The 72,089-nt window shown below is 40.1% G+C and overlaps 1 long non-coding RNA gene across 1 annotated transcript; it reads right to left on the bottom strand.

The window, feature by feature from the left end:
• Nucleotides 1–48,838: 48,838 nt before the first annotated feature.
• LOC125084279 (uncharacterized) lies at nucleotides 48,839–71,756 on the bottom strand. Its single transcript, XR_007122584.1, has 4 exons — nucleotides 71,628–71,756; nucleotides 70,148–70,223; nucleotides 68,279–68,346; nucleotides 48,839–49,197 (listed from the first exon to the last, which is right to left on the bottom strand). It is a non-coding gene; the product is annotated as an uncharacterized LOC125084279 (long non-coding RNA).
• Nucleotides 71,757–72,089: the final 333 nt, after the last annotated feature.

Genomic DNA, 72,089 nt, shown 5'->3' with positions numbered 1-72,089 from the left:
TCTGCCAGCAGATCTGTAATATCCCTCGTTGCTCCTCAGCAATCCTTAAGAGTGTTGGAGTTAGCACCTGCATGAGCCTACCAGCCCACTTGAATTCTGAGAACCCCTCAAGAATATTCCGCACCGCAATAGCATGTGTTTTATCAAGTACTGGAAATGCAATTCTACCTCATATAGATGAAACCTTGAGCATAAGGGTGCAATGTTTTGCTCTGGTTTGTTCCTGAGTTGGTGTTGCAAATCCATGTTATATTAGTATTTTTGGGGGGGAGGAGGCAAATTGTTGGTTTTCCTAAGTATAAAATCTCCCCCACCCTGGACAATGAGGACTCCTTCAATCTTCTATTGCTTTTGAGAAACATGATGACATTTTCTAGTGTAGAGATCCCTCCATGCAAAGGAATCTCTTATAAAATTAGAAAGTGGGACCTCCAGATGAGGTTTTGTGTTCTGTGGCACCTGGTGCTTCTCCTTTTAGACCATCCTTCACATTTAATTACTCATTTACGGTCTATATTTTTCATTAGCCTGTAAGACTGAAGGGTCCGTCTGTCTGATTTACATCTATACCCTCTTTACTTAGCCCAGGGCCCGTAGGGACGTGGTAGGCACCCAGTAAGTATTTGTAACAGTAAGTGAATGGATGGGTATGGTCTAATCCTTAACATGTGCTTAATACATAAGTCATTTCAACTTTTAACCTTTCTTTATAAAGTCCCGCAAAGAAGAGATCAGTAATTCCTGAGAAGTTATCCTCCCCCCACCAAGAATTAGAATATAAAGAGTATTGTCAGTTGCACACTTCAATATTTTGTTGGTAGAGAAGGCAGAGAAAACACTTTCTAAGTAAGGTTTCGCTGAAAGTTCTATTTCTTTTCTTTCAATTTAGAAACTGTAACATTAATCCCCTCTGGGTAATTGTAAAGAAAAAAAATCCTTAAAACAAAAATCTGGAAAATCTCCACTCCTGTCTATTCTAGTACGGGCACTTAACTTAGAAGTCTTATGTTGCGCCTTACATGTGATACCATGTGACACTGACGCGCCTCTAGGTGCCCAGGACTAGTCTAAGTTATTTATATATGTTACCTCCTTACAACAACTGAAGGAGGCAAATATTATCATAACTTCGTCTTACCGAGGAGGAAATGGACCCTTGAAGAGGTTAACTTGCCAATGTCACACAGTTATTAAGTGTCAGAAGAGGCTTTGCAGTCTCTCCCATGGTCTCAACCCCCTAGGCGCTCTGCTGTTGGAGGCCGCGAGCATATGATGGGAATGGCTCCGTCTTGGTATCATTTTTCCTCTCGTGGCCAGTTCAAAGGTGCTGGGGCGAGGGCTCCTATTATAGCATGTGAGCATCAGAGAGAGATGTTAGGGTTCTTCAGGGCTTTCACCCTGACAAATGATCTCCACGTTTAAAAAACATGCAGCTATGCTTAAAAACAGGAGGCTGAATAAACTGGTGTAGAAAGACAACTACATAGAGAAAAGTGCATTTCTAAGAAGCTGCAGAAGGGACTGGTTTTATTTCTGAACACACTAAAATGCTTCACTGCGGCTTAGGGAGAACCCGACGCAACCTAAAAGCAAAACCTTCCCTGGGAGTTTGCAGGCTCCCATGCACGCAGGCGGCGGTCCGGCCAGCAGAGGGCGCACGAGGTAACAAAAGTCTCCAGGTTGCCAGTTGTGCCGCCTGCCCGGTGGGCAGCGAGGGTGCCCTCCTGGCCACAGTCTGGGGAGGCTCCCTGTGTGAGGGGCTTGTTGCCACGCCCTTGGGACAGGAATAAACATTCCTAGTGTGCAGGAAGAACTGGAAAACGAAAAACCTTTGAGAGGAGGACTTGGCACGTCCCTAGCCTGGTCCCGACCTTGTGCATGGGAGGAAAATGTGTTGCTGGTGTGTTAAATCTGGAATGAAAACAGAGTTTACTCCAAGGACGCTCTGACTCTGTTCTCATGGAGGAAAATGAGGCTGGGTGGGGGAGGGGAGCTGACAGGAAATCCCAGAGGTTAGCAGTGCAGGGACCTGGAGGAAGTTTCATCTTTTCTGCAGCTAACTGAAGCCATCCTTCATGAAAATAAATGACCTATTTTGTTTTTTGTTTATCCCCATTTTCACCATAGGTGGTGGTCAGACCGGGGGACTCAGAGTCAGGAGAGCAGGTTTAAGGCCTTCTGCCGCCATTTTGTATGTTGGCCACCTGGACTAGTTCACTCTTCCCTGACATTCTTGCCTCAGGACCCTGTTGGGGTCTCCTGAGAGGCCGGGTCACTTAATTCAGACCTAATATTTCCACAGAAAACAGGCTTCAAAACCATTAATTCGGTGCAGGGAGTATACAGTGTTATCATCTGGGAATTCTTTTGAACTCAAAGTTATTTTGAAAACATGTGGTGTGCGTCCTATAGCCCGAGACAAAACTAGAGATTCAGACTGTTGTGGGGAACTCCCAACGATGACGTGGGGGAAGCCATGATGATTCCACACAGATATGGACTGGCCAGCTCCCCAGTGGCCGGTGGCAGGGCCCTTTTTCTAGAGCGTCTCTTTGAATGTGTTGTGGATAATACTGACTTTCAGGTCTTTGGAGGGATTAGCCAGAGATAGGATGACAATACTATAATATATCTCTGTGGTCCTCCTCTCACCATATTTTATTTTTGCCATTCCACAATGTGGAGTGGACCAAGGGCTGTCATTTTGCCATTTTGGTAACAACATGGCAATAGTAATGATAATAAATAAACAGAATATGTTCTCGACCAGAAATTAGTGGGCTTTGTTTCAGAGTAGTGCCAGTTTCCATGGCTGGGTTATCTGTACGGCGTATTTAGAATGGAATTTCCAGTCCTCAAGCGTGGTCACAAAACACGCAGAATTGAAACATGATAGTCGAGTGTCTCTGGGGTTCCTGATATCCTGATTTTTTGCTTTCTTCCCTGGGACTGGTGAACTCTTCATCTAGAAGTTATCACGTTTAGTTTAGTCTTTACCCGAATGGACGCACCCAGGAGCCGGTCTGTCCTTCAAAGGGCACGCTTCCTTTCTGTGCGGAAAAATAGAAGCAGCGGCCAGAAACTTCAATCAGTGCTTTCAGATTCCAAAACTATGACACTGTCACACTGGTGTCATTAAAGCTAACTAACCATATTAAACGAATATTAAAATATGGGCTCCTTTGCATAACATAATGAGCAAAACCGCTTTTAAGTTTCTCCCTGTGCTTTGAGGTGAGGTGGCATTTCCATTCCCAAACTTTGAAGTTGGAACAAAATGTACAGGTAGAGGGTACTAGATCAAATAATAATCAACTTCAAAAAGCATTTTGGCTGTTGGATGTCCCAGGGCTAATTTCCTCTAGACATTTTAAATGTAAATGTCTAAACTCATTTAAAAATTGTAAATTGGTCTAGGTTCAATCAAAAAGCATCCTGACGCAGAACAGGGAGACCAGGCTAATTGTCATTTGTTTGTCAAATGAATTCCATTTGGGAAGCAATGAAACCTCCAAGCTAATTCTTTTAAGGTGAGCTGGTAGTTGTATTATCAGTTAAATGCAGTAAAATGCATAATCATACGATGATAATGAAAACTGAACCTGTGTTAGCGCCGGGGCTCTGCCTGCCAGGGGGCATGGAGTGATGGAACTTAAGTACTGTAATGTTGCCTTGGCCACAATGGCACCAAGTCTGGTCTTTAGCCTTACAGACACTTTCTTTGCATTTTAAAAAACTTTATCAAAGCACCATGGCAATATAGAAAATGTCAAAGTGAAATGCACTGTAGGCAAATTGAGATTTCATTAAGTTTAAATTTATTGCTTTTGACTGATGTATTACCATGCTTGTTAAGAACCAGTAATTTGGAATATCTGTCTGCCTAGTAAAATAGCTTTGTCTCCTTGCATATTACTTTGTATAGACTTTGAAAGACTACAATAATTCAGAGCCAGAGTGGGCTGTTTTTCAGCAGTGTTTTGAAGATTGTAAGGCATTGGCCTTGTGCTCTGAGAAACTTCCACCCACTTCCTGAATATCTTGTCAAGGTATTGGGGGTTAATTGTAGAACTCAGATTTAGGGGGCTTTTTGGTGAGTTTGTCCAAATGGTATGATCGGTGCAAAAAGGGAAAATTGAAAACATCTCTCCTGCTGGGACTGCTTTCTGCTCTGTAGTCCTGAGGTCAGTAGAGATGGGCAATGGAAGGCCAACAGTGGAGGGGTGTGCCATGTTGGTCAATGGAGGAACAGCGCTGCTGGGGGTAGGGAAGAAAGATGGTCTAGCTCACCCCAGAAGTTTTGTAAACTAGAAGGGGCGATCCTGAGGTCACAGGGCTGGTGGGTGGCAGGAGGAGTCATTCAGGTCTCAGCTTCAATGTCAATACCTGTCAGAACTTCCCCTCACTCCATGAGCCCCGCCCCTGCTTTGTCCTTCTTTGCCACTGCCGCTGTTGGTCTGTAACTCACGGGTGGGCACTGCTTTTTAAGCTTCATTGTGATATAATTAATAGATAAAAAACTTTAAATGCATAATGTATACTTTTTGATGAGTTGAGACACACGCTTATCCCTGTGAGACCATCACCACAATCAAGGTGCGGAACATATTTCACTTCCAGAATGTTCTTCTGTTTTTGTGTGTGTGTATTTTGTGAGGACACTTAACATGAGAATGATCATATTTTAAAATGCACAATATCATATTGCTAGATATATATATATATATATATATATATATATATGGCTATATTGTACATACAGATCTCTAGAACCTACTCATTTTGCGTGGATAAAACTTTATACCTTTTGAGCAACAACTATCTATTTCCACCTCCCCCAGCCCTGGGCAACTACTATTTGATGCTCTGCTTCTGTGCGTTTGACTTTTAGATTTTAGATGCCTCATGTAAATGAAGTCATGTAGTCTTTGTCCAGTGTCTGCCTTATTTCATTTGGCGTAATGTCTTCAATGTTCATCTATGTTGTAACAAATGGTAGAATTTGCTTTTTTCTTTTTAAGGCTGACTTTTTATATAAAGAAATGCATAGGAGGCCAAGAGGCAAAACTGATGATGTTATGTAGGTATGTGAATGACAGGAGGGAGGACAAATCTGCACCAATTTTTATCAATGAAATTCAAAATAGAATAAGTCAGTTGAATATAATATTTTGCACGGTAGGTGTACTAATGAGAAGAATAGAATTCTTTTTTGGGAGGATAGTATCTCACTCGGTTGGGGTTCCGATATAAAAACCACTTTAGCTCACGGTGCTAATAAAAATGGACAGAGGGCTGGATTTGGTCGTAGGCCAGTCCATGGGCTTCTGCTTGAGCCTGTCATTCCACTTAATTTTCTCCACTGGCCACATTACTCTCTAGCATCACTGCCTGATTGTTTGCTGCTTGATTATCAGTCTGTCTGCATGAGAAAAACAAGGTCCATGTGAATAGAGGCCTTATCTGTTGGGTTTGCCTCTACCACCCCAGCTCTCTGAATAATAGGTTTATATCTGGTGAGTGGTAGATACTCATTTGATGTTTGGTGACTATCGAGTGAACCCAGATCTTACCACCTAAAGGAAGAGATGGATCACTAACCTACCAAAGAGATAGAAATGCTCATGGTTCCTTTAGCATGTCTGACTTTCCTATGGCAATGGTCTCACTGATATGAACAATTCAATCTTGAGATTACTTCTGATTTATGTCACTATTTCTGTTCATAGATTCCTTTCCTATTTTACTATAAGAAAAATGGCAGTTAACCAGAACATAGCATATTTTAATACCTTTATGATTCTGTAGTAGTTGGCTGTGTGCAAATACCCCTTTGGTCATGGTCAAAAATGCACAGAACTCTGTGTCCAGCTGCCCTTTCCCACTCTTCACCTCTACGTCCCAGCTTCTCCACAGTGAGAAGCAGCCCCAATACCATGTGGGTCCAGATGCAGTGCCCCTCAGGAAACCTTTCCTGAGGACCCTGGCCTTCAAGGAGCTTCCTTCTCCAAAACCCTTTTTCTCTATCACACACTGAGCTCACTCTGGTCTTTTTTATAGTAGTTTTCTCATTCTTTTGCGGGTATCCATGTCTGTTATCTGCTCAAATAGATTGTGAGTAAGCCCTCGGAGGGTAGCAGTTCCTCCCACACATCTCTGACATACTACCTAGTACCTTTAGGCATGAATGTATTTTTCTTTGTATTTTTTGAATTATACTTGGTGGGAAAAGATGAAATAATCATAAAATAATGCCCAATCAAGAATTTTGCCTAGTTTTTCTTTACAGTATATACTCACATGTATGAAAAAGACAAAGAGCATTCATTGCTAGCTCTATTTCTTATGCCACCAAATGATGATGAAAATTCATAATTGGAATTAATACCTTGAGTCACTTTGATTATGTCACCCATAAATCATTTTTTTCATTATTCTCAATATAAAAAGTATTTTATGAACATGTTTCACATCTAAGTGCTTAGTAAGGCTCTCTTGCATGGTAGAAATGTGAACCCTTCAGAAATGTGTGTTGTCAAAAAGAAAATCCTGAAAATTATCTGTCTGTCTGTCCATCCATCCATCCATCCACCCATCCTTTATCATCTATCACCTAAGTGGCTAGCTTTATAAACTCTACTATGAGTATGTTTGTATCTGTCATGTGGACATAAGTCTACTCCATGAGACTATGGGGATGGAGAAATGTCTTTGCTTTGCTTGCTTAATCAAAAGAATTAGTAGGAAGAGAGAAGGGCCAGACTCCCAGAGGAGTCTCAGGTCATTTCCACGCTAATTAAAAACAGAGGGAACAGCAGGAAGAAATATCCCATTGTTATTCAAACTTAGGACTGGCCTTTGAGGCTAGGGTTCTCAACTGGTGGGAGGGAGCCCAATTTTGCCCCTCTGGGAACATTTGGCAATTTCTGGAGACATTTGTGATTTGTTTAACTTAGGGAAGAAGTTGTTACTGGCATCTTGTGGGTAGAAACCAGGGAGATGCTAAACACCCTTCAGTACACGGGAGTAGTCCCTGCCAACAAAGAATTATCCGGCCCCAAATGTCAAAAGAAGCGCTGTTGAGAAAGACTTTAAAGGCAAGCCTTCTTCTTTGGAAGCCTCCATAGTGCAGACGGGAAGCTAGGGCTTCTTGCCTTAATGTTTGGATCATGCATAATGGTGACCAAAGAACCCCAGTTATGAAGAGATCAGTGGAATCTGAGCTTCAGCATAAAGAGGTACATCAAAGAGTGTCCATCCTTGAAGCACATTAAGTCAATGAATTTGGAGGAAGAGGTACCAAAACACCACTTCCTACACGATCAGCATAACCATTCATTGCTTGAATAACCCACATAATGTTCGTTGAACTGTACCTTTTGTTCTTTCCCCGGTGCCCTGTGAAATATCACTACATCATCAGTTGATGAAGCCCTCCCTAATTAAATAGCTTACTTACTAGAATTTTTCCTGCAGTCTAGGTTTTTGTTTGTTTGATTTTTGATTTGTTTTGTTTTTGTGGTGAAGAAGGCACCATAAGAAGTTTAATTTATAGTAGGAATTATATATACATATCTAAGATCTAGGCCATATTCTAGAATGACAATTTACTCAATATGCTTTCCATTACCTTCTTTGACTACAATGACAAGTTGATGTCAATGATGATCCTGAAGCAGGGTACGGACCTAACACAACCATAAAAGATTGTTTGGAGAGAATACGTTACTTCCTAAGGCGGGAGAGTTAAAGGGAATTTCAGCCAGAGTAGAAGCAAGAAGGAGCTTCAAAAAAACTTCTGTTGGTCAGAAAATTAAGTCAACCTTCATATTTTAATTAATCAATACTTTAGGAATGTTGTAATATTTTATACTGAGGACTTTAACCTTTATAGCTAACTCCATGGCTTTTTCTGAGAGAACTATAGTTCTCTGAGTTATCTTCAGTTTTCCATATTTGGTAGAATCTTATGGAATTGAATCTTTCGAGACAAGTAGATAATATTATGTTCCAACTATACTTTGTGCATTTAGTAAGGGCTCTACATTTATAACCCTCACAACAATTGATTGGGGTTTATATTATTAGCCCCATTTCATAAATCTGGGGATTGAGGCTTAGAGCCACTAAATGACTTGCCTAGAGTTACACAGCTGGAAAGCACAAAGCTGTATATGAATCCACACCTAAACACTGCATGTATTTATTGAAATGCTCAAATGCTCTATATGGTCATAGGGTAAAATTTTTATGATTCCATATCAAGGTGGTACAAAACAAAACAAAAATCTGTTAATCTGATAGGGCTGGTCAACCTGTATTTCTACGGGAGTAAAGGGGATTTTGAGGGACAGAACTACTTGAATTTACATTAACCTGATCAAGTTAACTGAGAAATAAGCAAGCAAGCAAACCTTCACTTGACTCTAGGGCAATGGTTCTCAAAAGGTGGTCCCCAGACCACCCGCAGCAACACCACCTGGGAATTTGTTGGGAAACCAAATTCTTGGGTCCTACTGAAAACCTACTAAATCAGAATCCCTAAGAGTGGAGTCCACAACCTTGTGTTTCAACATGGCCTCGGGCTTCCTGATGATCAGTGTGTTTGAGAACGTCTGCTGTGGAGGTGACTTCTGCTACCTACTGGTGTCTACTTGTGCTTATCACCTCCACACCGTTACATCTCCAGGACTTTCATTAGACTTTTTCACCTCCCATGCTCCACTTTTACCGGAAAGAAAGAGCTGACAATAATAAACCTAAATCTCAGATTTGTTTAAAAGGACAACTTCCCCAAGTGTATCCTAATAAATTCAACACGTGGTCAGCTTAATCTTACACATTTTCTGCAGCTATAGGATTATGACCTGTTAACTGATGGACTCTGCATTCACAAATTCCTGAATTTAGGTGATCTTTATTCTGGATAGTTTTAGAATTTGGTATCTTTAAGTTGGCTAAGTTTCTTTTAAAATTAGTAATCCATATTTGACATATATGATGAGTCTTAATGTGGAATAGTTTAATAGTCTTAAATAGTTCTGAGTAAAAGAGATTGTTATTTACTTTTTTTTTTTTTAAACTCTGGAGCTAGCCAAACTTTTACTAACAAAGTGTCTCCTGTGAATGGTCATTATAATGGTCACTATAAGAGGGAAAAACTTGCTGAATCCTGGAGAGTTCTTGTTTCATAGACACAATCTCTGAATTTGAGAAATTGTAGGACTAAAAGGGTTCATAAAAAAATTACAACCCCTGTTTTTGAGAAAGAATCTTTTTTGTCCCATTCTTTCCTCCTGTGTTGTCTCTTGGGAACTATCCCAGGTTGAAAGGTTGGTGAAAGAAAACCAATGTTCCACCCAGCAGGCTACTGTCATTCCCCCTGCAGGGACATTAAAGACTTGCCTTGAATGTTTTTGTCAAAGGTTGTACTTAATTAACTTAATTCTGTTGGACTTGTAAGGTCCAACATATAAACTCATGTGCATCAGTAGACTCCTTCATGGAAATTTTATTTCTAGGCCAGAACCAGTCAAGATTGCCATGGAAAGAAGTGGTAGCCCAGGTTCAAGGTAGCCAGTCTTCATCCTATCTGCTGGATCCCACGGAGATCATCTTAATTCAGGTTTAAAAAAATATGCTCTGAAAAGGAAAATTACTTAGGTCTGAATTGGAGCATATAAAGCTGTTGTGAGTAAAAATATATTTACTGGAGTTGCTCTTCACGTCGCCATAGGTGGGAGGCAGGAAAGCGTGCCATCTTGAATATGTTTTATCTTTTTCACGTTATCTCCTAACGTGTTACTGAATAATGAAGGGTTTGGGGAGCATGTTTATTTCAGCTCAGCAAATAAGGTCTGCAACTCAGAAGGAGAAAAAAGATCGAGGTTCCAAGCCACTAGCAGTGATAAGTGGCCCTGCGCGAATAAATTTGACAGATGGATGCTCTACAAATCCTGTCTATTAGCATCATGACACCTAGCAAGAAGAAACTTGTGCTCGAGAGAAAGTTGGAAGCAGTGTGACACAGAAGAGGAAAATCTCTGACGTACTGCCTGTACCCCTGACTGACAGACCGACACAGGCACACCGCCCTCTCCCTCACCCCAGACACACACACACACACACACACACACACACACACACACACACACCAATTCAAGCCTTCAGGTCCTTCACAATCTAGGAGCCACAGAGGCACACCCCCATTTGGCTCAGGGTCTGTAAATCCTGTTACCCGTCAGCTGTGAAAGCGTAGTCTGTGGGACAGTACGCCATAGATCCGTAAGAAACAGCGCCTATCGGACAAAGATATTGGAGTCATTTGCATAGCTGCCTCAGGAGTACGAAATCACTTCTGGTGGAGGCAGACATTTGGAAACAGATAAAGCCTATGAAGAATGCCTCTTTTTGACTTCAGAGATTAATGTAGATGTGGACACATTAGTTCTGTTTTAGGGAGACTCTTCTCTGTTACAGATAACCGGGACTGGGAAGGTTGGGTTACCCAGTAATGGGTCACTTATCAGGTACATTAGTTTAAAACCTGCAATTTTGAACTTAGCATTATTGAGCTTTCCAAAGATTAAGTTACCGAACTTTTGTTGGTGAGTGTCTCCATGAAATTTCCTGAAAAGGATAGTCCTCCTTCTTTGTGTGAAAGTGAAGCCAAATCACATACTTTATTGATATTTATAGACATACAAATGATAGTGCTAATGTACTTTAATGTCTGTCTACTTGACTGGAAAGGCTGTGGGCTGTGCTTTTGGGCTTTTGTTTTTCCTAAGATAATGTGAAGTACTGTAGTCTCTTTGTGAGCTTAATCGGAGTAGGTAGATTTTTTTTTTTCTTCCCCTTCTTGTTTTCCCCAAAGCCTTATTTCAGAAGGCTTACACCGAAAGTTTTTTTCAAAAAAAAGTTCTGTGTTTGCCCGATACGGGTACAGGCTGTACCGTGTCCTAGCAAACAAAAATATATCCCCGTGTCTGTTTGTCTCCTTGATAGCTTAGATGGAAAATAGAGGAACATTGATGCTTCAACAAAGGTGATCCGATTTTAACACTCTGTACTAGAAAATGCCTCCACTAAGAGGTGAGTCTTAATCTGCAAGCCATGAAGATTTATGTTCTCAGAGTAATTTTACAGACATTCTGCTTGTCAATGCCTGGTGGGGTTTAGGGTTCTTGAGTCACCACGGGCTTAACAAGCATCCAGGCATGAACCAACTTTGTAATTCTGAGCGAGAGTAATAAATGTTGATCCGCGGTGACTGAGCAGAATTAAGAGATAATTTACCTGCTTGCTCTGGAGGGAGTTTGCACACACCTTCTCTTCATCATAGATGATTTACAAGCCAACCTCTGGCAAAGATAGGAAAGGACCAGAATATCCCAGCCAAAATGGATGATAAAATCTTGAATTTCTCTTAGAACAAAAATGAATATGCAAGGCTCATCATAAGTCATCTGCACATATTGTTAAGTTGCTGGAGAAAGAGGGCGTTTGTTTAAACCAAAACCAAAATAAAAATCCAGCGTACAACAAAGTTCCTGTCTGTTTCAGTCATACTTGACAAAGCTCAGGTTTCTGATAGTCATGGTTAAAATGGATTTTTGGTCACTGGTGTGTCTATGATAGTCATGGTTTAAATGTATTTTTGACCTGGACAGCCTCTAACTCTTGGTGATATATTGATATGAGAAATGAACTTACTGAAAAGTTTATAAGAAATATAAGCAGTGGGCAAAAATGAATAAGTTGTTTTGGACCTAAGTTTTTCTATTCCAAAAATGGCAAGGGTCAAGCTATGCCATGTTACTGTTGTAATCCATGAAAAGTCGACTACGCATATAAATGGTATTTGCCACTTGAGTAACACAAAGAGATCTATCATAGTAAGACAGAAGACTGTTCCTGTATTGTTCCTAATTTCCTGGTAAAGGTCTCATTTAGGGGCACCTGGGAGGCTCAGTGGGTTACGTCTCTGCCTTCAGCTCAGGTCATTATCTCAGGGTCCTGGGATCGAGCCGGGAATCAGGCTCTCTGCTCAGCAGGGAGCCTGCTTCCCCCACCTCTCTCTGCCTGCCACTCTGCCTACTTGTGATCTCTGTCAAATAAATTAAAATCTTTAAAAAAAGGTCTCATTTAAATCTGTAGATATTGTTAGCAGTGAGTTGCCTTAAATGGGGAGTCTAAAAGTAATACAGACAGTCCCCAACTTAGGACGGTTCGACCTAAGATTTTTCGACTTTGCAATGATACAAAACCGATATGCGTTCAGTGGAATCCATACTTCAAATTTTGAAGTTTGATCTTTTCTAGGGTCAGCAATATGCTGGTTGATACTCTGTGTTGCTGGCTGGCAGCAGCAACTGCAGCTCCCCGTCAGCCACACAATCTCCAGGGTACACAGCTGACACCCTTGGAACCATCCTGCACCTACACAGCCATTCTCTAATTTACTTTCAGTAGACAGTAGTCAATAAATTACATGAGACATTCAACACTTGATTTTAGGATGGGCTTTGTGTTAGATGATTTGGCCTAACTGTAGGTTAACGTAAGTGTTCTGATGGTGTTTAAGACCGGCTAGGCTAAACTATGAGGTTAGATGTGTTAAGTGCATTTTTGACTTATGATATTTTTAACTTACATGGGCTTATTGGGATGTAACCCCATTACAAGTTGAGGAAGGTCTGTACCCTTAGTATCCCACTGACATTAGAACATTCTGAAACATATCTCTTGGCTGTTTGGTTCTGAGTCCTAAATTTGGACATAACAGGAATCTTTCCAGGAGACTGTCTTCCTGGCCTGAATTAGAATTCAGAGTGGGCTGAGATATTTTCCCCCTATCTCTCCAGACACCCCCATCTTGAGTTTCTCACTGGTATACATCAGGGTGTTTATTACACACATTCACTCCCAGATATGGGAATGCATGCAAATACAATTATCTCCAATCTTACACACAATTCTTCCGTCTGGCCAAATTCTCTGAAGGGGCTTGGTTTCAAATAGAGCTTGAAGTAAATAGATTATTTTATTTTTTATTTAAGTATCAGGAGACCATCTACTGAGGTGTTTTTCTTCTCCCTTGCCATTTTAACCACATATGAATTAAGATAAAGAAGAGAATGGAGTATTTCTCTTTAAACAAGATATATGGTTTTCAACTGCAGAATAAAAGCGGGAGTTAGATCTTTTCCTGGATGCTGAATTCTGGAACACAAAGGAGCTGCAGAGGACAAATGAGTGCAGGGTTCACTAACAGAACATAGAGTCCTACAGTGTCTTCTCAGAGAGGTGACTCTAGGGAGGCAAAGAAAGGAAAAGCTAAGAGTGAGAGGTCACCCCTGATAAGTACAAAGAAGTTGCTTCCAGTGTTTTCTTCCATTGTGCCTGTTACACTTATTGGTGTGAATAATGTTGTTTTGTTTTCAGAAAGACAGTCATGAGCAAAAAAAAAAAAAAAAAAGAACGGTGAGTGATAAGCCAAGCCCAGGAAACTTGAGAATGACACATTTGTGATAATATATGTTAATTTGGCTGGATAGACGTGAATATTTTCCATAAAGAACAAAGAGAAGGATGGACTACGGCTTAGAGTCATTCATTTAGACTTTTATATAAGTATTACCCATGTTCAAAATGCACAAATCTCTTGGGAAAAAAAGTTTTTTTTTTTGAAGAAAATGCATTCTGTTGCGGTGGCTTGTTTATTTAAAATTACCATATTTTTCTTGCTTTGGAGATAAAAACTCTGGTGGAGCCAGACTTCAAATAGATGATGTTCTGAGCACATCAAAACAAAGAAAGTGTTTCTGAAACCAAATGAAAGCATTTTTTGAATGACTCCCTCACCCATTCAAACCTCCTTTCAGCTTAGCGCCACTGGCTCTGATAAAGTCCCCAACACCTTCCAGCCTATTCAAAGGTATCAGATTGAACCGAAGGTGAAGAAAATGGGCTATCTGCAATATTCATGAGTTGGGAACTTCTCGAGTTTGACAATTGTCTGAATGACTTTACAACTGCTTGGGGTATGTATTACATAACAAACATTCACAGGCACCCAGGGCTCCTAATCAAGTCAAACCTTGTAAGTGAGTCCGAAGGGAGCACCCCCTTCCCCGCCCACCTCCATTCTTTCCTAATTCAGGTCCCAAGACAAATACTGCCCAGTCTTTGAAGTGTGCTATCTTATTCCTTGGCTTACCAGGCCGAACTAAAGGCCTCAGTAACACTTCTTCGAGTGAACTAACTGAGCTCAAATGTTTTGTTTTTATAGCCTTTGGGGTGATTTTTTTTTTTTTCCTCTCAAAAAAAGAGGACAAGCTTGGGACATGCTAAGATCTAAGGAGAAAGTACTAAGCAGTTTGAGTAACCCTGGAAGGAAGGAGGGATGGAGGGAAGGAAGTCAGTCAGTCATTCAGTCTGTCTGGTTATGTATTACCTAACAGGAGTAGGTTTCCAAGGTCCTGCTACTGGATAAGGAATTTGCAAGATGAATGATACCTACTTTTAGCATTTCCTCCTCAAAGCACCTATGACCAGCCTGATACCCAGTCTGTAGCTGTAGCTAAGGTCAAACATGATTACCTAGAACCTTATACGCAGAGCATGGAGTAGCGGAAAGGGCCTCCAGATTTTAGTCCCAGCATTGTCACTAACCGTGACCTTGGCCAAGCAACTGAAATTTTCTGGCCATTTTTTCCCGTCAAAATAAGGAGGATACTGAATCTCATCTGTAAAAACACACCATGTATTATCTCCACTGTTCCCTTTCTACCCAAAACAACATTCTAGCTAGATGGCAAGCCACGTGGGAGGTTTAAGAGTGACTTCAAACCTGGTGGAAACAATAGAGAAGGAAGGATTTGGGAAAACCAAGGAAGCTGACTGGACATCTGTAGTAGGTTGAATTATGTCCCCCCACCCCCATATGTCCACATGATAACCCCCAGAACCTATGACTTTGTTTAGAAAAAGAGTCTTTGCAGAGATAATTAAGCTAAGGATCTTGAGATGAGATCATCCTGGATTATCTAAATGGCCTCCAAATCCAATGACATATGTCCTTATAAGAGACAGAAAAGGAGAAGACACGAACAGCAGAGGGAAGGCAAGATGAAGACAGAGGCAGGGACTGGAGCAATGTAGCCACAAGCCAAGGAACGTCCAGAGCCCCCAGAGGCTGAAAGACACAGAATTAGGACAAGCTGGGACACAATCAAGAAGGTGCTGAGTACGAAGGAGACACCTTGGCTTAGGACTTGTGGCCTCCACAACTTTGGGAGAATAACTCACCCTCATCTTAAACCACTGGTTTGTGGTAACTTGCGACGGCAGCCCTAGGAATCTAACAGACTGCCAGTGAGGCTTCTCCACATTTTCTCTTGAGGGGGCCCAGGCTCAGACTGTTTTCCCCAGGGCCATTCCAATCCCAGAGAGCCACAACCTTTCTCCTTGGATGCCAGGATTTGACTCAAGAAAGAGCAACACATAGGAAAGTCATCATGCTTCTGAGCAAGTATGAGCTACTGCTTCCAGGGAGAACGATTCATCTCCTGCCTCACTGAGGGTTTTCCTTTTCCACTGCAGCCTGGCGACTCCAGGCTCATTACGTCGAGTCCATGTGACTTGAAGGAACGACTGGTCCACTTGCGAATTTTCTTTTAACGGAAGCTCTACACCCAACATGGGGCTTGAACGTGTAACCCCCAAGATCGAGAGTCACATGCTGTCTGACGGAGCCGGCCAGGTACCCCCACTTATACATTTTCAAAAAGGTTTTAGACCTCAGGAGGTGAAGGTTTCTGGAGGGGGCTGATATTGGTTGATGTCTGTGGAAGGCAGAGAAAAAGGATGGAGAAAGGAACGCCTGCTCTCCTGTTGTCTGTGTCTTCTTGGCCACCTGCAGGGAGCATCTGGATACCTGGTCAGCTGGGAAAGAGTGAGGGTGTCGTGGGGGTGATTGACAGGCCAGACTGTGAGGGAAGAGCTCTGACTGGCGACCCAACTTTAGAGAGCTTTTTCATAGTCTCTTCCACACAATTTACCAATTCTCCTAACTCCCAGGTTCTTACTGGAAGAAGGGAGACTGGGAGGGAAGAATTAGTTGGAGGGGCTGTTTCCCCCCCATGGCTCCTCACCCTCAGGTCTGCAGCTGGGACACCCCACTTCTTCAAGGGAGAGGCTGGACACTTTGTTGCCCAGCAGACCTGGGAGGGACATGGGGCGCCCTGACACAGACCCTCCCTGCCCAGGGGGCTCTTGTCCATCTGACCAGGGCTACAATCCCTTCAGAGTTCAGTTTAGGCACCACTGCTCTGGGGAAGCCCTCAGTGATTTAGACTGGGTTATGTGCCTTTTGGGGGAGGTTGCCAAACGGCCATGAAATTTCTCTATCAAAGCACCTATTTAGTGAAATGCCAATATTTTTTCTCCCTGCCTTTATTTTCCACGTAAGCTTTTCAAGGAGGGAGCCGTACCTGTGTTTTGGCCATCTTGTTTTGTTCTATGTGTCTATAATCATATACATGACACTTGAACATGACCTCATAAGAGTTTTTCAGGCACTACATGAACATGATACAGAGTGCCCATCCCCCTCACCTGAACTGTGTCATCACTCTCTGTCCTGAAGGTACATTCTAAAAACCATTTGGCAAGTCTCCTTCCAGACTTTTATCTTGGCATTCACAAACAGGAGTACATGTACTCTTGCTATCTATCTGTCTGTCCATCTGTCCATCCATCCATCATCTATCTACTTGTCTACCTACTTAATCTTTAGTTTTACTCTGTGTCTTTCGACAACTTGCTTTCTCCTTTAATGTCATGTCTTGGAGACATTTTCATGTCAGTATGCACTGATCTACAGAATGTCACAGTGGCCCATTCGCCTGCTGATGGACCATCAGGTTTTTCACTGCCGTGAGTCAGGCAGTGAGGCCCACCGTCACTCATACATACTGAAGCACGCACGTTAAGTACTTCTTAGATACATGGAGAAAATCTCCAGTTAAGTTTCAAGCATACCAGTGACCCTTAGTCCCTCTGTCCTTTGCCTCTGTACTCGGAGCTCTCACAGAATTGCTTCAATGGCAGTGGAAATTCTTCCCCTTTGGAACTGTAGTTTTTGGTGGGCCTAGGTTTATTTTCCCTTTTATTTGATCTCTTCTATTTTTTGGAAATTCTGCAAGGTCCCTGGTTAGCCTTTGTTATTTTTCAGCACTGTTTATGAAGACACACACACACACACACACACACCCCACCTCTGACTTGTGGTGTGTGGTCTGGGATGACATAGACATGTGTGCTTAGCCTGCTATTTCTTTTAAGATTTTATTTATTTATTTGATAGAGAGACACAGTGAGAGAGGGAACACAAGCAGGGGCAGAGGGAGAGGGAGAGGGTGAAGCAGACTCCCTGCAAAGCAGGGAGCCTGAAGTGGGGCTCGATCCCAGGACTCTGGGATCATGACGCAAACCGAAGGCAGACACTTAATGACTGAGCCACCCACGCGCCCCTTCGCCTGTTATTTTGAGCCAGCTTATGACAACTACCTTATTTTCCCATGCCCAGTACTTGACACCTGCTGTGCTTGGACAAAGTCCGTGTTGAGAGAACCAATGGATTTTTGCTTGAGGCAGGTACCAACTCTTGATCAAGGACAAATGTCTCCTCACAGGGACTAGTTTGGCACTGATTTCTGTGTTGGTGGATTACCCTTCCGTTAGCCCCTCACAACTGTAAGTTATCGTCAAGCTAGCCACCTATATGTGAGTCAAAGTGGGATTCGTTTTAGGGAAAGCATGTGCATCTTTAATTTCCATGTAAATTTAGCATAAAAGGCAATGTCACATTGTTCATAAAGGCCTTGAAACCTCCTACCGGACAGCAACAAGTAATTTAATGGGACTCAGTTTGATGACTTGTGACATTGTGTCCCATAAAAGATGGTTGACATAACATGTCATGCACTAGGCTGCTTTGAAACCTTCCTCTAGAGAGTGGATCCCACTGAAATTTAAAGAGATATGTGACCATGAGTGGGGCAGCATCAAAGAATGCTTAAAAACAAGTTCGTGCCCAGAACACTTGGCTTAGACTTGCCAAGTTCCACTTGAGATTCACGGAAACACTCTAGCAACCTGGATTCTATTTACTGAACCCAAACAGGCCCTTCTGTGCAGCCCCGCTCTTGTGTGCGCTCCTGCTGACAGGTGCTGCAGATGTGAGGCCTGCTGGGCCTTCCTCAGCAGCCATCTGTCAACGAGGCCCTCACTCCTCCAGGCAACAGGCGTGTTGATAAGAATATACACTTTCTGCAGTTGACAGACTTTGCTATTCAAAACACTGTAAAAAAAAATGGCTATAGGAATTTAATTAGCAACTTCCATTAAGAGATTAGATGAGAAGAACAAAGAAAAACCAAAGGAAAGGCTTCTTAATAAAACCGGAGAAGCTGCGGAATATTCATAGCCTAACAAAGGAAATGGAGGATCTGTTGGGTGAATTGTTAGAGGTGACAGATAGGTTCTGGTGTTTTCTCACGGCCTGGCTGGTCTGTGACTAATGAGGTGTGGTGTGAAGGGCAGAAAACCTCATATGGGCTCCTGTAGGTAACAGGTGTGTGTGGGGGAGCAACAGCTCTGAGATGCGATAGAACTTGTGTAGTTTCACGTGTCGTCACTGTGTGGCCCCTGGGGTCTGGGGCTAGTTGACTTAGCACTGGCTTTCAGGGGCTGACCCTAAAATGGGGTTGACTAATTTGTTCTTGGCCACCGGCTGCCTCCACGGGTTGGTCACCCAGCTCACGGCTCTGTGCTGGGTCAACGGAGGGGGAGAGAGTATAAATGGACCAGAACAAATCCATTGCTTCTACGAAGAAAATAGACTCCTACAAGGCATTCTTTCAGCAGTATCATTGTTGTTGTGTGTGTGTCTGAGTGTGTGTGTTGGTGGGGAGGCGGGGATGTGCAACGCTCCTATAACATCAGGGGAGCCGCCGAGCTTATTTTGTTAATACCTATTAACAGACAGAACAAACAGTTGGCTCAGAACCTCGTGGCGAAGAACCAAGCACAAACTCCTACGAACCCTTAATGCCGAGACTCTTCCTAAAAAAAAAAAAAAAAACAAAAAAACCACGTAGTAGAGGAAGCCGGTGAAGAAGTTTCACGTAGCATTGTGTCCTGGAATGCGGGTTTTGGCCTAAAATGCTACCAGCTATTCCTGTCGGAATCACCTGTTTCCCTCCCTGTGCCCCTGAGATGGAAGAGTGGTTTCCGTGTTATAAGGTATTTTCTGATTTTGAGCTGGTTCAGAAGGCCGACAGACAGATTCAGATGGGATGCCCCACACCACAATAGATAGTATCAATGAAAACAATGAGCCCTATTATTCTTATTTATTAATTGGCAAAACTCTGATGGAGTAAGATTAATTTCGCACTTTCCAGTGGAAGTCCTGAGAGCCACAAGAAATCTGAAAAAAATAAAAATTTATATAAACTTGGGTTGGCACCCAAACTGACCCATCCTATAGGTTTGCCGAATGCATGTGCATTGCACGCACATACATGCACACACACATGCACACCCACACACATGTGCACTCACACACACAGATATGTATAGTAAAGCTGAAATTCTTATGAGACGACTATTTTAGCTCTAAAGTCAAAATTAGGTAAAAAATACTGTAATTAGTAACTGAGTCATAACCTACATACTGTGAACACCAGATGCCCCTGTAATGGGTTCTAGTTACCAAAAGGTTAATTAATTTTTTTTGTATTTCCAACAAAAATAAGGCTAATTCAAGGTAATGAGATAGATGGGAGGATTGGGTGCAGGGGGTGGAGACTAGAAACTTAACTGAGGTCTTGGCAAACAAGTCAGATGAAATTACCATTGTTGTGTTTTGTCCTTGTGAACTTGAGGCCATTTTGTGTACCTGTTAGCATAAAAGGAATTAAACTAGAGAATGTGTGCTTGCATGGTTGCCGGATGTAGCCCACCTTCTCTATGTGGGTCGTAAGTTCTGTGCCCAAGCTTCTGGTAGGTTGACAGGATGATGGCCCCGACGCCTCCTGGGGGTTTCTGGTGCCACTGCTCCTTCTTGCTGGCCTCCCCAGGAGCCCTTTCTTTATCTACTCTGAGTGAAGGTCCCTTATGACTTGTGGCTTAGGGTCATACAGCCTCTGTAATCAACATGGAGAATTGATTACCTGTGTTTCCACAGAAAGAACAGGCTAGAAAGGGCCATTGGCAATAAACATTATTTCCTACAATTCTTGGTAACAAGAAACTTCCTCCATTCCCACTCTGGTTTTCTCTCCTCAGTTGTACCATTATAAAAGACTACCGAACTTACTTCTCTGTGGATCTGCTTCTCTAGGCCTAGCCTCAGAATTGAACAAATGTCCATCTTTCTTTCAAGTAGCTGGGAAACAAAGGGCTTTCTTGATCCCTTCTGCTCCCCCCGACATTTCTCGACCAGCCCGGTCTACCCCCTTGCGTTCCTGCTGTCATGCTGTGAAGCTCTTCCTGCTTCAGCTTTGGACAAGAGTGCGTTCATTCCTCAAATATCTCTTGAGCACGTCCCACATGTCAAGCTGGTCTAGGCACTGGAGACACAGCAGGAGAAAGCAACAACAACAACAAAAGAAACCGAGAGAGAAAAGACACACATACCTTCCCTCATGGAGCTTCCTTTAGAGTGGAGAGAGACAGACGATAAATTAGCAAAGAGTGGTGGTGATTGCTGTGGAGTTTCCATTAACCGAGAGAAGACAGACTGGGAATTTCTTTTGGCTGTGATAGCCTCTGTGGAGAGAGGGGTTCCCACAGGGGCGTCACTCACTGAGTAGGCATTAGAGGGCAGGATAGGGGCCATCCATGGCCTGTGTGCTTCGGGGGTCCGGTGAGAAGAATGCGTATCAGACATATCCAATAGCTCCCTTGTAAGGGCCCCTGGGATTATGTTTCACCAATGAAGAGAAGCTCACACAGTAAAGAATTAACCTATATGGTCATCTCAAGAAGCAGAGGGCTTATGGAAATTAAACACGTCCTCAAATCTCTCTCTCCCTTTCTATTTAAGAAACATGGAATAGGGGTGCCTGGGTGGCTCAGTCAGTTAAACATTGGACTTTGGCTTAGGACATGATCTCAGGGACCTGGGACTGAGCCTGCTTCTGGCTCTGCAGTTAGTGGTGGGTCTGCTTGTCCCTCACCTTCTCCCTCTGCTCCTCCCCCTCATATAAATAAATAAAATCTTAAAAAAAAAAAGAAAAGCATGGGACAGAACATCTTGGAGTGAGGAAGCATCCTTTGGCTCTTGATCTTGAGAAGTCAGAGGTGGGCAAAGCTATTAGGGGATGGAGAGAGCTATCTGATCTTCAGGGAACAGTCAGGCAGCTTTCCCCAAGATTATCCTTATAGAAACAACACTGTCCCTCCATCCTGCAGTATCTTTTTTAAACTCATATTTAAATAGCTATACTTAAGTGATAAGGCACTAGCCTTTCACCTCCAGGATCCTAACTGGATTCAAACTCTAGTCTTGTGGGAAATGAGTTTGGTCCTTTAAGCTGAGCCCAGTGGACAAAAGTCGTTATCTCCAAGCTTCAAGCATCGTCCAGCCCATCATGGCAGGCCTGGAAGTCTGCTCTTGGGGAAAGAAAGCGAAGGAGTGGGGGCATCAAAAGTCAATTACTGAAGTAGTTACATCAATCCTGAATTCAAATTCCCACCATTTAAGTTACAGTCCCTTTCTGTCCGACTACAAAACTGCTTTCCAGCCCCACGCTTTCTAGCATCATCCCAAAAGGCGGAGGAAGTCACTTAGAGCAGTTAAGCCTCCAAAAATGAGGTCAAAGCTGCAAAGAGGCATCAGCTTCAGCACCTTAATACATTTAAATTTTCTTTGAAGAGTTTCCTTATCTACCTCCAAAGAATACAACTCATGTTTTTGCCCTATCTATGTTGCAAGTGACAACCCTGACTTTTATCTCCCATACGCGCGAAGCCGTCTAAACATGTCAGGGAAACATCAAGTGCGAAGATTGTGTGTTCTCCAGCAAACTCAGTAAGTTTAGAATAACACAACCAGTGTTGTCCCCCAAACACTCCAAACACAAAAATAGAACAGAGCCAAGAAAAGGCTACGGGAGACCGCATCTCCAGCCTGCTTTGCTTGAGCCTCAGAAAGGGATAATTGAGGGCGAGGAGCTTTGAGGACTCAGCCTGTGGATAAGAAATGTGCTATTGAGGGATCCTCCGACGGTTTTGAATAGTTTGCTTTCCAGGTATTCAGAGTCAGGCTTGCTTTCCCACCACTGGGCTGCTCCCAGCCCTCCGCTCTCTTCCCCTCCCGTTCCATTTATCAAGTTAGCATTTTGCTCACAATAAAATGGATGACAGTTTCATTACAGAACGGCATCACTTGTCAAACTTTGAATTACTGATCGTAAAAATATCTGTTATGCTTTGAAGGATTGTTGGAGGACTTCCATATATATATATGTATGTGTATATATATATATATATATATATATATATATATATTTATTTATCAGTAGGACTGTTTGGAGCAACGTGCACAAGGAGAGAGCTGGGGAGGAGGGAGAAGAAATCAAACCCAGCCCGGGAGCCCAGGGTTGGCTCTATCCCCCCCATACAAACAAGCTTCTATCACAGCTCTAGACAGCAGAAATAAAAGGGAGCTTTTTGGCTCACAGCTATAAAAAAAATTATCATAGTGATGAAGTTCCTCAGCCATCAACAGAACTGTGATAACGCTGTTTGATGATGATTTTCCCATGAATGTTAAACAGCCACCACTGCAGAGGGAAAGGAGCTTATCTGCACCTAATACTGATCTCTAATTCCTGCCCTTCTTGAACCAACCATTTTCTAACAGCATTAACTGGCAAATTTACATCCCATCTTAATGCTGCTAAAGAGGACAGGAGATGAAGAGTAAATGACAGCAGTGTAATGAGGGTGGCTTTTTTCTCCTTTCTCTTTAATGGCTGAAGATTTACACAATTGTCTGTAAGCTTATATAGAGAGCTTACCTGAACCTTTTCCCAGCATGGATTCAACTTACAGGAGCTTTTGTTAACTAAACACACAGAAATATTTTTAAGGAGGTTTAATAGTGTGACTTCAAAAGAAAGCCCAAGGAGGGAAAATGGAGGGAAAAAACATTTAAATGTCATAAATAATATAAATATCTTCAAGGGCTGAGGATTTCCGAACAAACAAGGTGGGAAAAATAATGTTCTCTTGGGTTACCACATGGCTAAGAAAGATTTTGAATATTAAGGAGTAATTAATTAGAACAAGGATTTAGAGAGAGTGATGTTCCACATGCCACCAGGACCAGGGATTTCTCTGATCATATAACATCCATCAAAATATTACCTGTTCACTAACAGGGTGTGAAGAGATAGCAGGTAATTTCAATGGTAAATCTGAATGTAGGGAGCTACAATAGCTAGATGTGGGAAAATCCCATTTGTGCATCCAGATGATAAAAGTAAAGCAAATAAAAATCACATGGGCGAGCCATTTAACATCACAGGCTAGAAACCTTGAAGTTGTCTTTGACTCTCCCCCTCCTTTCATCCTCTTTATCCACTCCATTACCAATCCTGCTTTTCCTCCCTTTGAAATGTTTTTTGAATTTACTCACTTTTCTCTCTCTCACTCTAACCCATGTCTCGAGCCCCTCTCATGTTAAATATGGCGGATTCCTCTTATTTTCCCTGCTTCAAGCCTGTGTGGGTCCTTTCACCGTATCTTTAAAATAATACTTGGGTATTTTTCAGCATGTAATCTGACTTTGTAAAAAAAAAAAGCCAACTATTAGGGCCCTCTGTCCCCCACTGCTTGCGGCAATGGTTCTTAAAGGGTGGTCCACAATAAGAAATACTTAGGGTTAGATTTGGTGAAAGATGTGTAAGACCCAGGCACTGAAAACTACAAAACATTTTGAAGGGAAATTAAACAGCTTAAATAAATGGACAGATGTGCCATATTAAAAAGTTAGAATAGAGGTTGACAAACTTTTTCTATAAAGGGCCAGACAGTAAATATTGGTGGCTTTCCAGGGCACATAGGTCACTGTGGACTATTCCTTTTTTTCTTTTTAATTTAACATATAATGTATTATTTATTTCAGGGGTACAGGTCTGTGATTCAACAGTCTTACACAATTCACAGCACTTACCATAGCACATACCCTCCCTAATGTCCATAACCCAGCCACCCCATCCCTCCCACCCCCCCTCCACTCCAGCAACCCTCAGTTTATTTCCTGAGCCCAAGAGTCTCTTAAGGTTTATCTCCCTCTCTGGTTTCATCTTGTTTCTTTTTTCCCTCCCTTCCCCTATGATCCTCTGTCTTGTTTCTCAAATTCCTCAAATCAGTGAGATCATATGATAATTGTACCTCTCTGATTGACTTATTTTACTTAGCATAATACCCTCTAGTTCCATCCACATTGTTGCAAATGGCAAGATTTTGGGGTTTTTTTGATGGCTGCATAATATTCCAGTGTGTGTGTGTGTGTGTGTGTGTGTGTGTGTGTGTACACACACATACACCCCACATCTTCTTTATTTATTCATCTGTTGATGGACATCTGGGCTCTTTCCATAGTTTGGCTATTGTGGACATTGCTGCTATAAACACTGGGGTGCACGTGCCCCTTTGGATCACTACATTTGTATCTTTGGAGTAAATACCCAGTAGTGCAATTGTGGGTCATAGGGAGAGTTTTTTTTTCTTTTTTTAAAACGACCCTTCCAAAATGTAATAACCATTCTTAGCTTGAGGGCATACAAGAATAGGCTAGATTTGGTCTGCAGACCATAGCGTGTTCATGCCTAGGTTGAAAGAGTTAATGTTATTATAATGGCAAACCTCCCCAAATTGATCTACAGATTTTATGAAGTCCCAAGCAAATCCTAATGGGTTTTAAAAAGAAATTATTATGTTTATTTTTAGCTTTGTACGAAAAATCAAAGGCCCTAAGTTAGCTAAAACAATTTAGATATAGAAGACCGGAAGTGGAGGACTCCTACCTGATTTTGTGACTTATCACGAAGCTAAAATCATGAAGACAATGAGGCACTATGTAAAAATAGATCAAGGAACAGACTAAAGAATCTGGAACTAGTTCCACAGTTACATGGTCAATCGATTTTCATAAAAAATACCAAGGTAATTCATTAGAGAAAACATTCTCTTCAACAAATAGTGCAGGAATAAGTGGATATCTGCATAAAAACAAAACAAAACCTAACCATTTTCTCACACCATACACAAAACTTAAAACAGGTCATGGCGCGAAATGTAGGATATGAAATGATTAAACTTCTGGAAAAAATATATAAGAAAATCCTTGTGAATGTTGGGTTAGGCCAAGATTTCTTAAAGTGGACAAAAAAACCAGATATTAAACTGGATCCCAAAAACAAATACAAAATTACAGATTTCTGCTCTTTGGAAGATGTAATTAAGAAACCTAAAAGTAAATTCACAAACTGGGAAAAATATGTTTACAATATATACATCCAAAAAAATCCTTTGTATCCAGAATATCTAAAAAAACCTCTAAGAACTCAACAATAAAATACCCAATTTAAAAATGAACAAAAGAATGGGATAGAAACTTCACACAAAAAAAGAGAGTCAATAAGCATATGTGAACATGTTCAACATCACTAGTCATACAAGAAATGCAAACTAAAAGCCATAATGAGAAACCACTACAGATCTACCAGCATGGGTAAAGTAATGAAGATTGCCCATGCCAGACCTTGGTAAGGATGTGGAGCAACTGGAACTCTCATGTAATTGGGGTTGGAATGCTAAATGGTGCAGCTACTTTGAAAAAAGAATGTCAGTGCCTTATAAAATTAGACATATATTTATGATGATATGATCCAGCAGTTCCTCCCACAGATATTTACCTAAGAGAAATAAAAATACACATCTGCCTAAAAATGTATATGTGAGTGTTCATAGCAGTGTTACTGTGTATAGCCCTAAACTGGAAGCAGCCCAAATATTTAACAGTTGGTGAATATATAAATAAATTGTTGTATATCCATACAATAGAATATTACTGGGCAACAAAAAGGAAAAATGTAGTAATACACACAACATGAATAAATCTCAAAAATATTATGGTAAATGAAAGAAGGCAAAGATAAAAGGCTATGAATGATCCCATTTATGTGAAATTCTAGAAATGACAAACTGTAGGGACAGAAGGCAGATCACTGGTTGCATGAAGCTAGGAAGAAGGGGAGGGAAGTGCAAAGGGGCATGCAGGAATTTCTTAGGGTGAGGTTTTCTGTATTTTGATACTAGTACTAAATCTCATCATGTTGGACATGTAAATCAGATTAATTTTTCTGGTTATAAGTGTCTAGACCAAGAAGAGGTAAAGAAACTATAAATTTTCAAGTTTTAGGGTGGTATCAGAGATTATCCACAATTATCTGAAAAGGCTATTAAGATACTCCTCCCTTGGGATGCCTGGCCCAGTGGGGAGAGCATGTACTCTTGATCTTGGGGTCATGAGTTCGAGCCCCATGTTGGGTGTGGAGATTACTTAAAAATAAATAAACTTAAAAAAATTACTCTTCCCTTTCCCAACCACATGTACAGATATGTGGAGTAGACTTACTTCACAGGCTTCAACAAAAACAACATAACAAGGAAGATCATATGCAGAAGCAGACATGAGAATCCAGCTGCCTTCTATTCTACTGATAGGCATGAAAGAAATTTGTAAACATGTAAAATAATGTCACCCTTCTCATTAGATCTTTTTTTATTTTGGAAAATACAGATGTTCTTCATAAAAGTTATTTATTTTGTGGGTAATGGGTTTATTATTGTCATTTAATATTTTAATATTAAACATTTTAATGTTTAAAACATTTCTCAGTTTTAATTTCTATATGTTATATGTCAATAAATATAACCCAATAACAAAAGCTCTTTGGGTTTTTTTTTTTTTAAAGATTTTATTTATTTATTTGACAGAGAGATCACAAGTAGATGGAGAGGCAGGCAGAGAGAGAGAGAGAGAGGGAAGCAGGCTCCCCGCTGAGCAGAAAGCCCGATGTGGGACTCGATCCCAGGACCCTGAGATCATGACCTGAGCCGAAGGCAGCCGCTTAACCCACTGAGCCACCCAGGCGCCCCTCTTTGGGGTTTTCAATCGCCAAGTTATAAAGGGATCCTGAATCCAAAGACCGTAAGAACTACAAACTAGAACTTAAAGTTCTGCATAACTTGTATGGCTTTGTTCTCAAAATTCTCAACTAGAATCTTTTCTCCTGCTGGGCTAGTGTGTCTCTAGTCCCAATTTCCAGACCAGGTTCATGATGAGCTTGCGTCAGTCTCTCCCTAATCCTACCAGCTTCATGACTTTGCAACATTTTTACCCTGCAGCTCACAGTTTCCTTATCTGCAAAATGAGGATCATAATATAATCAACTTCATAGGGTTGGTAGGGATTTTAAGTGAGTTTATGCAAAGCATTTAGAGTAGTACCTGCCCATAGCAGACACGTGATCGACATGATATTGTAATGGTCATTGCACTTGTTACCTTCCCATCTCCCCTCCATCTTTGTAAATGCCACTTCTCAGTGTTCTCCATATCCTCCTCTCCCATCTCCAAACTCGGACATCCATAATTAATGAGTGCCACTTGGTTAGCTCTCTTTTTCTAGTTGTTTGAGCCATTTCATTTTATCTCCCAAACTGTATCTAAAGCTCCTTTAAACCAAACTCCCTCTAGGGCACATTTTACTTAGCATAGAACTGGGCAAGGAAAAGACACTTAAGAAACACTGATTGAGTTAGAGGCTTCCCATTCTGTAGTATGGGAGCAATATTAGCCTCTTTTTTATCTGCTTCATAGCCACGTTGTGGTAATATATATGAAGAGATTAAATTTCATTGAAACAAAAAGAAAATCCATGTGCCAAACCAGGCCCCTTTTTGGAGTCCTGGTGTGTCTTAGGGCCATGATAAGGAATTTTTCCAGAAACAAATTATTGTTAAGTGGATGCTCCTACTTATATGTTCCCTTAGTATTCTGAATTCCTTTGGCATATTGAATTTTTCATACCTAACAATGTGTCTTATCCAACAAACATGTGGGGGAAATATCAGAATTTTGGCTTTATAGGGTACATGAAGATGACACTTTCTCTTGACCTTGTTAAATAGGTTCTCACTAAAGATTTGCATTGTCAAGTTTTTGCCCATGATATTCTCAGGAGGGAAAGGATTAATCCATTAAAATCCTAAATGAACAAGACCTCACTGGCACTTCTGAGAACATGTTTTGCAGCATTATTAGAACTACTTTTATCTCTACAGAGTTTTTTTGGATATCGTGGTCATCCATTTTAGGTAACATTCTAACTTTTCTCAATGTTGAGCTAAGTAATCTTAAGTAAAATAATTTCCAGAGGTTGTGCATACACCAAAAACACAATGCTGTAAGGTGTTATACTAAACTGATCATAGTGAACCTATACACAACAGAGGAGGAATATAAATTCATTTAATAAACACTTATTGAACATCAACTGTATACCCAGCTCCTGGGATGTATGGGGTTCAATTCTAGTAGCAGGAGACAGAGAAGAAATGAAAGCTAAATAATCGTAGATACCGATCAATGCAATGACAGGCATAAAAAAAGGAGAATGACAGGATAGAGGAAGACTGGGGACTGGGATGTTATTTTGATACAATGAACAGAAATTGCAGCTAGTTATCTCTGGGATTCAAAATATGCATCTAGTGGGAATGTTAATGGGGGTTACCTTTTTATTATCTTTTTTGTACTTTTTTGTATTGTCCTATTTATTTTACTTGATATGTACTACTTTCATAATCAAAGAAATGTTACATAAATAAAACTTTACTCTGATAGCAATCAAATTCAGATCATGTTGACCCTGTGAATAAAGATAGCATAGAGATCTAGGGGCACCTGGGTGGCTCAGGGGGTTAGGCCTTTGCCTTCAGCTCAGGTCATGATCTCAGGGTCCTGGGATCAAGCCCTGCATTGGGCTCTCTGCTCAGCGGGGAGCCTGCCTCCCCCCCCCCCTCTGCCTGCTTGTGATCTCTGTCTGTTGAATAAATAAGTAAAATCTTAAAAAAAAAAGATAGCATAGAGATCTAAAATTTTAAAGAGAAAACTGTTTTTTAATATTTATTATTCATCTGCTTATTAAATAAGGTATTTGTAAAGCCCCTAGAAAAGTGCTTAGCTTAGCACCTAGTTACTGCTAATAAAATCAATAATAACATTTAATAATAATAATGATAAATTGACATGTTGACATGATCTCTCTTTCAGTTTAACAGACAACTTTGGAGAACGCTAGCATGTGCAATCCATTTTCCAAGTGTGGTGGAAGATAAATTAATGAGAATGACCTGGTATGAAATTCAAATGTAAGTGAATGTCCTGTATCTGTTTTTTCTCTGGGTCTCTGTCTGAGAGATGTAGCAGTTCTGCCTTCAAGAAATTTGCTAGGATAGAAAATTATGCACACAACTATCCATCCATGATACCAACACCAATGTTCTTTTTTTGTTTGTTTGCTTTGTTTTTCAGCAAAATCTAACTGAGTTAGGGGCACCTGGGTGGCTCAGTGGGTTAAAGCCTCTGCCTTCAGCTCAGGTCATGATCTCAGGGTCCTGGGATTGAGCCCCACATCGGGCTCTCTGCTCAGCGGGGGCCTGCTTCCTCCTCTCTCTGCCTGCCTCTCTGCCTACTTGTGATTTCTGTCTCTCAAATAAAAAATCTAAAAAAAAAAAAAAAATCTGAGTTACAGGTTTGGGTCAAGAAAGGAAGAGTTGAATTTTTAGGTCCAAACAAATTTTAGGGGGAATTTACTTACTTCCCCTTTATTGTTGAACTACTTCCTCTTATTGGCAAGAAATCTTAATGTTTATCCTTCCAATGGCATTCATTAAGTCCATACACAGGCTTTGTAATAAACCTGTGGTTATTTGTGTAGGTGAAGTGTAGTGAGTTACCACAATGTCCCCCAGGATGAGACATTTTCCACCTGGGCACACGGGATTGTTTGCAAACAATGTGGTCCTTGATGTTTCTGGAAATGATTATCCACACACCCACGCTTGCATGACTTTGTCACATAGTCAACACGATGTCACATAATCAACACGAACTTCATCCTGGAAGATACCAGCTAGTGACATTAAGCAAGATGCATACACTCGGCTCCTTATTTTATTAAGGTATTTCCCATATGAGAGCCTGGCATTAATGGATTTCCACCCATGGATGCAGAAACTGTTGACAGCTGTGAGCCAGTTGGAAGGGGTTTTTGAGGACAGCCTTAGAACCCCTTGCATGGAGATCTCTTCTGTTCAGCCCAAGGAAGGAGCATTTTGATAATACAAGGTTTCTTCCTGCTCTCACTTCTTGTCAACCCTTGGTCCAATAAATGTCGGCTTCTAAAAAGCCCATCTTGTAGGTATTTTTGGGAGGAAAAAAATCAACGGCAAACTTGAATCTAGCATAGACCGGCAGTTTTCACTTTTCACCTCCTCCTTCTTCATATCTCTGCTTATTCAGCACTGCTTAATATAAATCAAAACAGGAAGTCTCCAACTTACGAATGTGCTTGGTTCTAGAAATTTACCTTTGGGTTGATTATGTGGATCTGAGAACACAGTTTCTCTCAGGAAAAAAAAAAAAATGTTATAAATGGTTGTCAGATTCCCAGGCAGGCCCCAAAGCCAATTTAATTTAATGCTCCTGAACATTAAAAAGAGCAGCCTAAGGAAAAGAGAAAGTCTGTGTGAGATGTGGGCTTGTTTGTATTGGATTATTTGGCTCCGGAAGGATCCCCGGTCAACTGAATGTGGCTTTCTGGAGGTGTCTCTTGTGCCTTTTGAATTTTGAGCCATTGGAAATGTTATCTCTTCTGAATGTTTTAGTTAAAAAAAGGAAAGGCCACTTACAAATGTTAATGATCCTATCCATCTGGGCTGTGATCTCAGGAACAGGAAGTGAAATGAGAGGAAGAAGGAAGAGCCTTTTACCTTCCCTCCTGATTCACAACCGGTCCTAAGGAAGATATGGGGGAGCAGTGACAAGAAACTGCTTTTTCTCTTCCTCGGAACTCTCTTCTGCCCCCTGGTATCCCTGAGTCTGGGGCCTAGGTGTCCTTACAGCTTCACCTCTCTCCCCACTGGAGCACCCGTCTATTTGAAGAAAGTTGCCCATGGCCTCCTCAGTCTTGGTTATATAACTCTTTTGTCCCCCACCCCCACCATATCCTATCGAACTGTATATTCGACCTTCCACCATTCTGTGCTAGATATAGAGAGACCAACAAAGGCATAAAACTACAATAGAATGGGAGTGACTAGACGTTTTGTAACTTTCCATAAATTATTCTCCTATTTCAAAGGGATGATTCTTAAAATAAAAAATAAAAGTCAAACACTCCAGGTAATGTGAGGGTTGGGCATGGCGGGGCCCGGTGGGCTGTTCCTGGGTCAGCGCCTCCTCTAAGTTCACTGTTTTCCTTCTGCTTCTCACGGGCAGCTCCCCAACAAGCTTTGGGTTGCATTAGTTTCCCTGGCTTCTGCCACGCTAGGTCTAGCGCAGGAGCAATCCAGGTCACGGCTCCCAGCATGTCCTTGGCCAGCACCTTTCATCACATTGGAGTAGTTGCTTTTGCCACAGAGTTCCTGCCTCAACTCTCCTGCAGCCAAAGTCTCTGTGAATAGAATGGCCACATCTCAGTCCATCTGCTGCTAACAATAATATTTCTATAGCACTTAGGGTTTACCATACACATCTACTGCAGTAAACCCTATGAAATAGGTAGGTCCGATATCTTCGTTTACAGATGAGAAAGCTGAGACCCTCAGTTATTTGGTCTTGGAAATAGAGCCATAAAATTACTTAGTTGAGATAAAGAACCATTATGAAGCAGATCTGAGTGCTTCTCTCGCTAACTCATGCTGCCCACCCCGGTGATGTAAGGTCACAGGAGGAAGTCAAGTATGACTCCTGGTTGGCAGATGATCTTGATCAAGAAGCTGGGGGTGACACTTATTCTTTCATCAGTAAATATTTGCTGAGTGCCCAGTATGTGCCAAACACTATTCCAGATGCTTAGGAACACCTTTAGCAATAAAAGGGACAAAAACCCTACTGCGTATAGCGCTCGCACGAGGGGGTCTATTCCTCAGGAACGCGACATCATTAGTTGTGAGGTGAGACCTGACTCTGCCCTTTGCTTAACCTCTGCAAATGGACCGAACTATCCTGGTGACTCTAGGCTTTGTCCAGCTTTGGATCAGTGACTCCGGGGCTTACCCCCTGAGGACTGTTTGCAGTGAGGAGCTGACAGTCTGTCCGGGAGTCCCTGACTCGTTCCCTTGTGCAAATCTGGACATTAGTCTAGAAAGTTGTCTCGAAGAAGAGGCAGGAAATAAAATAAGGCTATTACTCCTTAGTGCAGCTGTTAGAAAGGGTTGGTAACGTAATGGCTAGGGCATCTCTTAATGTCAGGGTCTCAAGCGAGGCTGAATGAGAACACTGAACAGAAAAAGCACCTCCCCTATGTTTCATTTTCAGCTGGCTTTACAAAACCTCTATGCTGATGAAAATCATTTTAGAAGAAAAACATAAAACCTATATCTGGGCTAAAAATATAGCATTTTTGTGGTGCATATTGAGTGTCAGCCCAGAAAATAATACATAGTTGATTTGATTTACAAAATAAGCCTTAAAGATCTGTTATATGCTATAATTATCTTGGAATTTTTTTGTTCGATGGAAGCATGAAAACCCAGCTCTGGGCTGTCACAAATGTTTTCTTTCATTCCCCTTTTTTTTTTTTCTTTTTCTAATCTTCCTTAAAGTATTGGTGTGAATTAAACTCACCAAGGAGGAAACCAGCAAACATCTTCCATAATGCAGTTATGAAAATATGAAGAGTTGTTATAACTCCCATCTGGGCTGCCAGATGTTTGCAGACTGGGGTGGGAGGAGTAGCACATTTCTGACCTAAAGCCCCAGACCTGGTTACAGGTATTCAAAATGTCCCCCTTCCCTCTCCAAACAGGTAAATGCAATTGAGGAAGAGCAAAACCCAAAATAATAATACCTATAATCTGCTAAGAAAGCAGGAGAAATAGTCACCTTAAAGTGACATGACTTCATTGGGGTCTGACTGTGCATACTGTTTATAATAGAGAAGGAGGGTGGTGGAAAGTTTGGGTCATACATGCAAGTCTTGTGTATTTTTAGAAAACCACACCCTATCTGTCTACAAAAGCAGGAAGTTCAGTATAGAAAGTGTCCTCAGAACTTTTATCTTGAAATGTCAGAAACAATGTAAATTTCCTTTATCCATGTATCTACAGGGTCAAGAGTAAAGATCCGTAATAAAACCGAACACATTCATTCATGAGTTGTGAAGGTTCTTTGTCATTTGCTTGAAGCCAGATGGTACCCTCATTTATCATCTTCACACTATAGTCTCAAGGAAACGCCTCACCTGGGACAGGTCCTGTTACCCATGACCTCATCTGTCCCGGTTCCTGGGAGAGTAGACCTCCATTTGTGTCTCTGAGAGACAGCAGGGTAATGAGATGTCTAGGAGAGTACTAAGCTTCTGCTATCAACCTCTGGACTTCTAGAAGCTTCTTTTAAGTACAAAATATTTGAGAAATGCCCCTGATGATATACATGTAATTTGATAGGTCTGTAATACAGTTAGTTCATCAAAGTTCAGGAAAAATGTAACAGTAATTGTCTTGACCCACAATGGCATGAAATAGGTCTCATGACAGTTTGAAGGCAAGGATCTGAGGAAAGAGTTTCTGTGCAGTAAAAATCATACATCTGCTTACCTCTGTTGACAATAAAACACAGATTTCAGCTTCTTCTGTGCCTCATGAATACACTCTATTGAAACTCCAGTTTTATGTCTTTTCTCAGACCAACAAGTGCACAGATAGGACTTGCTGAGCAAACATCTCAAGAATTTCTCAGAAAATAGTTAAACTTCAAGGAAACATAAGTAAATCAGGAGAGAATTTGCATCATATCAGGTTAATGAGTTTCTTAACATTTACATTTATACCCAGGTACTAGCGTACTTCCCTTCTCAATGTCATAGAGCATGCCTAGGATTTTTTTTGATGCAAATAATTTTTATATACAGCAGATAGACTGTTATGTGAGTAAGCCTTGGACTGATTAATTTTATGAGGCAGAGGATTTTTTTGCAACATAAAGAATCATTCCTTAATGTACCTGTTTTTGGAAGAATGGAGTTTTATGGAGTATCTTTTCTTAGAAAATCCCAAATATGTCACAAAGCTTCAATATCCCATCCCTGTTTTTATAATCAGTAGTTAAACAGGGATAAGGAAAAGGATGAAGATATCTCTGTTTTCTTGCTTAAGTGTGGAGAAATTATAGATCACTCTAGATCTCTTCTAATCCAAAGGCTCTATGTAAAGTTTTATTCAAGCCAATGTTTATTAGGACTTTACAAAGACTGCATAATTCTTCTCAGCTACAATAAAGTTTTTTTTCTTGCATAAATGGCATTTTTTTGAAATCTTTGTATAATGTCAGCGCAATGGTCAGGCAGCTCTCTACGTCAGTGTCTTCATCTGCAAAATGAAGTTAAAAATTTCACACCTAATAACTCTCAAATCATGTGGTTATAAATCATTCCCAGTAGGTAGGAAAAATAGCTAAAAGTAAATTTGCGGGGTGCCTGGGTGGCTCAGAGGGTTAAAGCCTCTGCCTTTGGCTCAGGTCATGGTCTCAGGGTCCTGGGATCGAGCCCTGCATCAGCAGGGAGCCTGCTTCCCTCTCTCTCTCTGCCTGCCTCTCTGACTACTTGTGATCTCCGTCTGTCAAATAAATAAATAAAATCTTTAAAAAAAGTGAATTTTCATTTATGCAGTTTACAATAGACTTTGAGCCCTAGAATTGAAATCTTCTCCCCCTTGGAGGTATAGTTTATATACGGACATGATGTCAATGCACAGAATGCTACCGGGCACTTATTTATAATCAAGGGGGCTCATTATTATAGTCTCCCACAGGTTCTGCCCAACATACTGTTATTTTCATCTGAATTTAAGACAGAGAGTCCTGTTCCTCACTCCCCTTGTGAATACAGCCAGTGATGAGAAGATGATATCCAAGTGTTCAACTACCAAATCTGAAACACATTCGGAGGGCTGTCCTCAGCAGATGTCTTAGTGAGAGCTTCTGAATGGAGCCAGGGAAGGATGAAATGTGAGGTCACACTGCCCAGACAGGAAAAAAAGGAGAGAAAATCCTTGCCAAAGAGAGTGTAGAAAGCAGGAAGGGCCCCACGGATCTATTGCTTGAGTGTGGAACCTACTTCTTTTTCTGGGGACTGGGAAACAAATGCTTTTGCTGGTTCTATCCTGGAGGAAACAACTGAAACTAGATATACTATGCAGAGGAATTGCATGATCTTTATAGAATGTTGAGATGCTCTGGAGTCATCTTGTATGTTTCCTGCCCCAGTTCTAGAACAGCCATTTCTCTAAGAAGCCCTAATTCCTTTTATTGGAGAATGTAACCAAAATCTGGGCACTTGGTGAGCTCGTTGCTATTGGGATATCATTGCTTCTGACACCTCTCAGTTGCCTTAGCAACAAAATGTATATGTACACTAAACCATGTATTTATGTATACCTGTAAATATTTCTATGTGTAATCATCTGTACCTATAGTAAGCTAAACATGAGTTTATACTTATGTCTCCAAGTCTAGTCCATTACTACATTGCTCTCCCTAGGCTCTTCCCATTGATGTTCTGTAACCTTCTACTGTAATAGTGAGTTTGTCTCATACTGTTGTAATTTGTTTGGCCATATTCTGTATATTTCATTGTGACCTCCTAAATTATATTTTAAAATTTGCCTACATTAAGATTCACTCTTTGTGCTGTAAAGTTCTGTGGGTTTTAACAAAAGCACAGTTCTGTGTATCCACTGTTGGTGTATCAGGTGATAGAACTTTACCACCTTAAAAAATCTCCTCTGCTTACATCCCTCATCTGTTCTTACATGTTGTCTACTTTTTCCACTAGAACCATTGACATTAATCATTGTGATTTTAAATTCCCTCTCTGATAATTCTAACATCTGTTTCATATCTGAGTCTAGTTCTGATTCTTGCTTTATTTCCTCAGACTGTGTTTCTGTTCTTACATTTGGCATGACTTTGGTTAAAAGTTGAACATGCTATATTGGGTAATAGGAATTGAGGTAAATAAGCTGTTAGTGTAAGGATTTATTGTAATCTGGGTAGGAATTGGTCTGTAAGAAAAATATCATAGGCTGCATGGCTTCGCAGAAATTTATGTCTCACAATTCTGAAGGCAGGGGGATCTGGGACCAGGACTTCCCAAGACCCTGCCAGCCTTGTTGGTTCTGGTGAATGCATTCATTCTGATTTGTAGACAGTGGTCTTATCATATCTTCAAGAGGTGGGAAGAGAAGACAAGAGAGGAAGGAAGCTCTCTCCTGTCTTCTTATGAGGGCACTAATATCATCAACTTAATAGGTATTTTAAAAGTAAATGATCAGGAACAAAACAATCATGTCCACTTTTTACCATAGCTATTCAATATTTTACTAGAAGTTCTAGCCAGAAAAATTAGAAAAGAAAAGGAAATGAAAAGCATCTAAATAGGAAAGAAAGAAGTAGAAAGTTCTCAGATGTCATGATCCTATATAGAGAAAATCTTAAGAAATCCACATGAAAGCTGGTAGAGCTAATAAACAAATTTATCAGAATTTCAGGATATAAGATCAATACACAAAAAAATCCGTGTTTCTGTATATCTGCAATGAAAAGGAAATTAGAAAGGCAATTTCATTTTCATCTAAAAGAATAAAATATCTGGGAATAAATTTAATCAAGTTGGTAAAAGACTTGTACAGTAAAAACTAAAAAACATTCTTGAAAGAAAATAAAGAAGTCCTAAAAAAATGGAAAGACATCCATGTTCATTGATTGGAAGACTTAACATTGTTAAGAGAACAATATTGCCTAAGGTGATCTATAGATTCAATGCACTCCCTATCAAATTTTAAGAGACTTTTAATTTTTTTGATAGGTCCTCAAATTCATATAGAATTGTAAGAAAGTAGCTAAAACAGTAGCTAAAGTAGCTAAAACAGTCTCGAAGGGGAAGAAAGTCGGGGTATTCTCATTTCCCAGTTTCAAAATTTACTATAAAGCTACAGTAATCAAAATAATGTGCTGCTGGCATAAGGATAGACAAACCAATGGAATAGAATTGAAAGTACAGAAATAAACCCAAACATATATAGCCAATTGACTTTTGTTAAATATATTCAATCGTGAAAGATCACTTTCTTCAGTAAATGGTAATGGACAACTGATTTCTACATGTGAAAGAATGAAGTTGAGTCCTGACCTCACACCATCTACAAAAATTAACTCAAAATAGATCAGCAACTTAAATAAAAGAACTAATGCCATTAACTCTTAGAAAAAATGTAGAGGAAAATCTTCATGACCTTGAATTTAGCAATAGATTCTTGAATATGACCTAAAAGCACAAACAACAATAGAAAAAAAATAGCTAAATTGGAATTCATCAAAATTTAAAACTTCTATGCATCAAGAAGGTGAAAGACAACATACAGAATGGGAGAGAGTCCTTGCAAATCATAAACATAATAAGAATTTAATGTCCAGAATATAGAGCAATCTACAGATTCAGTGATATCCCTATCAAATATCAAAATGCCAATGGCATTTTCCACAAAAAATAGAATATATAATCCTAAAGTTTGTATGGAACCATAAAAGACTCCAAATAGCGGAAGCAATCTTGTGCATTGCTTAAGAGAAATGCAAAATGGTGCAGCTGCTGTGGAAAACAGCTGCGCAGTTCCTCAAAAAGCTAAAAATGCCATTACCACGTGACCTAGCAATTCTGCTCATAGGTATGTACCCCCAAAAAATGAAAACAGGGACTCAAAAAGACTTATATGCCAATATTCACTGCAGCCTAATAGCCAAAAATGGACAATCCAAGCATCCATCAATGCATGAAGGAATAAATAACATGTGGTATATACATACAATGGAATATTATTCAGCCACAAAAATGAAGTTCTGGTACAAGTTTCAACATGGATGAATCCTCTTTTGTTTTTTAAAGATTTGTTTATTTATTTTAGAGAGAGAGAGCACATGGGAGTAAAGGGGGGAGGGGAGGCAGAGGGAGAGAAACAGACTCCCTGCTGAACATGGAGCCTGATGTGGAGCTTGATCTCATGACCCTGAGGTCATGACCTGAGCTGAAATCAAGAATTGGATGTTCAACCGACTGAACCACCAAAGGACCCCTTGACATGGATGAATATTGAAAACATTATACCAAGTGAAATAAGCCAGACACAAAAGGACAGATATTACAATTATATTATAATTATATAATTATATATTATAATTATAATATAATTAACATAATATAATTATAATATAATAATTATGCCATAATATAATTATAATATAATAATTATGCCATAATATAATTATAATATAATAATTGTGCTATAATATAATGTACTAATTATGTTATAATATAATTATAATAATTATGTTATATAATTATAACGATATAATTGCAATTATATGAAATATCTAGAATAGGTAGATTTATAGAGACAAAAAGTAGATAAGAGGTTGGTGGGACAGGGAATGAGGAATTATTGGTTAATGAGTAGAGAGTTTCTGTTTGGGAGGATGAAAAAGTTTTGGAAAAATATAGAGGTGATGGGTTGCTGTGGAGTAATTACAAATATTTGGTCTTTGTCCCTGTTTCTGGCACAGGACAATGAGAACCCTTGTTTCTTAAATGGTAGGAGTGTCTTTTGTTATTCATAACAAGCCCCTTTTGATCGCAGCACCTGAGTTTATTTTTTTTTATTTTATTTTTTAAAATTTTTAATTTTTTCAGCGTAACAGTATTCATTATTTTTGAACCACACCCAGTGCTCCATGCAATCCGTGCCCTCTCCAATACCCACCACCTGGATCCCCCAACCTCCCACCCCCCGCCCCTTCAAAACCCTCAGATTGTTTTTCAGAGTCCATAGTCTCTCATGGTTCACCTCCCCTTCCAATTTCCCTCAACTCCCTTCTCCTCTCCATCTCCCCTTGTCCTCCATGCTATTTGTTATGCTCCACAAATAAGTTGCTGAGTGAAATAAGTCAAGCAGAGAGAGTCAATTATCATATAGTTTCACTTATTTGTGGAGCATAACAAATAGCACCTGAGTTTATGATAATGAAGTGACTTAAGATGGAGCTCCCAGACAACTTTAGGATGGGGGCTTGTGGCAGAAAGACTAAGCCATGATTAGAAGACTGGAACTTTCAACCCTATTTCCCTGCCCTCCTCCCACCCCCATGCTCACATCTCTGGGAAAGGGAGAGTGGCTGGAGATTGAGCTCTGTAAAAACTTAAGCAATGAGATTCAGAGAGCTTCTGAGTTGGCCAACACACTGAAGGAGAATGGCACACCAGGAACAGGAATAGGGAGTTATTGCTTATGGGGTAAAAAGTTTCTGTTTAGGGTGATGAAAAATTCAGGGAGTTGTGATGTTGATGAATACAAAAAAAAGTCACCGAGTTGTACACTTTAAAATGACTAAAATGGCTAATTTTCTGTTACATATATTTTACCATATTAATAACAGCAAAAAAAATTTTTTAACTGAAGATTAGGGAAGTTGGAGAACTTGTAATTGGTGGAGATGGGGTTCAAATCCAGGTCTTTCTGAATCTATGGTCTACATGTTCTTCCATGTATTAGAGCTAGATTAAACTGTGCAGAACCATCTTTCCCTTGGGATTTTTGAGCCAGTAAGTAATAGAACAAGGTGACCTTTGCAGAAGATCACTATCAAGGGATGGATTGTTGTGGGTAAGAGCGGACCCCAGGAAAGAGTTAGAAGGCTAGTGTTGTAATATAGTGGAGTGGAGACAGAACCAGTCTGGACCAGTGGTGTGGTAATGAAAATGGAAAGGAAGGTGGTGATTTGGACAATAGAATTCAAGGGAAGAATAGAGAGTATTTGACAATGCTTGGAAATAGATAGCGAAGGACACAAAAGGTCAACCTTGGGAAGACAAGAGTGGAATGCCTCTGTTAGCAGAAATGAGGTATTCAAAAAAGCCTCCTACCATCTTAATGTGCTCAGGTATGTGTTCTCCCAATCACATGAACTCTGGAGTCCCTAATGATACTGAGCTCATCAGTACCGGTTTCTGGGCACCAGGAACTGGGAATACAAACCCTTCTGTGGACTATCTCCCTTCCACAGAGACAATGATCAGTCCACAAGGGGGATTGGGGAAGGGAGAAGACAAAGGTAAGACACAAAATATGTTATTTTTCTATTTTCCACCTGAGTTAATCCAGGGATAATTAACACCTAGTTTTATCATCTTATCTTCCTAGGTACAGAGTTCAAAGTTCTACCTGCCTTTTGGCCAAGGAGCTAGGCTTTTTTGTTGCTTTTACAAGTGAACTGTAACATAAAAATAGCTGAATACCTATCAGTGCATGTGATTGGTGATGGAGAACGAAGGAACGTAAGGCCAGGACAGGGTGGTCACAGGAAGTAGGGGAAGCAGGGGACGGTTGTGTGTGTGGTGTTGGTGCTAGATTGGGGTGGTGGGAGGTGGAGAGGTTAAATTTCCACCCACTTCTGTTTTCTGGCTTTGCATGCCATTCTGTACATCTACGGCTGGAAGAGAAGCCAGTCTTCTTCCATAGCTCCTGCAGCTGGTGTTAAGTTGACAAATCATCTTCTGTAGCCCTTGGAGACAGAACAGAGCTATCTGGAGACATGAAGACGACTGAAGCTTATGCTGTACTCCTTGGTTCTCACATTTTCCCCCAAGAGACCCAAGTGATAGAGTTTTAGATAACTTGCCTGATTTTTATACACTAATAAGCCAAAAAGAAAAAAAAAAGGAGATCTATTAATTCAATGAGAATTTTACATATTTATGTGCTCAATTGCCATCCCTTAGGATTCTCAAGGCTTTTCACTACAGGAAGGAATATACTGAAGTTGAAGGAAAGTATTCCTAAAAATATAGCACAGAAGAGGTTTCTGATCCATTCATCATGTTCTTATACAGCAAAACAACAAGAGACATGCAAATATAAATGTTTATGGGCCTACCACATATGGTGTTATTTCAAAAATAAATCAGAGTTCTCATATTAATAACACTTAAGAAAATGTCTAGAAATGTGGTGATTATATTTAACCTGATGTTCTTGAAGAACCATAGGAGCAGTGACCAAATCAGTTATGTCCACCCTCGTATCCTGGTGTCTAGCACTGATGATGTTCAGTATATATCCACCGAGTGGAGGGATGGTAATATCACTAATTAACTATAGTTATGTCATGTGATCACTCTAATTATAGTATGGGTAAAAGATACCCTAAATGGTGGCTTCGAAGTAATGTAGAAGAATTTTAATGCATTGATGGGGAAAAAAGTGTCACTTCAGGGCAAAAATATTATAGCGATGAAAATTTAAATCCAAAATATTTATAAACATTTTAAGGCTACATCATAAGCTGGAAGTTGATGTCAGTTGGCTCCTCATCTAACTGGGAGAGGAAGAAATCAGAAATTATAACCCTAACTACTTCTCCAGTTTGCGTCTCTCTGCACTCATTCCCCTTCAGTTTTCTAAGGATCTGTTTTGTTGTGTTCGGCCAATCTCTCTCTCTCTCTCTCTCCCTCTCTCTCTCTTTGAGAGAGGGGGATAGGGACAGAGGGAGAGGGAGAGAGAGAATCTTAAGCAGGCTCCATGACCAGCATGGAGCCCAATGCAGGGTTTGATCTCACAACCCTGAGATCACGACCTGAGCTGAAATCATGAGTAGGAGATTCAACTAACTGAGCCACCCAGGCACCCCTAGCCAACTCTTACTTGTTGGAAGAATACAATGTCCTTGACTCTTTTGAACTAGATGTGGCCATGCCTCTTCTGATTTTGGTTGGCCTGAGGTGAATTGGAATATTTCAAAACTACCCTCACATACTCCATTTTGGAATAATATCTCATATCCTCAGTCACAGATGGCTCAAATGACATGGTCTTGCAGAGCAGCACAGCTCAAACTGTAATGTGTGTAGGAATCCCTGGGACAATGCAGATTCTCACTCTGGAGGCCTGGGTGGGATGTCCAGTTGAGGCTGATGCTGCTGGTCCACAAACCACACCCTGAGGAGCAGATTGGGTCTTACCTCTCTCATTTCTTTCAGCTCTATGGATGTATGAGAGGCTCAGCTAAACTACTTGGTCTCCTGGCCTGAAACAATTTTGAGTCGATGACTTCACACTTTCGGTGGCATTCTCAGTCCCTTCCAAAATTTTCTTCTAAGTCTCAGCTCCAGAGGTGAGCCCAAAGACCCCCCCTTCATGACCCCGGGCTATTCTGAAGCTCTTTCCCTTCAGGGTTGGCCATGACGGCTGTTTTCCGAAGTGCAAAGCATCCCTCTTGTCTAACCCCAGTGATCCTTCTCCTGGCCTGTGTTATCCTGCACTGACGTTGCCAAATTTTGCACCACCTGGATCCTACTGGCCTCTACTATTGCGTTTCCAGAAACCCAACCCTTGTCATTGATCTCTTTGGTTTTCCTGAGTCATTTTACAAGCTGCTTGTTGAGTTCCATTCTTCACCGACGGCGATAATTTTGAGCCTGGAATTAATCATGTTTACCAGTCATGTGGACTGGCTCTGCGGCCACTGGCCCCGTCCAGGCCACCAGAATGTCTCACCTGGACATTGAGCTTCTTTTTTTCACTTTTGCCCTCCACTAGTCTGCAGCTGATCTTTTTGAAATACGAATCTATTGGTCCCTCCTTTTCTCTCTACCCCAAAAGGCAGACTACTTCCTCATTCTGCTGCTGCGCTTGTGAGTCTTCCTATCCATTCTTTGCATGGTCTCAGCTTCACGGAGGGCATTCGAGCTCCAACAGCTCATCTTCTGTGGCTCAGGTTCTCATCATCTGTTAGCCAAATTTTGGGGTTACTGAGATCAGTAATTCCTAAAGGGGCAACCGCTGCATAGCTCACCGCTTTTCCCAGTTTCATCTTCCATTCCAGCTGCTGAGGGTTTCCCACTCATATGACTACTGCTCTACAGGAAAGAGAACCTATTTATTCTGTACCCAGCACTTCCGGGTGCTTTAGTCGGGGTGATGCTAGGTTGCCTACACCTCCTGGTGCCAGAAGCACCTGGCTCTCCACACTCAGTCTCCGGGCCACTCTCAGGTCTCCAGTGTTCACTTCCTTGTAGGGGGTTTAACACTGTTCTTGCCCCTGGGAAGACCCTCCTGACCAAAACTGGAGATCACGATGAAAAGTCAATTACATAGCAATGTTCCCTGGTTTCTTTGATAAAGTCGGGCTCCTCTTTTACCCGTGTTTCCACAGTTCTCTGAACTTTCCTTGCATAGCCCTTCTCACAGGGGTGTCTAACAGTCTGCCTCCTCCTCTACAAGCCAAGCTCTCTGACAGGATGGCAAAGGCGTATGGGTCTTGTTCCACTCGGTACAAGGTCCACAGCATAACGTGGGTAAAGATGACCATTAGCCTCCACTGAGCTTTCTGTACGCCTCCCCACAGCTGAGTTAGTGCTCCCATTTTGTAAGTGGGGAAACCAAAGGATAAAGAGATTAAGTGACTCAAGGTTATGAAGCAGGCCTGGAGTTAAACCCAGGTAGTCTGGCTCCAGAACCTACTGTCTTGTCCTCTTTTCATAATAGGCGATTGTTCCTCAGTAAATTTTTGTGGAGTGAATCTTCCTGAGAGCCCACGAGCTCCTGTGCTCCTTGCCAGAGCCAGCCAAAGACATCTCATTTCTTCATTTTTCACCGTATGACACTTCTCTATGCTACACAGAGGTATGTACATGCTTCCTGGGGCTGTTTGCCTGCTGCTCATTTGTGAGACAGGGATGGGCTGGCAAGCCCTGAGCTTGGGCACATCGCTGGTCTGCCTCCTCCCCCAGGTTTTCTATGGGAACACATTCAAGTGACACATAGACTGGATCTTTTGGAACGCTGCAGTTAGTGATAAAGACAGATGCTGATTCAGTATGTCTGGGGTGGGGCTGTAGATTCTACATTTCCAATCATTTTCTGTGTGATGTTGGTGTTGCCGGTCCATAGATGAGGTTCGAGGGGTCGGGAGCTAGCGCAGCGCACTCTGCTCCCTGAGCTTCCCTTTCCTAGTCTGTGCTTACAGCTGATACCATTAAATGTTAAAATATTAAATAGTAATATTAAATGAGAATGAAAGAAGGTGTGTTAAGTACCCATTATTTGTATAGTTTAGATGTCCAATTAATGGTTTTCTTGCTTGTCCTATTTTATTTTTTGAAACCTGTCAGTATCAAATTTGTAAAGCTCTTACATTACATTATACTAGTTCTGCTAGAAGTGAAAATACATATACACACACACAGAGCTGTTGGACCAATTTTTTGAAAAAAGGAATTCAATCAGTGCATTTAAAATATTCATCTAACATTATGTAGTATGAAAAAAAGTAGTCACCTTCACCCCTTTGAAACTTAAATTCATTCTCCGACCACCTAACCTCCGGATATTCTCTAACTATTAAAGCCGATGATGAATCACACCAAGAAGAAACTCTTATTGCTTCTGGGTTCTCACCATTACTGCAAACCCATAAATTGCCGAGAACAGTAGCTTTGAAGGTTGTTAGCTCCCAAGATTTCTATTATGAATTTGTACTTCATCTTTGATCCTGACATATCTTTTAGGCTTTCTATTTCATTATTTACCAAATACATTTCTAAAGGCCCAAGAAACCAGCCTTTCCTGTGGCTGCCGTCCACTGCTCTCACCCCTCGACATGTGCTTATGACCTCCCGACTTTCTAGGATGCTGCGCTATACCCACATGCGGGGATGCTGGGGGACTCTCCTAATTGACTGCTCAAGGAACTTCTCTTGGTCTGGAACTCAGTTACTGACACTCTGACTGACACCAAGCATGAAAATCCCATTACTCTGGTTGTAAAAAACCTTCACTGGCTACCTGTACAGTACAGGATTATGTGTAAAGTCCTCGTTATTAACTTACAAGTCCTTAAATTGACTTGGTTTTGAATACCTCAGAGACATTCTGGAACCATACATCCCTGTCATCTTCTTTGGTCTCAGTCAATTGGATTAGTTCTTTTTGGCTGAAGACATTGAGCTACAGGGCATTTTTAATGTTTGCTCTCTACTTATGGAATTTATTAACCATGGAGGCCAGGCTGTCTTACTCTCTGTCAAGCTTTCAGTTGAAATTTAAGAGGTACTCTTTCCAGATTGCTGATTTGGTTAAATAAGCCATAAATTGACCCACTGTTGTTTAGTTTTTGAATCATTGTTCTTTGGTATTTTTATGTATCTGCTCCAAGAGTTTGTTTGACATGTCTTAGTTAAATTTCACATTATTCCACTTTATATCTTTTTTTCCCCCACATCTTAACTTTAAACCCTGTCAAAGTGAATTTACTAATTAAATGCTTTGCATGACATATTACCTTTTTCCATTTGCTTTAGAAGGGTGTCACAAGGGCAATGAGATGTTATATGTGAAAGTACTTGGATTGTGAAGTATCCGGTATTATCTTCAATTATGTATGTGTATATGTCACCTTATTTCGGTTATTAATCAATCACTCCACTTTTATGGTGCTCCAAAATTGTCGAGTGGATGAATGATGCTAGACCCAAAGAGGGCAGAGGTATAGGTCTTATGGGATTTCTTTAGAAAATTTTAATCTAGCATCTTTTGATAAGGTATAAATATGTCTAAAATGAACTAATAATAAAATTTTAAATAGCAGGCCAAGAAAAGCAAGAAAAATATGAGACAGGATACTACACAATGAGTGGCCAAATATATTCCTCATATAATTGTAGTTCTATGATCTGTGAGGAGAGCGACACTCCTCAAGGTATGGTAGTGAGGAGCGAAGTCTGACTGAGAAGTGGGTTTACATTGGACCTGTGTGTGTGTGTGTGTGTGTGTGTGTGTGTGTAAATGGGCAGGCAAAGAAGAGGTGGGGAGGTCAGAAGGTATTACACAAAGATGGAATATAGCAGGAAAAAAAAAACCCCAGATGACTTATTTTTCTTTGAAGTTGGATGAGGGGCATCTAAATTCAACCCATTTGGCTGGAAGAGGATAATAAGAGATAAGTGGGATTGATTACAAATTTATCAAAATAAGATTTTCCACTTTCTTTTAATGAGGAAAAGATACTTTTTATTTTTTCTTAGGGTCTTAAGGTGTTTAGCGGGGACCAGAGTGATGGAGTAGGCAATGATGGGGAAGTTGGTAGAGTTCTTCAGGGAAGAGGAAAATAAAGCATAGTTGCTAGGGAACACCTGGGTGGCTCAGTCAGCTAAGCGTCCAGCTGGTGGTTTCAGCTCAGGTCACAATCTCCGGGACATGGGACTGAGCCCCGGGTCCAGCTTCATGCTGAGCATGGAGTCAGCTTGGATTCTCTTGTTCTCCTTCTTTTCCTCCCCCTGCTCGCAGGTGCGTGCTCTCTCTCTCTCTCTCAAATAAATAAATAAATTTTTAAAAAATTGAAAAAAATACTAATTTAAAAAAAAGAATCAGTTTCTGGTTGTATTTTTGTCCTGTTTGGCTTGTTTGAGGACTAGGTGGTGGGATTGGGGTGGTGGGTAAGGTCTACTATCCAGTGCTAGAACTTGATAGCTTATTTGAGAATTACTGCTCTAACCATTTTAAAATACAAAATATCCCATAAAGCTCTGCCGTAGTCTATGAACATTGTTTGGAAAGAAATGTGTTCTTGAGATGGCACAACAAGTCAGAGCCAATGCAATCCCACCGAGCCCAATTCCCTTCAACAAGTAGTTAATGGTCTCTGTGCTCTTGGTGTCATCCTTGTTGCAGCTGTCAAGAGGTGAAGGGAGGAGGAAGCAGAACTTGGAATCTACTTGGGAAGATGAGCCTTACACACGGGAAGCATTTAACCATCAGACAAGAATGAGGCTGCTTGTGTACCAAGATCAATACTGAGTATTGTTAGTTAGTATTGTCACCCTGTGAGCTCCCAGATTTCAGACAAGAATGGCGGAGGAAGAGAAAGGATTTATTTGGTGGGGGGGAGAAAGTCCTGGAGCTTGGTTTCAGGAGTGGAACCCTCGCTACTTGAAGTAATACTGGTAATGGACCAGCAATATCAGCATTACCTGGAAGCTGGATAAAAGTGAAGGACTTCGGGTCTCATCTTAGAGATCCTGAAGCAAAATCTGCATTTGAACAAGACTCCAGGTGATTGATATTTACATCGTAGTGTAGGAAACCCTGCGTTAGAAGACTCCAACCAGACAACGCAAGCATGAAAACATCAAACAAATGGACCACTGGGAGAAGAGATTAGGCCTGTGGGGAACCTGATTTGGTTAAATAAGCCATAAATTGACCCACTGTTGTTTAGTTTTTGAATCATTATTCTTTGGTATTTTTATGTATCTGCTCGAAGAGTTTGTTTGTAGCTGAGTTGTAGCTGAGAACTACAGTTGTAGCTGAGAACTCCTCAAATCCCGCCCTGCGGCAGATCTCCCAGACTTTAATGGACTTGCCTGGAGTATCCAAAGACAGGGTTGGCCTCATGTGCAAAGAAAGCGCGGCTAAATAGCTAACCCTTGGCTTGAAATATATTCCTGAGTTCTGACAGAAATGGAGAAATACTTGGAAGGTGGACACAGGCTTGGGAATGTGCAAGGACTGAAAATGCCCCCTTTAGCATGTCTAGTCCTACACACAAGTGCCTGTGGGGATGGATTTGAGCCATGGTTTTCAAAAGTTAAAAAAATTATACACAACGCCAAAAAAAAAAAAATGCCCACCTTCCTGTTTCTGTCATATAAGTTCATGCTTGTCTGGTTTGAATTAGAGTGGTTCATTATGGAGCAGGGGGAGAAGAGACGTTTTAATGGAATTGGCAAAACCCAAGCCACAATGCCAAACAGAATAGACTGGAAGTAGACAGCTACGGCCTGACTGTCTACATTTGAATAGGGTTTCTCAGGCCTAGGATTGAGAGCGCTTGAATGGCTATAGAGGCCACTTTTTAATTATTATAATCCTTTCTCCACTCCTTCCCTCCCTTCCTCACTCATAGCCTTCTCTCCCCTCCCCTCCCCCCTTCCTCCCTCGCTTCCTTCTTTCCTTCCTTTTCCCCTCGCTTCTTTCCTTCCTTTTCTTTCCTTCCTTTCTTCCCTCCTTCCTTTTCCTTCCTCCTCTCCCCTCTATCCCCTTTCTCTGAGATTTTTAAAATAATGTGGTTTCCATGCAAATCAAAACCAGTTGAAAGCCTGCCAAGGCCAAGATGTAATTGAAGCTGGCATTTAAGCCTTTGTGTCTCCTCTGTCTCCAGAGATATCATCATAAAATAAAAGACTTCATCAGGTAATGTTTTCTTCATTATTCAACATCACAATTCTGAAGCAAAGAAAGATAATTAGACATACGGTGCTGTCGACACATAGTTTATGAGGAGCTTCTAGTTAATTAGTTATGGTAAAAGGTTTTTATATAGTCATAATTACTTCATATTTCAGAGAAAAAGAAGCAAACATACACGTATTTTATTTTACCTGGTGACAAGTTTATCAAAGTGAGGCTGGTATTTTGATGATCCTTTGGCACCTTCTTCAGACTTCTCAGGATATAATGCAAAGTGTCATGAGGAGGTTTTAACAGCACAACTCTTGTTAACTTTAATGGGAACTACACATCTGAAATCCTTACACATCGTCTTGCTAGATTCTATAAGAAAATATCATCTTCTTGGTGTCCTGAATTTCCTTTGTCACTGATGAAAGGCTCACCTATGGAATTGCTCAGAGAGAGTTCTAGTAATTTTGTGGAAGATATGAGACAACCCATCTTCACGAGAATGCTTTTTTCTCTTCAAATTTCTGGTGGCCAGCCCCTAAGGGAGAAATGATGGCAAAAATAACATACTGGGATTTGTAGCATTCTACACTTTATTTGTTTAAAATAATTTCAATTTATGAAAGCAATCTCTTTTTTACACTGGCTGTTTCAGCTGAATGGGTCGTTCATCTCAATCTAAGAAATGAAGAGAATTTAAAAATAAGATCGATATTCTCGGTTTTTCCCTTCGTGTCTGTACCAGTTTGGATAACGTCTTGGCTGAGGGGAGGACTGGAAGAGCTCCGTCATGTCCGACACCCACCCGCATGTCCTGGAGCAGAGATTCTCTTCTCCAGTGATGCCCACTCCTGAGAGAAAAGTCATCAGTAGGAACCAGCCCTGATTGTTGATCTTCTGGGATGTCACACGACTGACCTGCCTCTGCTTGGGTATGCAGTCAAGGTGTATTCAACCACAGGACTAGAACGCAATATTCTTCCCTCTCAGTCCAGTGTTTTATTTTTTAGAGCAGAAGGCAGAAACCTGAGGTCTGTGCTTAAGAGGTCCCATGGACTAATCTCTACAGCACAGTACAATGTGCTAGTGTTGTTTTAGCCCAGCTGGGGCTGCTGGCTATCCTGTCCCGACGATAATGGCAGGTTCATGCCTCCCTCTGCTCTTGCCGGAGTATTTGATGGCACAACACTTTTAGATAGATATGTGGGCATGATACTATGATAGATATTATCTATAGATAGATAGATAGATAGATAGATATGTGGGCATGACAATGGTTGTCTTGACTGGTTAGCGATGCTGGCACTGTGTCACATACTACATGTAATTTTTTTTTCCCCTTGAGGCCTTGCCACCTTTTAGGTCAAGGTCATTGGTCTTTCCAAGCTGCAGTTCCCTCATCTGTAAGAGGAGGGTAAAAACAGGATGAAGACAGATAACAAACATCAGAACATTAGCACAATGCCAGGCACACAGTAAATGCTTGGTAAATGTGAGCCGTTGTTATTTGTATTCTGAGAATAACTCCGAGTTAGGTACTGTTATTAGCCCCACTGTATCAATGATAAAACTGAGAGTTACAGAGGTGAAGTTACACAGCTAGTACGTTGTGAAGCTAGGGTTGAAACCCGGCTCCCAACTGCAAGCTATTAGCCTCATCGGAAACAAATGTGACAACCCTGAATCGTCACCCTCTCTTGACTGTCCCCTTCATCTTCCATTCTGGTTGACAAGATCTAAACAAGATCTAAAGCTTCTGGTTCTTGGGACTTGGCACCTGACTGGCTTTTGTGTGGATCTGGAGGGCCTAGGAGCCTGGTGTGAGTATCCTAGTATTGCTTGCTTCAACTTACCAGGATGTCAGAGCCTCCCAAATTATTCGTGTATTTAAAGAATGGGTGGGCACGGATTGCATGGAGCACTGGGTGTTGTACAAAAACAATGAATACTGTTATGCTGAAAATAAATAAAAAAAAAGATTAATAAAAAAAAATAAAGAATGGGTGGGAGGAAGGTGAGGGGGAGGGCGCTGGAGGAGGACCCAACTAGAACTTCCCCCACATCCTTGTTCTCTTAGCGCAGCTGAGCAGTCTTTTGTGTTGGATGACAAGGCTCTTACTGGTCTGGTTTTCCCCCATAATCCTCTCAGTGTGATTTCTGTCTTAATGTCATTCTCTGGGATGCTACCATACCTTTCTTGGATCAATGAGGAAGGGACTCCTCATTTCCCTAGCCAGTCTCAGCATTTGGCACCTCACAGTCTCTTCCACTTTTTCAAGTGGACCAAAAAAAGAGAATGGATCTTTAGCCTAGGTTTCAAGGGAACTCGATGCAATTCTAGAATGTGCTAATATATATGAAGGTTTCTCTTTAGATAGGTATCTCATTAATAAGCTACAGTTTTCATAGCCAAACCGAAGGAAATCTATTTAGAGAGACTAAATAAATTATATTCCATCTGGGGCATATCCAGAGGCTAAATAGTGACATCAAATAGTTTACTGTGTTGTCATGAGTGGAATTCATGTCCTGCATCCCTATTATACCCTGAATCTAGACATGTGAGTTATACCCCAGATACGGAGTTATGACACAGAATTATATCTTAGTAAAGAAGAGCCATCCTCAGTCTCATTTCCTTGAGGTAATTAAGGCAATAGTTATGATTTCTATGTATTTTTAGGATTTGGGGAATATTTTAGTTATGACTCTAATCACTAATAATTGTCCTATCATCTAGGAAAGAAATATAGCTTTAGAATGATAAAATAATGCTTGGAAATACCCTCTCTATTGTCTCTTCTTAAAGGAATAAAAGATAAAAGTGTATCCTTGGTATATCCAAGGATGAGTGGTTTCTACAATTTGTGGTATTTCAGGTCTAATCATCATCTTTAGCTTATTTACGTAGAATACTATAATATTTAAAATTCTCTCTCTCTCTCTCTTTTTATTAGAGAGGGAGAGAAAGAAACTCTTAAGCAGGCTCCATGCTGGGCTCCATCTCACGACCTTGAGATCATGACTCAAGCCAAAATCAAGAGTTGGCTGCTTAACCAACTGAGCCACCCAGGCAACCCGATATTTAAAATTCTTGAATAAAGAATACTCAGCTGTGTTAATTAATTCTCAATTAATTATGGTAATTTATACTAATTATTAATGTAATTACAAAATTGAAGATTAACCTGGAAATTTGGAAGAGCAATGTTTCTGTTAACTACACAGGAATAAATTACATAGGCAAGAGCCCACGCAGGGTTCTTTTTATTTTGTTTGGCCAGTTCAATGTCTTCGACCTCCAGTATAATCTGGCAACATCTGATTTTCGCATCTAATCCACTGACAAGATGTGGAATCAACCCTACCCTCCATTTCATCACCACATGTGTCCTTTGTCTTCAACATTCCTGATATTTTCAAAACTGTTACTAACAATGACAAGATTATGTCGAGCTACAAAGGGAAAAATAAGACTAGGTCCTGTCCTAGAGCATTTTGTCCATGTCTGCCAAGGCCATAGGAAAGCCACAGAATTGCTGTATCTGTTGACTATTTAAGGGAATTGAGAAAGTAGCAGTCTTCTTTGCTGAACCCAGTGTAAAGACTCTACAGACATACTCCCTGGGACAGTGCCTTAAATGGCAGAGACTGCTTTCTTGCTAAGGAAACAGATAGATGTATGGGAAAACTACAGTGGGTTCCCAAGTAATAGCAAGGATTAGGTTGCTTGAGATGATAAGCAGTATCATTCATTAACCATTAGTAAGAAACAGGGGTAATTAGCCCTGATTCAATTTATTGCTGTACTTTGAGAAATAATGTTATTTACAGAGCTGAAGGGTTTATATTTTTCCATGATTTACTGGCATTGATTCATTTGGTTCAGTTGGAATCAGTGTGTGTGTGTGTGTGTGTGTGTGTGTACCTGAGAGAGGGAGAAAGAGAAAGAGAAAGGGGGAATTCCCCTGTGCCAGGTTCTAGATCATGAATACATAAAGATGAAAAAGTAAAACTTCAGCCTCCAAGAAGTCCTCATTCAAGCAGAGGTGAGGGCCCACAGTTTTCTCAGTAGAAAATTATAGCTTAGGGGCGCCTGGGTGGCTCAGTGGGTTAAGCCGCTGCCTTCGGCTCAGGTCATGATCTCAGGGTCCTGGGATCGAGCCCCGCATCGGGCTCTCTGCTCGGCAGGGAGCCTGCTTCCTCCTCTCTCTCTACCTGCCTCTCTGCCTGCCTCTCTGCCTGCTTGTGATCTCTCTCTGTCAAATAAATAAATAAAAATCTTAAAAAAAAAAAAAAGAAAATTATAGCTTAAAGAACACAAGTTATCAGCAAGGGGGAAAAAAGACCACTTTGAGAATATGACTCATTGAGCAACAATTTCCAACTCAGTTCATATGTTGACCTAACCTTGACTCACAGACAGAAGGATTTTGAGGTTTGCATATGGTGGAATAATTCATCTCGTTCCTAAGCAGTAAAGAAAGGGTCATCTTTGCTTCTTTCGCCTCTAGGCTCAAAGAGAAGTATTTCCCTGAGAGCTGATAGTGGAGAATCCGTTGGAATTTGGTGTAATCTTTATTTCCCCTCCAAAAGGTTTGCTGCCTTATGTTAGGTCCTAAAACTACTTTTAACTCCTAATAAAACTCTATTTCTTCTTCCAAGGTGGAACACCCAGGGCTCTGGAATGTTGTGCAGAATAACCAAAAAGAAAAAAAAAATGCTTCTAAAGTCTTTTGAACGTCCAAAATGAAATTTGCCACATTAAAGCCAAGAATTACTATTAATGACAAGAATTGGCAACACGCTAAGAACAAAGGAAAGCTCTAAGCACTTGTCATTCATCTCATGCTTTTTTCTTTAAGAGCAAAACCTATCTTGTTGTAAATTGTTAGTTGTAAATTACTTCTTTAAAATATTAGGACTGTTCATTTGAGTAAACCATGAGGTAGATTTTTGCCTGTAATTTCAAAAGCCGGCAAATGAGCTATAATTCATTTGCTATTAACATCCAAATAAAAACTATAAGCCATAAGAAGAAAATGAGTCATGGTTGCATCACAAGAATTAACTTCAGAGCTACATTAAGGAATGAAATATTAGTTTCAGTACATTGGGATTAACTATTATTTGCAACTCAACCACTGGTAGCACTCTATTTTATGATAGAAAGCACAGAATCACATGATTAATCCTGACCTGGTATCGATTTTTTTAAAAAAGATTTATTTATTTACTTGAGAGATTGAGAGGGAGTGAGTGCTAGCAGGGGGAGGCACAGAGGGAGAGGGACAGAAAATCTCAAGCAGACTCTACACTGAGTGCGGAGCCCTCCATGGGGCTCGATCTTAGGACCCTGAGATCATGACCTGATCCAAAACCAAGAGTCAGATGTTTAACCATCTGCGTCACCCAGGTACCTCCTGACTTGGTATCTTTCAACATTAGTCTAGATTAGTGTCTCCCAGCCCTAGTTTGTTCTACTGCAAGGCATTTCCAACAACCTCAAGGGATGATATAAAATTGTTCCAACTTGCCAAAGCAAAATTAATTTTAATTCACATTAATATTAAAAATTAATATATATCACATGGCAGATGAAGGGAAAGAACATTCTAGGAAGTCAAACTCATAACTTAGCAAAAGATTCCAACTCTTTAGTTCACTTAAGTGAGGATTTAGATAACACGTTTTAAGCCACAGATTCTCTGGAAGGAAGAATATAGTTCTGGAAACCAAGAAAAACATGACTGAGTTTTAAGTCCTCAAATTGCATTTTGAGCTGTCTTGATGAAACGCTTTTCTTTACATGAGCTAAATCTAGTTCCAAAAACGTTTACGCACATCCTTGCTCACTCTTAGTTTTGGTAAGGACAGTGCTTTCCTCCGCGCTTCATGGATTATAAAACACTCCCGTATACAGTATCTCAGCTGCTGAGTAATGCTGGGAAGCAGTCTGGCCACAGAGAGGAAAAATGAAAAGACTCTCTCCATGAAAGATCTTCACTGAACTACATCTCAAATAGACTAAGATTACACTTCCCTACTGAGTGTTCATATCCACCATGATGCACTTGGGAAGTTGGGAAAAGGGAAGGTTGTTACTTTCTGTTACTTCTTCAGCTCCAACACCACATGCAGAAGCTAAGTGATCTGTAAACTTGGCCTCACTGTTCTTCTCTGAGATAAACTGAGGGAGGAGCGGTCAGGAGTCAGTGGTAGAGGGGATAAAAGGAAAGAAATGATTGCTTCACTATAAACCGGAACTTAAAGCAGTTTGGTAATGATAATTGGAGAAACTGGGTGGGCAGTGGAGTGGACCCCACAGAAAGCTCAGATTGGAGCATTTTGAAATTAACACCTATGGATGAAGCACCCAAGACCCAAAAAGAAATCCAGGAAGAGATTCACTCTTTTAAAAAGACGAGTTCTCACACACAAATTTAAAACACAGATGTGCTTGTTACAACACTTACAGTGTGGAAGAATATTTTTTAAATCAAAATTTCATCCCCATTTGTGATGATATGGGCTCATCTCATATTCTAGTTTTACAACTTATTCAGAGGAAGGTAATTAGAAATGATACCTAGACATTTTTAATATTTTGAGTACAGATATCATTTTTCTGTATATTTAAAGTTAAGTGAATTTACTGAGGGCATCATTATAAGAAATTGAACACGAAGGAAGCTATTAAGAATTTGGGAACCTCGGTTCTCATAAGAAGTGTTAAATGTACCTACTGAAGAACTATACCAGACATGTATTTAACTCATAGAGCCTAGTATTGTTAAATGCAAAGCAGGATGGATATGATTTTTAATGCTATTAGGCTAGCCTCTAAATTTCTTCCTGCAGGTGGCAGACAAAGAAAAGCATAAATGGATTCTGAAGGGATTTCAGGTCCTTGTATGATGGTCAAGAGTCATAGAGCTTAACTCTTCTTAGTTGGTTCAGTAACAATTGATCATTCAACAACTTTTTGAAAACTCTTTAGCAGTTTATAGCCTTGGCCTTCAAGAAGTCACAGTTCAGTGGATACAAAGAGATAAAAACAAGTAAAGTTAACAAGATTTAGTAAGGGCTTCTGAAGAGAGATGGACGCAAGACCCTAGAAGGTCTTAGAAGGGAGTGAAGATCTCTTTGCTATTGAGGTGGGAAAGCTGTCTCGTGGAAGGTAGCATTTGCACTCCCAAAGGGGAAGCAGGAATTACCACATTTAAGAGAAGGTGGCTCAGGGCAGAAGGAAGAGCAAAATGAAAAGAAATGGGGGTATGAAAAGGTGTTCAGGGAGGAGGGAGATGGCTAGAGCCCCCGGACATAGAGCATATGGCATACAAGTGGGGGAAAGGGCAGCTGTATGAAATGGCAGCAGGGTAGATAAAGAAGGGCTAAAATTTTAGGGAAAAATAAAAAAAGCATTGACAGCACAAAAACCTTCAGAAAACCAGTGTTGGATTTGACCTTCATTTTAGCCTTGTGCTTGTTCCTAATTCTGAACCTCCTAGTAGGTACTTTATTCAAGAGAACATCAAGCTGATGATAAAAATCAGCAGGAAAACATGTTTTTCTCTCTAGAAAAATGCTTTAGTTTATTTGCTGGAACACACTTCTTTTATATTAAACTCATGATTGTTATTTTCATATTTGAAATTATTTACCAAAAAAAAAAAACCTAGAAAGGATTTATACCTTGATTATTAAGAATTGCCAGATTCTCACAATTCTATTGGAAAATTAAAAAGACTTCAAGTATATGAATTTAATGAAACCACAATCCACCTTTATAACTGAATACTTATAAATGAGACCAAATTTTCACCTCCTGTGTTTCCTCTGGCTATAATCTTCCCAAGTATACTAAAAAGCTGCTGGGAAGTATGCCTATCATGAAAATTGCTCAATTTTCAAAATGATCTATGAATCATAATGGGAGTCTTGGTAGTTAAGTGTCTACAATAACATAAAAATGCCTCCCAGCCCTTTAACAGGTGGTAGAAAAAAGTCAGAAGTGACTCTTACAATGGTCTTTTTTTCATCCTTTTAAATGCCAGCATATCAGACAGTATTAGGAGAAATAAAAAAAAAATAGAGCATGACTATAATAAGATATATAAGCTTACAGTATAATAATGATAAGAGAGATAGGCCTTGTACGGTGGGGCCAGACTGCCTGGCTTAAAATCCTGGATCTATCCTTTCCCAGCTGTGCAATCTTGAGCAAGTTACTTAACCTCTCTGTGCATCAGTTGCGATATATATATATATATATATATGGCATCAATAGTAGCTACTGCATAGGGTTATTATGAATGTTCTGAGGATCTTCTCTTTGCCTCCCCTGATCCTCTTCTGACCCTTCTCCATCCTGCTTCTGGACCCCTGGAGGCTGAGTCATAAAGTTGGAAACATTGAGCTCTTTCCCCTCTGGTTTTCTGTCCCGTTTGGCTGATGGGAGGCAGGAGGAACATGAGGCTGGGGTTTTCTTCTTGTTCCCTCCCTGCCAGGTTGCTAGGATTGTCTGCCACCTGCCCACGGGGGTCGGAGGTGGGGGCCCCTCTCTGGGTCTCTCTAACCGTGCTCTCTGCTTGCGCCTTCAGGCAGGCCTAGGGGTGGAGAGGCTCCCTGCTGCTGTGAGCTAGTGCAGCAGGCTGCACAATCCGGGCTGCATTTTTCTAAATCCCACTCACACCTTTGTAAATATTCCTTTTGTTCAATTCACTTTGATTTACCCCATTTGAGTGTGCCATCTGTTTCCTGCCAGGATCCTGCCTAATAGAGTGAGTTCCCCTTTGTAAAGCACTTAAGATAATAGCTGGCCCAGGATAAGCACTATATAAGTATTTGATAGATAAATAAAATAAATGAGATTTAGAAACTTTTTTTTTTTGTAGTCAATTTAAGCATATCTTTCTGTGGCCTCTGTCATACAAAGCAAAATCTTCAGAAACATTCTCCCACAAGCAACACTGTTCCCTTCGGGAGACTTTCTGTGCATCATGTCACCATCGTTTTATTTCTAATCATGTTTGTAGTGCTTTGGTTTAAAAAATCCTAAGTAAAATATTATTAAGGTTTTTAATTCCATACAAGCCTATGGGGAATTTATATAACAATACTCATTATAATCATTACCTATAGTTATGTCCCTTTTTTTTTTAATACTCTTTGTGGTGTCTTCTCTATATACCTTTTATTCCATGTACAATATTATCTCCTTTGATGCTTTTAAAACAAGTTGAATTTCTATGCCATTGGTTAAATGTAACACCATTCCCTGGTTTCTAGAATTCCAAGTGTATTTCTTATAAACAATAGGCTCTTGGTTACTTCTTTGTGTGAAAGATACAAGGTTTTGTATACTGGATTCCACTTTCCCCTCCTTTTTTTCCCCTTTCTTTTCTTTTTTTTTTTTTTTTTTTTTTTTAGAGAAAAAGCCGGTGGGGGTGGGAGGGACAGAGGGAGAAGAAGAAGGGGAGAGAGAGAGAGACTCTCAAGCATGCTTTCCACTGAGATCAGAGCCCGCCCGACGCAGGCTCCACCGGAAGACCCCGAGATCATGACCCGAGCCAAAATCAAGAGTCAGATGCTTAACCGACTGAGCTTCCCAGGTGCCCCATCCCCTCCTTCATTTCTTAAATCTAAGGTTCCAAATGTTCTAGAATATGTATCTATTTTGTGCATTGCTACTTTTTTTTAAGTCACTTGAACCAGATAGCAGAAACAGCCTCCTTGTTTGAGCTCGTATTTACTTCTTAGTGAACAGTGGTTGTCTCAGATTCATCTCAGCAGTAACATCTCCATTCAATTTTTTTTTTTTTAATTCTAACTCAGATCCTAATATTATGGAGTATGGCCTCCAGCAAGCTGCAGAAGAGTCTGAAACTTTGTGATCTGAGAATATCCTTCCTTTGGCTTTTATATCTGAGTGAAAACTTGACCAAGGGGCCCAAATCTTTTTCTAACTGTTCTCTAGATGTTACTCTGGCGTCTTGCAATACTTGCTGCAGTCGAGAAATAGGAAGGTAGTCTGGCTTTTACCAATTTGAAATTAAGCAAAGTTGCTGTCTAGAAGACTGCCATATAAAAATCAATTGTGTTTTTCTACTCCAGCAGCAAACATTTGAAAAAATATGTAATCTTATTTTTTTTTAAAGATTTTATTTATTTATTTGACAGACAGAGATTACAAGCAGACAGAGAGGTAGGCGGGGGAGAGGGGAGCAGGCTCCCTGCTGAGCAGAGAGCCCAATGATGTGGGGCTCGATCCCAGGACCCTGGAATCATGACCTGAGCCAAAGGCAAAGGCTTTACCCCACTGAGCCACCCAGGTTCCCTGTAATCTTATTTTTAAAAGATATGATTGACAAAGCAACTAAATGCATAAGATATCTAGGAATAAATTGATCAAAAGTTATTTGAAACTTCACAGAATTTTTTGTTACAGTTACAGAGGTCCTGCTCTAGCGGCTTCAGTATCCCCTGGGATCTTGTTAGCAATGCAAATATTTGGACCCCATTATAGACATTTACTGAGCTCTCCAGGAAATTCTGATGCACAAGTTGTCACTTGTGCAACACTTTGAAGACCACTGTTCTAGAGCAACTCTCAAGCGTGCGAATACGAATTTACATACAAGAATGTTCCCAGAAGCATGGTTTGGTAATAGCAAAAAACTATAACAATCCAAATAGTCATAGAAGAGAGAAGGGAAAAGTGAAGTGCAATGTGTTTCTAGAATACTCTGGAGAAAGGAAAGTGAATGAACAACAGGGAGGTTCATCCACTTGAATGAATATCAGAAAACACAACGTTGAGTTAAAAATGTAAGTTGAAGAAGAAAGCATACAGTGCAATACAATTTATTAGAATTCAAAAGCATGCAAAATTAATCTATATATTGCCTAACAGTAAGTGCGCTTATCTTAGAAAGTCAAGGTGTTGATAAAACTCAATATAGTCATTACTACTGGGAATGTGTATAGAGAAATACATTCAAAGAGGGGCGGCGGATGGTGGAGCATTTGGTAAGGTTTTATTTCCTAAATGAAGTGGAGAGTATGCAAAGGTTTGCCACATTATTTTGAAATTTTTCTTGATATACGAAAACTTTCAAAATAAATCTGAAATAACAATTATATTACATTTTAAAAGGAATCCAAGCCTTATCTTTCTCTTTGAAAGTGGAAAAATCTGGTATCTTAATTATAAGTGGGTACGAGAATATTTCTTATTTTATGACTTAATTGTTTTTTTAATTGGGGATAGTTTTACTCTTGTGTGACTTTGCTTATCTTTTGGGCCTTTACTATTGTTTGATCTGCAAACGTCTATTTTTCACACTGTTGGGGTCTCCATGTTAGGATCCTTTCCATATCAGTCATCTTTTCTTGAATTTTTCTTTTCTATCATATTCCAGATATATTTATCTTTTGTATTTTTGTTCTACTTTCTAGCCTCATCCCTCTCATAAGAATTTTCAACTTATTTACAACTAGATTTGATCTGTTTGAATTTTAACATGAAAAAAAAAATCTATGGCAGACATTAGTTTTACTTCTAAGCGAGGGATTTTTAACTGAGACCCATGAAACATCTGAAATCACATACAAAACTCATGCTTATGATTTTATTTTTTTAAACCGGGGAGAAAATCTAGAATTTTATTGGATTTCTTAAAGTGGACTGTGACAGAAAAATGTTTGATTCTAAGAACTACTCTGTTCTTTTAATGCTGAAGAAAATTTGTCTCATCATTTTTCTGTTAATTTCTACTTGTTCACTCCCTCACATTTTCCTTCCTTATATTTAAAAATTTTCCTTATTGACAAGAATCTTGTTTTATTTTGCAGTTACCCTAACAAAGTATCACAGATTAATTTCTTGGTTTAGATTTTGATTAATATCCAGATATTTTTGTTCCACTGAGAAAAAGAAAAATTAAAGGCTAAAAATTTAATTCCTGACCATAGTTACTGTGAATCAGGCTGGGATTTCAGGTGCATGATAAGATATCAAATGTTCTTCATTGTTATCATACAAAATGACATTAAGTGAATACAGAAGTATTTGTTTGAAAGGAAGAGGTTATTTCCAGTTGCCAGAATTTTGGGAAATGTGTTGGAGAGGCTGACATTCACTCTGAGCCTGCAGATGGGTAGGGATAGGAGAAAAAAGTGCTCTAGGATTTAAAAAATATTAAAAAAAAGGCAGCATAGCAAAGACAAGACTATCAATAAAGTATGCAAGAATGTCAAGCCTTTCAAGGAACCAACTTTTGGCCTTATTAACTTCCTATATTGTTTGTATGTGTGTTGTTTTTTTAAATTTCACTAATTTCTGCTCTTTCACTCCCTCTTATTTTTCTAATTAATTTGGGCTTACTTTGCTCTTATTTTTATAGCCCAAAACATAGGCCATTAATCTTATTTTTATCCTTTTTTTTTCTATTTAAAGCATTTCAAGCTATAAATTTCCTTGCAAGCACTGCTTTAGTTACAGCCCACAAATTTTGATGTGTTATATTTTCACTATCATTCAATTTAAAATATCTCACTATAATTCGGTTTAAAATATTTTCTAATTCCCTGTATGTTTCTTATATTCCCTATATTTTCTTCTTTAATCTATGAATTACATACTGTGTTACTTAATTCTAAAATATCAGATGGAAGTGATCTAGATGTATTTTCGCTATTGATTTTTAATTTAATTTCATTGTGGTCGGAATACATGCACTATCTTCAAATTTTTTTATATTGATTTGGACTTGCATAATCCACATATGGTCTGCTTACTGAATTTTGTATACACGCTTGAAAAATTGTGCATTGTGCTAATATTGGGGATAATATTCTGTAACCATCAATTAGGTCAAGATGGTTGATAATGTTATTTCAATTACCTATATTTTTATTAATTTTTAAAAAGATTTTATTTATTTGAGAGGGAGAGAGAGAGAGAATGAGAGGAGAGAGGTCAGTGGGAGAAGCAGACTCTGCTGAGCAGGGAGCCTGATGTGGGACTCCATCCCAGGAATCCAGGATCATGTCCTGAGCCGAAGGCAGTCACTTAACCAACTGAGCCACCCAGGTGTCCTATTTTTATTAATTTTTTAAATCAGTTTTTAAAAATGAATTATTGAGAAAAGAGGGTTAAAATTTCCAACTATGATTGTGGATTTGTCTATTTTCCCCTTTAACTTGTTAATTTTTTTTAAAAAAATATATTTTGAAACTCTATTATAAGACACACATATGTTGACAATGATTAGGTCTTCCTGACTTAATATATATATATGTATATGTATATATATATACATATATATATAATCTATAATTTAATATATACATTCATATGTAATATATCTGAAATCTAAAACTATATTTTAGAATACACCCGTATTCCCATGGCATTTGTCATATATATTACATCTACATATACCAAATTTCCTTTAAATTTTTCTTTTTTTTTTTAAGATTTATTTCTTTATTTGGGAGAAGGGGGTGAGGGGCAGAGGGAGAGGGAGAAAATCTCAAGCAAGTACCCCACTGAGTGCAGAGCCTGATGCAGGGATTGATCTCAAAATCCTGAGATCATGACCTGAGCTGAAATGTTTTGGATGATATCCAAGAAATTGTGAATGATACATTGCAGAGCCTCTGGATTCTGTTGTGTTCCTCTGAAGAGCACCGATTTTTTTTTTTTTGTTTTAAAGGAATCAGCTGTCTTAACTGACCTCACATTCCAAATTGTCTCCCTTGTATTTAGCAGCAACAGAAATCTCTGTTCCTTTTGCCTTAGCAGGGCTGGCTGCTTGCACTCATGGTTGGGGTGTCAGCAATGATTTGTGTAGAGTTTATACTCACAACACATTGTCTCCCTTCTTTGGATCTCTTCTTTGCACTATTCCCCCTCACTTTCCAGTTACTAGAATTACCTTGAACTCTATCTCCTGGCTGATCATGCCAGTGAGACAACAGGGTTTCTATCCAAATTTTAGTCACTTCTATTTGGCACAGTTTGAGTCTTGCTTTCTGGTAAAAACAAACAAACAGACAAACAAATAAAAAAAGGAACAATGGGAAACTTTGCCCATTGTCTTGCCATCTTCCAAATGCAGACTGTACTCCTGCATTTCCATGCTTGGTTGCTCTCTAGTGCCTTTAGACAGCTGCTTTTATATTTTGTCCAGATTTATAGCTGTTATGTGCAGGAGGATTACCAGAAACCAGAAGCCCATTCCATTTCTTTGAGTTTGCTTGTATCTCATGGGTTATTTCTTTTTATTATTATTTATCACTTTTCCCTCTGGGCCCCAGGGCAGCTCTTCTGGTGCCCAAAGTCTCACAGTCTTTCCTGAAACGGTTCCAAAAGGACTCATCTTTTGAGTTCCAGAGGCTCAAATCCAATTCAAGGGCCAGGCAGGGGATGAGGATAAGCTATCAATGACCTTGTCTTAGACCATACTTCAGCATAGACTATAAACCTAGAGCTGTTTATTCAACTCAGCAAATATATACTGAGTGTCTGTAAGGTGCAGGGTTCTGTTTTTGACCTTTTGGATACATTGATAAACAAAACAGTCAAATAACCTTACCCTTGGGGGAATAAGATTACGAACAGGGACACAGACAATAAGCAATAGACATAATAAATAAGCAGGATAGTATGTTAGCAGGTGGTAAGTGGCCACCCCACTTCTCATCCTTAAGTAGTTTTGGCTCTTGGGAATCACAATCATTTCAACATCTTCATTTCCCTTAACTTTATGGACTTGTTTGAGCTGTTTGCCCAGAACTCAGAATTAGGCGGTGAGCCCTGAAGGGAAAGCACTGGGAGCCAGCTCCTGCAATGATTCCCTTTCACCACTGGGTGGGAAAAAAGGAAAGGAGCCAGGGAGTGATTGCAAAGGGACAGATGGCAAAGGAAGAACAATTGTTCAATAATGGCTAAATTCCACCTAATCTCACTCTCCATGAGATGGCTCTTTTACCTTTAGGGCAAAGGTCACACAATCAGGTGAAATAGTTTTATCAGAGGGTGGTTGTTTGGTGTCTAGAAACTGAGAAAGAATTGGGTTTTTTTGGCACTGGAATTTGTATGTGTGTGTATGTGTATGTATGTATATGTATTTTATTTTCATTAATACCTATTTTTTCTATTTTTACATATATGTAATAGATACATGTATATGTGCATATGTGTTCTACTTGCACTAGTACCTAAATGTATATATATTATATATTCATATGTGTGTACATTTTATACATATATAATCTATATGTTATATATAATGTATAATAGTATATAATATATATATTATATCATATTATGTCATAGGCCTTCAATAAGCCACTTTTAAAATCTTTTTGGGATATCATGCTCCATGAATGGTGATTTTACCCATATATTCACCATCACCATCATCGTTGCTCACATTTAATAAGCTTACTGTGTTACAGGTCCTACATTATATTTGGATATGTAATGCAATAACCCTATAAAGTAGATGCTTTCATTATTCCCATTTTATAGATAAGGAAGCTGAGGTGTAAAGAGGTTAACTCACCCAAGTTGGGAATAGGATTTTTTTTTTAAAGATTTATTTATTTGAAAGAGTGCATGCACATGTGTTCATGCAAGCTGGGGGAGACGGAGAGAGAGTGAGAATCTCAAGCAGACTCCTTGCTGAGCATAGAGCCCAATGTGGGGATCGATCTCCCAAGCCTGAGATCATGACTTAAGTGGAAACCAAGAATCAGACACTTAACTGACTGAGCCACCCAGTTGTCCCAGGAATAAGGATTTTGTCAGTTTTGACTGACAAAGCCATTTTTTCTAACCAGAGTCATTAAACTTTCTCTGAAAAGGCCACGTAGCAAATATTTTAGGTTTTGTGGGCCATACAGCCTGTGTTGCTACTGCTCAACTCTGCTATTGCAGTGTGAAAGCAGACACAAGAAATAAACATATGGGTATGACTCTCTTCTGATAAACTTAATAAAATTGGGATTTGGGCAGGATTTGGCTTACAGGCCATAGTTGACCTGTCCCTACTCTTAATCACAAGGCTTCACTGCCTTTGTGATGGCAAAGATTTAGATGAAAACCAGAAGTTCTTCCTCTCTCCTTCTTCACTATGGTGTTCATCAAAGTCATGTTGCTTGACGACTCTGGGCCTCAATCCCTTGGTTCTTTGCAGAAAGAGAAAAATTTGACTGATGATGTGGCTCTGAAATCTATATTCTGGGTTTTCAAGAACTGAGCTCAGCTACAAGGAGTGGCTAGAGCCACCCAGAGCCAATGGGTGGAGAAGTCAGAAATTCTGACATTTGGGGAATTTTAAATGTTAGTGTGTATCAGGTGAGATGTTAGGCACTTGGCAAGGCTTCTTTCACTAACAATACCCATTTGTGGGTAAGTGTGGTATTCTGTGGTGGAGGAGGAGAACACTTGGTTGTTAAAACACAGATGGTTACAGGCAAGGGTCTCTCAGGACAATACCTTGCCTGGGAACCTGGCAGGTCTAGAAACACGATATCATTAGTATGTGCGGGGATGACAAAGTCAGCCACTAAATGAATAGGACATTAAATGAATAGGCCATTTGCTTGATGAATAGGCTGAGCTGTCAATTTATTCACTTATCTGGGAGTATCTGTACTCAATGGGGAGAAAAGTTGATTCAACAATCACTTCTTAAATACCCAACATGGGCAAAGCCTCAGGAACAGAGGTAGGAAAGAGGATCTGGCTTTTGCCTAAATGAATTTTCTGACTGGTCATGCATGCCTCTCAAGGATGTGAGGAGTGTGGGGTGGAGATGGGTCAAGGGCCATCTGAAAGTGGGTTGGACCCAATATGGACCTACTCTTTGAAGAACACTCATCTAGAGTCTATGTATAGGATGGAAAGGACCCTAAACTGATTACCTAGGAGACCATCAACCCTTGCTCAGCCGCAGCTCCTTTGGAGACCTTGGACGATAATAATAGCAGCTCATATATACTGAGCACTCACAATGCACCTGGTACTGTGTGCTAAGTACTTTACACACATGACCTTACAACCAAATCTGAATTCCCAAGTGCATGGTAGAGGCTTCTCATGATGCAGCCCCAACATAAGGTTCCATTTTTTTCTCCACTCCATGCACCCTTATCTGAAGCCATAACACATTACTTTATATGGCTTTTATTTCCAGCTTTACCTCGCATAATCTTTTCCACCTGGATTGCCTTTTCCAACTCAGTCTATCAGAATGCTGGCCATCCTTCCAGGCCTAGCTTTCATGTTAACCCTTCCTTGAAAATTTTCTTTGGGAAGGATCTCTCTTATAAACACCAACGAAACTTTGTCCCTCATTCAATAGCATTTAAATGCCTTTAAAAACCCCATATTAATGTTCTCAGTTCTGATTACAAAAATAAGACATAGCTCAATGTAAATAACTCAAAGAATAATGGCAAATTTTTTTATAAACACATTACAATCTTCTTATGGTTTTAAGTTCCTTAGGGACAAGGACTGTGTTTTAGTCATCTTTATATTTCCTCAGAATCTTTCAGAATGCCTACCCCAGGCTTGATTCATAGTAAGAACAAAGTATGTGTTTATTTGAGCAATTACTCCTATGCTTAGGACTTTAATAGCTAAACCAAGAGCTGATTTTCAAAACTTAGGTGAGATTTATGGTCAATGATGTTATTAACATGTCTTTATTCCTAATATTACAATACTTCTTCAAAAAATTTGCTAATAAAATCATTTTGCTGCTAGATTCACGATATGTCTGTGCTTTCTTGGAGCATGGGCCAAATCCATCTCTGATCATCTGTTATTGCTAGAAATTCTATTGCCTCTATCTTCAGACCACTTTTGAGATGAATTATTTAATTCATGCTGAGAACATTTCAGTACTTTGGGTTGTTCACCTTTCAAAGTTCTTCAGGTATCTGTGAGAATTTGTGAGTGAAAATATTCTTGGGTTATAGGTCTTAACTTCATTGAAAATTGACTGCACATTTTTATCATTAAATCATGAGCATCACAGATGACTTTCACATTTCTGCTGAAGGCATGTTTCTTATTAGGCTAAAGCTTTTCAGTCTGTACAATTAATGGTTCATAGCACACTAGGGAACATTTATTAATTTTCATTTTCCTTGCTTTTTGAAGGTTATGGGGGTTATGGGTTCTAAGTTGGAGTTACTGAAATTTTAAAAGGTATAAATAGGTAAATATTATGGTTGCTGGAAAAGTGAGACTTTTTTCTTTTAAGCATGTGATTAATATGACTAATAAAAATGTCATCAACTTTCCCTGCCAGAGTCACACAGTTAGAAAGATATTTTGTATATATGAGTGTGGTTTGGTTTCCATATCTAACAGGATATTTTAAGAGAATGCTTAAGATAAGAAAATTACTTTTAAATACAATTTTTTTTTTTAATTTGACAGAGAGAAATCACAAGTAGGCAGAGAGGCAGGCAGAGAGAGAGGAGGAAGCAGGATCCCCACTGAGCAGACAGCCCCATATGGGGCTTGAACCCAGGACCTGGGATCATGACCTGAGCTGAAGGCAGTGGCTCAACCCACTGAGCCACCCAGGCGCCCCAAGAAAATTACTTTTAAAAGTAGGTCCTTGGGGCGCCTGAGTGGCTCAGTGGGTTAAGCCGCTGCCTTCGGCTCAGGTCATGATCTCAGGGTCCTGGGATCGAGTCCCGCATCGGGCTCTCTGCTCGGCAGGGAGCCTGCTTCCCTCTCTCTCTCTCTCTCTGCCTGCCTCTCTGTCTACTTGTGATCTCTCTCTGTCAAATAAATAAATAAAATCTTAAAAAAAAAAAGTAGGTCCTTGATGCTTTGTTGGTCTTATACAATAATACTAAATGTCATATAGCATCTCCCTATGCATTTACTAAAGATTTTTCCTGACTCCATTTGGCAGCTTATGTCAGCATGTGAGATGCAGGGAATATTTCCCTCTGGTCAGATGACTTGACATAAATACCATTCTTGTTGAAGGCTACAGTCCTGAAAGGCAGACCTCTCTCCCACACTTTTGTGGATAGATTACCGATTTTACGTTTCCATTTAGTTTCATTTGTGAGCGACTCCTAAGTAGATACTTCCTCCTACTTAGAGTTCATGATGTTGTTTATATATGGTAAAATATTTAATTTGGGCATATGTCAAACAGTAGTTTTTAAATACTTTTAGTGAAATTTGATTTATATGCCACACAGTTTGCCCATCTAAAGTGCACAACCCACTGGTTTTTAGTCAATTCACAGACTTGTGCAATTTTAAAACATTTTCCTCACCGCAAAAAGAAATCCTGTGTTCACTGCCAGTCACTCCTTCTTTCCCCCACCTCACCTGAACCCTAGGCAACCACTAATCTATTTTCTCTCTCCGTAGATTATGTAGCACTTTTTGGAACAACTTGTAATTATCTAAAAATGTTGGTTATTTTGAGACATTATTAAAGCTCGTACAGTCAACGCAATCCTCAGCTAATGGCATTTTTCTTTGTCTTCTTATCTTTATCTTTAAAATGAAGCATCTGTCTGGTTTGAGGTGATTTCAGATCTGCTGGTATTATTAAGTTTACCTGCGCTGCCCTTCCTCTAGGCTGGTGCTGTAGACCTCCACGTCTCTGTCTACACCAATGTAGAAATGCTAAGTTAGAAAAAAATGGTAAATAGTTAAATGGTCAGCATGAAGCACAATCAGAGAAGAATATCTCAATTTACCATATTTTTCTTCCTTTCCATTCTTCAGTCCCTCCCCAACACACACACACACACACACACACACACACACACACGTGAGTAGCCATGGTCACATATGGTGGAAGACGCTAGTGGCTTTATTCAATGACAACACGAAGTAGTAATATACGTCCAGTATTGATATATTCTTATGCATGCTATAAAAATAACATGTGTATTTTGACTGCATATACATATGGTCTATTTCCAAATCATAGTGGGAGTCACATTCTCTAGAGGTTGGAAGTGCTAACACAGAAAGCAGAAATGTATAAAATTCAATTCTAAGTCGATGCTTGTTTCTACTGATTTTATTCATGGCATTATCAGAAAACCTGGAGGGCATTCATCTACTTACTCATTCTTGCAACACATATTTATTGACTAAAGACAATGTAAAGTACATAGGCAGGGCCCCAGGTAATAAGGGATGCCTAAAAATCAGCTTTCTTGGGAAGTGTTGCCCAACCTCAGCACATAAAAGGGGGAGCTGTCTTCTTAGAAGGAAAGAGCTCAAAGAATCATGCATCTCTTCCTTTTTTCCTTGAAAAACTGCTGCCTATATTTTTCAGGAAAATTCAACATAATTGGTGTATACCCATCTTTTTAGGTGAATTAGGCCTTAACTGACAGATAACCCATTTTGTTCTAAAATTCAACAAACTCTTGGAAAATCTTACTCCATACAATCTTTTGAATACGTCATTTGCCTTTTATATTTGATGGCCTTAAGCAAAAAAAAGTTATAAAAAGGTATTAATGCAAGGAGATAATAAAGCTGCATTCTATAAATCTGTAGCAGCTTACAGTAATCATTAAAGCATGCAAAAGTCTTTCATCTATTCAAAAATATGCAGTGCACAGAATGTCTGCTAAGGTGCATGACAAGTCAGAGTTAAATATATATTAATAAATGAATTAGCTTCATAAATAATAGCCATAATGACATTTTAGGAGACAATAAGTCTGAGGATTGTCAGAAAACGGTTGATGTATGAGCTTCACGTCTCAGTGATTCTTCAAAATGAATAGGCTTTGCGAGATAGTTCAGACCCGCGACCAGCCTATTTCCTTGAATAATTTACTTGTTGTCAATTTGTACAGCCACATTACACATGCAAATTGTGCTGCCTGTGCAAACAGCACTTGGAGATGATAAAAACAAATTTACGAAGGCTATAGAAGAAGGATTTATTTCACTTTCTCACCCAGGTCAAGCAATACATGTATCTGACGATTGCGTGTACCCAATTTTGTTGTAATTATATCAGCAAATTATTCCTTATAATCTTATTATTTTTAGCAGTCTCCTTGTGCTTGGGATAATTAGCTTTCTTCACTCAGTGTAAAAACAATTCAACTTGCCAGCCAGGCAGGGCATAGCTCCATTATCTGTTTTGGGTTTAAATTTATTCCCTATATTCTTGGACACTTTGTGTAAATTAAAAATTTCATAGTCCCTAATACTGTACACGCTGTTCATTCAGTGATGAATTAAGGCCCCTAAACCTCTCCGTTTGCTATTAGATATCTCACCCACTTTATATGTTAATCTGTGCTAATGAATTCCACAACCCCTAGCCACAGCGAGATGACTAAAATTATTACCACTTACAGAGATATGCCTTTTTCATTTAAAGTTCAATTCAAATTGCTCCCATAAACAGTCTGCCACACAAAGATACCTCCTATAAAGGAGAGTTACTTACCTATAAGTAGAGTTCTCTGAAGGTAGTATTATCTTGGGATGCACATTCCTAGGTCACGTGCCCTCAGGTCTCTGGCCTTGGTGGGAGGGGGAGAGAATTCATAGCTGATAGGTAAGACTTTCTTTCCTCGGGGCACTTCATTAGCTCTGAGGCCTATATTCCTGAGGGCTCTTTGTGCCACACCCCTCCACACAACCAATCCCTTCTTAGCAGAACACGCCCCAAGTGAAGCAGTAGGGCTGTCTAACTACCAAAAGAGAGTCATGGCACTGGTTGCCTGCCATCAATAGTTGCTGATAGTCAAGAAGCACATTTCCTCTGTTCACAGATGACACCTATAAACTCCTGTTTCCGGTAATCAGGGAAAAAAATCTCGTTTTTCTGGACAGATAATACGAAGTTTAAAATCTGTATTTCCTTTTTATATAAACAACATTTTTGTTGCAGAAATAACACATTTTTATTATGGAAGAATTAGAAAGTGTAAACCAAAAGAATAAAAATCGCCCATGCACCTACCCATGGTCCCACCACCCGGTGCCAACCACAGCTAGCGTCCATGTCTATTTTTATAGTCGAGTTTAATACTTATGTACCCTCAAGTTGGCAACAAAACCACTAGTCTCTTCGCGTTTTCTCTTCAACCCATTCCAATCAGAGGTTCTAGGACATTTGCCTCTGTCTCTGACTTAACCCATTTTAAGAACGTTATTTGTTGTCTTCCTGTGAAGTTGAGTGGTTCCTAGAGTTTCAGGTGCTGAGCCCTCTGCCTCCTCCACCCCTTTTCCCTCAACAAACCTTCAAGCAAGTTCTCATCCGGCTTTAGCTCTCAGGTGCGGTTGGTGATTACCACCTTCCAAAAGAGCCGTACATGAACAGTACAACAAGGCACAGGGGTGTCAGGCACCATCTGAAGTTGGTTCTTGTGCCTGATGGCGCCATATTTTGTATGCATGAGTGTCCTATTGGTATGGGTACTGTCCCTCATTCATGGCTGCCTTTGCGCTTGAGCCTCATGGCAGTTGAGGAAACTGGTACTGTTATTCCTGTTTCATAGATGAGAGTATCTAAGGTCCAAGAGGTGAAGCAACCTGCCTGTGAGAAAACAATTAGTGCCCAGGTTTATGTGACTTCAGAGCAAAGCATGCTTCCTTTCCATTCTTGCCCTTAATTGTCTCCAGTGGCCCTGGGACTTAGGGTGCCTGGTGTGTTTTCAGCATCTCTCCCTAAAGACAGATCATTTCCAAAGGTAAGTCTTTGGAAGTCTTTTTGGTTAGAAATTCAGAGCTTCATACATTACTTTATTTTGAGGTTCCTTAATTATTGATTACCTCGAGAGGACTATTTACATAAAGCAAATGCAGTGTTTTGCTTCAGGGGAGTTTATGAGTCTCCCTTTTATAGTATCCTCTGCTTAAAAGTCAAAACAACTGCTTGAGGATGAGATTTTTTTTTAGTCCATGGTCAAGAAAATACTCACAGTTTAACTTAATTCAATATCACACCTGGATGTAGCATAGTTAGATCTGAACCTTCCTCATTCTGTTTGCTCTTCTCTTTTTGCCACTGGGTCGCTCACAGCATGACGCACCCAAGCAGTTAAGATGGCATATCACATGTGACCTTTGGTGTGGGAGGAGCGTCCACCTAGAAGAACAATGTGACGTGTCACTTAAAATTGTGAAACCGTCTCATGAATGCTAGATTGGGCAGCCTGCCGCTGACCTGAGTTAGTGTTTGACGGAGCCAGATGGACTGATCCTAACATTTCATCTCACACTAAGCGTCATATGTTCTTTAGTTAATAAAACCCAAATGCGGGGCACCTGGGTGGCTCAGTGGGTTAAGCCTCTGCCTTCGGCTCAGGTCATGATCCCAGGGTCCTGGGATCGAGCCCCACATCGGGCTCTCTGCTCTGCAGGGAGCCTGCTTCCTCCTCTCT

Source organism: Lutra lutra, chromosome 14 (genome assembly GCF_902655055.1).
Source record: "Lutra lutra chromosome 14, mLutLut1.2, whole genome shotgun sequence".
Lineage (NCBI taxonomy): Eukaryota > Metazoa > Chordata > Mammalia > Carnivora > Mustelidae > Lutra > Lutra lutra.
This window is presented reverse-complemented; position numbering and strand designations above follow the sequence as displayed.